At 39.3% G+C, this 63,279-nt stretch overlaps 1 long non-coding RNA gene across 1 annotated transcript; it reads left to right on the top strand.

Annotated features, from left to right (window-relative positions):
- Positions 1 to 2,793: 2,793 nt before the first annotated feature.
- On the top strand, positions 2,794 to 43,831 carry LOC141102577 (uncharacterized). The gene is made up of 3 exons (XR_012235161.1): positions 2,794 to 3,002; positions 5,605 to 5,819; positions 42,854 to 43,831. It is a non-coding gene; the product is annotated as an uncharacterized lncRNA (long non-coding RNA).
- The last annotated feature ends 19,448 nt before the right edge of the window (positions 43,832 to 63,279 follow it).

The following is a 63,279-nucleotide window of genomic DNA, read 5'->3' as shown; positions in this document are numbered from 1 at the left end:
TCTCCCTCTCTTTCTCCCTCTCTCTCTCTATCTTTCTTTCTTATTCTCTGCCTTATTTTTTCCTTTCCCCTCTTTCTCTTCTATCTTACCCTCTATATTACCATTCTCTGTCTTCCCCCTTTATTCTCTTGCCCTCTTTCTCCATTCCTCGCTGTGTTCTCACAGCATATAGCTTCAAACAACACTAATAAAACACATTTAATTCAGAATATTATGTTGGTAGTGAATATCAGCTTCTTTAGGGTTTTCAAGAACTATGATGCAGCATTTGAAACAATGGCAGTTATATTACATTTTTATTTTATTCAATTCATGCTGCGTGCTTCTGTATCTGTCTACTGAAATACCCCTTTACATCTGTATGTGTTATATATTGTTAACACATTATTTCCAATTTTAGTATTTTTCAAAATAATTTAAATAGCAATTATGCGCAGTAGCCACCAGGAGACGATCACAAGACAGCCATCATCCTTCTGACTATACTTTACTGCAGTATGAATTATCATCCTTGTAGGGAAAAAAAATAATGATGACTGCTCACTTAGAAAGTTGGATGTCCCCCTTTGCAAAGTGTATTCCCAATAAATAAGATAAAACTTTGTATGACTGACACGCAACACCCATCTAGTAGATGAGAGATGATGGGGGAAGATCCTTGCCAGAGGATATTCAAGATAGCCACCCCCCTTTTTTTATATCTTTCATTTCATCCTCTCTTTTTCACCCCCTCCCCCCCCATTTCTTTTCTCTCTCCCGCCACAACACCCCTCTTTTTTTTTTTGGTCGGGGACACAACCTTTGTCAGGAGGGTCTCATTGGTCATAGTTTCAAATCTTTTGCTTTCCACCTACTGTTAACCCAACAAACCTCCCTCCCTCAGACAGATGTGCCCCCCCCCCTTTTGTTTTTACTACTTTATTTTACTTCATTTTTCTTACTAGCAGATCCTTCAAATACCTTCCCTGTTGACATGTTGGGGCTTCTCCAGATGTCTATGGCTAGTAAGTAGCCGATCAATATTCACGGTTTTTATGTTCAACAATAATAATTCTCTACATTAGCGGTCCTTTGCTTTGCATTCTGTTGTACATTCAATGTTTCTCATGCTCATCCTTGTATAATACCAATCTAAGATGTTTTTGCATTGTTTGTAAAACTATTTTTTTTTCTTAAAAAACTTTGTTTAAAAAAAAAAAAAAAAAAAAAAAAGATAAAGCTTTTGAATACCCAATCCATTCAGGTGCAAGGGAGACAAAGGCTCTATTCCTTTAGTAAATTGCCCCGTGTTATGCTGAAAGGTCCTCTTGAATGGGAACATAAAATATAGTGGATGAAACCAGGACAACATTAATAGTGCACATCAGGAAAAGCTGCTAACATTAACTCCATGCATCAGATAAATGGGAACTGTGCTGTAGGCGACAAGTATGGATAGCTGTATTTACTTCACTTTAATGATGAACTTAATTTAGTGTTTATGTCTTAATATTAATGTCTATATGACACAAAAATAGATACAAACTTTTATTGGAGTTGGAAAAGTGAGTGAATAAATTATATATGAGAAAAAAAAAAAAAAAAAAAAAAAATATATATATATATATATATATATATATATATATATATATATATATATATATATATATATATATATATATATATATGTGTAAATAAGTGATCATTTGGGTCAATTTAAAACTAGTAAACACATAAAGGTTCACATGGGCAAAGCACACTTTTCACCTGCTCACTATAAAAAAATATATTAAACTATTTCAACATTTCAGGTTTAATAAATAGGTTTTTGTTGCATACATTTTCAAAGGCATGTGATATCACACTGTGACTTCACCTTGTAAAGTGTGGTACAAGACTGTCTGAGTTCCCAATTATGAGACATATACAGCATTGCATAAATCGAGATCAGACTTACCTGCAGGTGCCCACCTTATCCTTAAAGGAACACACCAGAAAACCAACATCACTTAAGGCATCTAAAAACCCCCCAATGTTCACTTGCATCAAATCCAACAAGCAACAACATCAGCCACTCTGAACAATGTTTTGCTTATTTAATTGGTTATCATGGTTTGTTCAACTTTTTTATTGATTCACATAAACTTCCACATTTTCCTTTTGCATTCAACATGCTGTAATTGCCACTTAATATAATGATCGGTGATAAAGAATTTAGTTACTATTTCCCGCTATTATTTATCAACCAACAATTATAAACTTAAATTTGTTGACCTTTCACCTCCTGGCCTTATCATTCTCCAACTTTCCTAAGTGAGATATCTCCCACTAAAATGTAACTTGTATAATTAACCCACGGAGGAAAAAAAAAAAATAGTTTGAGTTCTATTGATTTGTCTATAAAACAACAAGCTAATGATCATGATAAATATAAACTAAACTCTCTTCATTATAACAGAATCTAGGTTTCCTCATTTCATGTTGATTACGCACTTTAAGAGGACCATTTTTCTAATCGAATGCGGAATTGGATATGTCTAATCTTAATTACTTTCTGATGTCAAAGAGCCATAACAATAACCTTGCTCTGTCTTACCAATGTGGCATGAAGAGGGCACTCTAGCTCTTCTTAGACGGCAGTTGAGCATATTATACTGTTCCCAGCAACTGTCTTTGTGTTTTTTTTTTTTCTTTCTCCCTCTTTCGGTTTCTCTCAACATCTCACTCTTGATCCCCCACCTCCCTGTATCTTTTGCTGCTGTGCCAGAAAAATTTTAATGTAGCCCTTCAAGTGGAGATAATCAATGCAAATCAGAGGTAGTGGATCCCAAAGCTTGATTCTCAAAGAGGAGTTAGCTTTAGGAGGTCAATTGTTGAAAGTCCCACCTCCTGCTACATTCTCTCTTATTGCAGTACTGCTGTATGTATGCAGTGACAAAAAGGATTCAATTCCTTGCAATCCTTGCCTGCTCTCACATAGAATTCTCTTCTAAGGGGACTTAAATTTCATCCAAATTGCAAAGGTAGGTTGTCAGGCGAGGCAAATTATATTAGTAATATGTGAACTGTGTCATTTTATGTTTAGGAAAAAAAATCAATATAAAACAGTGAATATATGTCATGTCTGACCTTTAATATTCAGTGATTTTTCTTATATATCTTTTTTTATTTCTATGGGTATGACATCAATACCAAAATGCAGGACAGGCAAATCAAAACCAAAAATAGGACATTGGTTAGGCAGACTATAACTTAGCAGCCCTTTAAAAAGTGATGGGATATATGCAAATGAATAATAATGATAATATACACATTAATTAAAACAATCTAGAATTACACAGATTAATAATGTAAAAAGTACAGTTTTTCACACTTTTGCACTGACATTTTGGGGCCAGGATGTTGACATATTTACTTCCTGCTGTGAAAAAAAATGCAAACCTACTTTGATTTTTTTTTTTTTTTTTTTACATTGTTAAAAAAGCAGAAAAGTGCTTCAATGTAAATGCAAGATATTGTAAGATATCCTGAAAGCTGCCTTGAAAAGATATGCAAGATATTGTCTATAAGCACATATAGGGTTTGATTTTGCAAATAACACACGCTATGAGAAACACAGTGAATACAAAATGATAAAGTACAAAAGAAACCATACAATAAAGATCTTCTGTTTTCAAAGAAGCTCTAGTGAATATAAGGATGAAGAAATACGTATAAAATAAAGATCTTGGAATCTAAGCTATGGCTCATTAGCAAAATTATAATGTAGGGCAATGAATGATAGTCTAATTAGACTGCACTTCCCTTAATAAAAGGGTTGGTAAGTGAAGGTATTAATCCTTACAGTATTAGAGAACTATAGACTGTAATATAGGTGTGAGTGTGTGTGTATGCGTATGTGTGTGTATATATATATATATATATATATATATATGAAGAAAAAATCTCTCTCTCTCCCCCACCTCCCTCTCTCTGTCTCTATTTATCTATATCTATTTCTCTCTCTCTCTCTCTCTCTCTCTCTCTCTCTCTCTCTCTCTCTCTCTCTCTCTCTCTCTCTCTCTCTCTCTCTCTCTCTCTCTCTCTCTCTCTCTCTCTCTCTCGGAAAAGAAAAAATATACATATATGTATATATATATATATATATATATAAAGAAAAATATCTCTCTCTCTCTCTTTCTCTCTCTCTCTCTCTCTCTCTCTCTCTCTCTCTCTCTATATATATATATTTTTTTTTTCTTTTTTGTAGGTTTGCCTTCCTTTTTGCTTGAGTTACAAATTCTTTTCATCAGTTTTTTTTTCTTTTTTTTTTTTTTTTTTCATTAGTATGTTAGCAATAAGCTTTATTGTATGCTATCATATTGCTCAAAGACTCCTTGATTGCCACTGAAATAGTTTAACGTTGTTTGACACCCAGAAAGCCAACGACCTTGGACTGGTCTCCGGAGCTGAACCTGACCTGTCTACATCAGACAGCAATCCCTCTGTTAAACTCGATCTCATCCGTTGTATTTCAAAAGTCAACCATCGATGTGATGTGTAATAAATTGTCTCGCTGTTAAAGGACACGTGTTATTCATTATTCTCACCCTATCTGACCGGCTTCAGCATCAGTGTATGGAAAATATTTAGGCTAACTAAAGAATTTGTCCAGTGTGGTTCCAAGAAAATGTTATGGAAGTCTTTTTTTGTTTGTTTTTTTTAACGGCGATGCAAATTTTGCAACATTTTTAAAATTCTGTTTCAAGATATTAATTTAATTTGAAGCTATCAATGTCAGTTCTTGCGATCTATCAATATTACGCCAATCTGTATAACATGATTTCTATACTGTCAGTCAAATGTTTTAGGAACACTTGCAATAATGACACACCTAACCTTCAACTGTTTTAAAATCTGTCTGCTGTTATAGATAGCAACCACACCCACCAATGTGACATATTTTCAAGGATTCTTAATATACACCTGTCAGATACCATTACATGTCTACAGAGGGTTGAAAAAAAAAAAAAGAGAGGGAAAAGAAAATAACATCAGTGTCTACTTTTTTTATACCCAGCCATAAAATGCATGGTAAAAATAGACAGAGATTCACAGCTGGAAACATTTTAAAGTCAGATAAAACCTGCCAAAATATATTTTGTCGCTTGTATTATGTTGTCATCATGAAACTTTAGTGATTCCAAAGCACAAAAATATCAAAAGCAATTTACTTATGGTCACAAAATGGTGAGTATTTTATTTTCAAAGCCAAGTTGTTACAGCTAAATGTGATATAAAAGGGAATGTAAAAAGTAAACATTATAGAGAATGGAAAAGAGTAATGTTGACAGAAGTCCCTATAATTTCGTATTTAACACCCAGTGGAACAACAGTACATGCTATTAAACTGGACCAATTAAAATATTATATTGATGATAGTGATCAATGTAAATATTAAAGTAGATGTAGACCCTAAAGGTAGGATATTTAGGTTGCTAAAACATGTATATCATAAACAGTTGGCTTTTTTATATTTTCTTTTCTTTAGAGTACTGTTTTCACCTTTTTTCGTGCATATTGCTTGTCAATACTGTTTCTACTGTATACTGTATCTGATACTGTATCTCCTCCTGCCCCTTTCAGGTATTATTTCCTGTCTTTATGCATTCACTCCAGCATCAGATGCACCTCTTTGGTTTCCTGATAGTGATAACAATGGAACATGTCTGCCCAATGTGTGTCGGCACAATCTTTTATAGTTATCACCACCAGCACCAGGATGGTACTACAGGAGCACCATGGGAAGATAGCTGTCACCCTATAACAAGAAGTGCCTGCATCCATGGCAGGATCACCAGGTATTATTTTAAAAAAATGTGCAGAAAAAAAAAAAAAATATATATATCTATAATAAATATTATAGATATATATATTTTATATATATATCTATCTATATATATATATATATATATATATATCTATATATATATATATATATATATATATATATATATATAGATATATATATATATATATATATATAGATATATATAATATATATTTTATATATATATAATATATATTATATATATCTATATATATATATATAGATATATATATATATATCTATATATATATATATATAGATATATATATATATAGATATCTATATATATATATCTATATATATATATATCTATATATATATAGAGGGTAAAATAAGTATTGAACACGTCACCATTTTTCTAGGTAAAAATATTTCTAAAGATGCTATTGACCTAAAATTTTCACCAAATGTCGGTAACAACCCATGCAACCAACACATACAAAGAAACAAAAAAAAAATAAGTTCAGAAATGAAGATATGTATAATAAAATGGAATGACAAAGGGAAAAAGTATTAAACATGCCAACTGAAATGTATTAAATAATTCGTACAAAATCCTTCATTGGTAATGACAGCTTCAAGACGCCTCCTATATGGAGAAACTAGTCGTATGCATTGCTCAGCTGTGATTTTGGCCCATTCTTCTACACAAACAGTCTTCAAATCTTGAGGATTCAGTGGGCCTCTTCTATGAATTCTGATCTTTCGTTCTTTCCATAGATGTTCTATTGGATTCAAGTCAGGTGATTGGCTGGGCCATTCTAGCTTTATTTTCTTTCTTTGAAACTAATTGAGAGTTTCCTTGGCTTTGGGATCATTGACTTGCTGAAATGTCCACCCTCGTTTCATCTTCATCATCCTGGTAGATGGCAGCAGATTTTTATCAAGAATGTCTTGGTACATTTCTCCATTCCTTCCTTCAAAGATATGAAGTTTGCCAGTACCGTATGCTGAAAAACAGCCCCACACCATGATGTTCCCACCTCCAAACTTCAATGTTGGTATGGGGGTGTTTTTGGGGGGTGATGTGCAGTGCCATTTGACCTCCAAACATGGTGTGTATTATGGCATCCAAAGAGTTAATTTTTGGTCTCATCTGACCAGACTATATTCTCCCAGCATTTTACAGGCTTGTCTAGATGTTGTGCAGCAAACTTTAAATGAGCTTCAAAACCTTGGTAGTGAGACACCTTTTTTTAGGCCATCAGTTGAGACCAGCTGATATTATTTGCACTGACATGGGGCAAGTTTGCTTTCTAACTGCTGATAGATTTCAGCTGGTGTCCATGCCCTTTTGCACCCCCCTTTCTTCATGTGTTAAATACTTTTTTCCCCTGCATCATTCCATTTTATTACATATAGCATAATTTCTGAAATTATTTGTTTTGGTTTCTTTGTATGTATGTATTGGTTTCCAGGAAGGTTGTTACCTTCCTGGAAATATCATGTCAATAGCACCTTTAGAAATATATTAACCTAGAAAAATAGTGACGTGTTACTTATTTTACCCGCTGTATATACTGTACATATTTGTATTAAAGTTTATAGGAGATTTATTGATTGGGTTAATATATACCTTTCAGGCTATGATTTTGGTGGGGGTTAGACTGTTTGTCTGAAATGATTATACCATCTATCAAGGGGATGTTGGTACTAGGCCTATCCCTGCATGGCCTTGAGCATTGACAAGATCCTCGCCATCCCTGCCCCATTTACAGAATAAAGCTGCATTTTTCCATATTATTTTTCTTTGTCTTGGTACCTGCTGTTTATACCTTTATTAGGTTTATGAGAACTATTAAGACCAAAATTAGAAAATGTAAATTAATATTTTAAGGTAGCACTCCCAAAATTATTTAGGACAGTTAACACTTTTGTATAAGATATGGGTGGTTGAGGGCTTAATTTAAATGTGTTTATTTATTACAGGAACTTATATAGTGCCATCAATTTATACAGCACTTTACATATACATATATATATTTTATACATTCACATCAGGAAATTAAGTCTACGGTAGCATCAGTAGACTCTGGACAATAGTCAGACCGTTGCATACAATGTAGATAAATCCAACAATAAATTGATCTCCAGCAACATTTTTAGACTTGCTCTAATTTGTAGTGGGGGTGATATGTAAGTCATACCTTTCAGGGGTATTGCTGTAGCTCCTAATCAAAAAATTTTAAAGCTAATATGAGATTTTAGTGATTGGGTTCACATATATTTTACTGTCTGTGATTTTGCAGAGATGCAGACATAGTTTAGGCTGTTTGTTTGAAATGATCATGGCAGCCATCAAGAGGATGTTAATACTAGGCTGGGACATAAACATTGACAACACATTTACCATCCCTGCCCCATTTACAGAATGAAGCAAAATTTTCATGTTATTTTTTTTTTTGTCTTGATATCTAGTGTTTACGCCTTTATTGGGCTTATATGGTTTATTAGGATTGCAATATGGAATTTAGCTGTTTTTAAATTAGCACCTACAGATCTAGACCAGTTAAAGCTTTTGGAATAACATATTATGGTGAGAACTTAGTTTACATTTTGCACCAAGGGCTCTGGAGGCACCAGTAATAATATTCCAGTACGTTTGGGCCAGTGATAGGAAATTAGGTCTCTGGCAGCCTCTGGCCGACAGTCAGACCATTGCATCCAATGTAGATAAATTCATTAATAAACCAATCTCCATCAACATTTTTACACTTAGGGGTCTATTTACTTAAGCTGGGGAGTTCAAAATCGGATGCAGCTGTGCATGATAGCCAATCAGCTTCTAACTTCAGCTTGTTCAATTAAACTTTGACAAAAAAAAAAAAAAAAACCTGGAAGCTGATTGGTTTCTATGCACCACTTCGCCAGATTTTAGTAAGTCAACCCCTTAATCACAACAAGACTGGGCAGATGTATAAACCATACCCATTAGGGGTGCACATCTTCACTGGCCTTACGATTCAACTTGATTACGTTTATCCTGTCCACGATTCGATTCCGCGATGCATCACGATTATTGCGCACGGTTTTCATCTAAAAAATTCAAGCAGTCAGAAGAACTCCATTTTTTTATTTTATCTGTTCTTAAAAAAAAAAAGACAACACTCACTGCATGTAGCAAAGTGTAAACACAGCAGAGAACCTAAAGAGGAGCTCCAGACTGCCCCCAAAATACTACAAGAGAGGGTCAGAGACTGCAGACATGATACAAGAGATGGTCAGAGACTGCAGACCTACTACAGTAGATGATCAGACACTGCAGACATACTACAGGAGATGGTTAGAGACTGCAGACATACTATAGGAGATTGTTAAAGACTGAAGACATACTACAGGAGAGGGTCAGAGACTGCAGACATACTACAGGAGAGGCTCAGAGACTGCAGACATGATACAGAAGATAGTCAGAGACTGCAGACATGATACAGGTGATGGTCAGAGACTGCAGACCTACTACAGCAGATGATCAGAGACTGCAAACATACTACAGGAGATGATCAGAGACTGCAGACATACTACAGGAGATTGTTAAAGACTGAAGACATACTACAGGAGAGGGTCAGAGACTGCAGACCTGATACAGGAGAGGGTCAGAGACTGCAGACACGATACAAGAGATGATCAGAGACTGCAGACACGATACAAGAGATGGTCAGAGACTGCAGATATGGTACAGGAGATGATCAGAGACTGCAGACCTACTACAGGAGATGATCAGACACTGCAGACATACTACAGGAGATTGTTAGAGACTGCAGACATACTACAGGAGAGGCTCAGAGACTGCAGACATGATACAGAAGATGGTCAGAGACTGCAGACATGATACAGGTGATGGTCAGAGACTGCAGACCTACTACCTACAGGAGATTAGAGACTACGGACCTACTACAGGAGATGATCAGAGACTGCAGACCTGATACAGAAGATGGTCAGAGACTTCAGACCCGATACAGGAGATAGTTAGAGACTGCAGGCATACTATAGGAAAGGGTCAGAAACTGCGGACTTGATACAGAAGATGGTCAGAGACTGCAGACCTGATACAGGAGATTGTTGGAGACTGCAGACATAGTACAGGAGAGGGTCATAGACTGCAGACATGATACAAGAGAGAGTCAGAGACTGCAGACAAACTACAGGAGAGGGACCGAGACTGCAGACATGATACAGAAGATGATCAGAGACTGCAGACATACTACAGGAGATTGTTAGAGACTGCAGACATACTGCAGGAGAGGGTCAGAGACTGCAGACCTGATATAGGAGATTGTTAGAGACTGCAGGCATACTACAGTAGAGGGTCAGAGACTGCAGACCTGATACAGGAGAGGGTCAGAGACTGCAGACCCGATACAGGAGATTGTTAGAGACTGCAGGCATACTACAGGAGAGGGTCAGAGACTGCAGACCTGATACAGGAGATTGTTAGAGACTGCAGACATGATACAAGAGATGATCAGAGACTACAGAAATACTGCAGGTGAGGGTCATAGACTGCAGACATGATACAAGAGAGAGTCAGGGACTGCAGAAATACTACAGGAGAGGGACAGAGACTGCAGATATGATACAAGAGAGAGTCAGAGACTGCAGACATACTACTGGAGAGGGTCAGAGACCGCAGACATGATACAGAAGATGGTCAGAGACTGCAGACATGATACAGGTAATGGTCAGAGACTGCAGATCTACTACGGGAGATTACAGACTGCAGACATACTACATGAGACGGTCAGAGACTGCAGACATGATACAAGATAGGGTCAGCAGGTATGATATCATTTTTATTTTAAAGAAAAATAATAATACCCTCTAGTATCACAAATCGCACTATAATAATATTATAATATATTCTCCTGGAAGTACAGTATATACACTAGGTGCTAACATTTTTATTTGATCCCTTAAATATACCTTCATTAATACCCTTTTCTATGATTTTTTTTAATGGTTTTGCTCATCGCTGCCCCACATTTATTATTACATTACATCAGATACTCTCTGTCAGTGTCTGTGTTTAAACATTTACATCTTACTTACTAGTAACTAGTTAGTACCTAGTATAGTACCGTATTAGTAGTAACTATAACTTATATAAGTACCTGATGATTGATGACACTGACTGCAGTCTGTAAGGAGAGTGGAGGACTGAGAACATGATGCCATCCATCATTCTAGGAATCAGGGACGAAGAAGGGGATACTACTTGAGTAGCCAGAAATCTGACTTTTTAGGCATGGAAACAATGGAGAGGTGAAAAAAAAAATATATATAATTTATTAGAAAAAATACATTGTACAAACACAGTGTTCAAAAAAAGATAAAAAACATGAAAACTGATACAGTCAGTACAGTGAGCCCTTGTGTGTCTACGCGTTTCGCCGAGAGGCTTCTTCAGGACACGATCAAGGTTTAAAGGCGTAACAAAAGAGAAACAGAGAGCAAGTCTCACTGTCTTAGATTTGGTAGGTCTCATATACAAAATCCCCGTAGCAGAAAATATAAGGTATTTATTGTGAATATTTTACATCTTCCAAAATATATCTAAAGCAGGGGCCCGTGTGTATCTTGTATTAAAGAAGGAGAGACCGTCCAGCTATTGAAACTGAAGTATACAGCGTCATAGAAGAGCAGTAAGCCTTAACGTAGAGGGTTCTTTACTCTAAGAGCAGCAAGGATGTGGAATTCCCTTCCACAGGCGGTGGTCTCAGCGGGGAGCATCGATAGTTTCAAAAACTATTAGTTAAGCACCTGAATGACCGCAACATACAGGGATATACAATGTAATACTGACATATAATCACACACATAAGTTGGACTTGATGGACTTGTGTCTTTTTTCGACCTCACCTACTATGTAGCTATATTTGTTAAAAAAAAATTTGATATGTTTAAAGCTGAACTACATGAAAGGCAAATATTGTCTAATTATAAGAGTCATGTGTATATTCTTCCTAGAATCTTGTTGTGCTTTGTGTATTTCTTCCACATCTGTGGAGTAATCCAAAGTGAGACTTTCCCTCTGTGCAGTGACCTGTAATAAAGACCAGTCATTGCTGCTCTCTCTCTTTGTTGAGGGATACTGGTCTTGTCTCCGCCTCTTCCTGTAGTTTTCTGCAGGCAGCTTGTAGTGGGTGGGGCCTGCTAGGTTCCTCCCACAGCTCTGCTGTCTGCACATGTTATGTACAGCATAGTGATGATGCCACTGATAATATATGAGTTTGAAAGGGCATTTGGTGTATCCAAAGTGAATTATTTATATCCTTTGTGGCTATTGAGGAATTTATTCGAATGAAAGCTTTTGTGCCCAAGTTCGGCTTTAATCGTAGCTGCTCCAGCTGCCTAACCACTTGCGGACCACCCACCGTAAATTTACCATGGCAGGGCAGCCGCTCTATGCCAGATATGATTCTACACAGCGGGAGCACAGCAGCGGGTACCACAGACTCAATGTCTACCGCACCCGCCTATTACACAGGGCACAGGAAGAACAACAATCTGCCTATGTAAACAAGGGCAAATTATCATTCTGCCAGAAGGGAAGGTATTGATCCTATGTTTCTGCTAAGCAGGAACACAAATCTTTGCTTCCCCTAGTCAAAGCACCTCCCCCACAGTGAGTAAGCACCACCTAAGCACACAGTTAGCCCTTTCATCACCCCTGATGTTAACTCTTCCCTGCCAGTGTCATTAGTACAGTGACAGTGCATATTTTTTTTAGCACTGATCACTGTATTAGTGTCACTGGTCCCCAAAAAGTGTCAAAAGTGTCAGTGTACGATTTATTTGCCGCAATATCGCAGTCCTGCTATAAGTTGCTGATCGCCACCATTACTAGTAAAAAAAAAATAACTAAAAGAAAAATAAATAAAAATATCCCATAGTTTTTGTAGGCGTTAAAACGTTTGCGCAAACCGATCAATATATACGCTTATTGGGATTTTTTTTACCAAAAATATGTAGCAGAATACATATTGGTCTAAGTTGATGAAGAAATTCGAAGTTTTATATTTTTAATGGATATATATTATAGCAGAAAGTAAAAAAAAAAATTATATTTTTTTTTCAAAATTATCAGTCTTTTTTTGTTTATAGCGCGAAAAAGAAAAACCGCAGAGGTAATCAAATACCACCAAAAGAAAGCTCTATTTTGTGGGGGAGAAAAAAGGACAAAAATGTTATTTGGGTACAGCATCGCACGACCGCACAACTGTCAGTTAAAGTAATGCAGTGCCGTATCGCAAAAAATGGCCTGGTCTGGAAGGGGGTAAAAGCTGGCGGAGATGCCAGCTAAGTGGATGCATGCCTAAAATTGGACTTTTCTTTTATGTTTTGAGACTAGTTGTACTCTGATATCACCAAATGTGATTGTAAAGAGCTTTATGGTGACAATGCTGTAAGCTTTATGTGAATGTATCCACATTGTGGTCACTCTTTGCACTTATTGGTTGCCGCAGAACCACATTGCTAGGTGGGGAAACAGGCTACACACTCCCAAAGTGGCAGCTTCACAGCCCACCTACCCCCAACTTTCAGTGACTGTAGTGCTCATTTCCAGTTTTATTAGGAAAACCATCAGCAGCTAGCAAAAGGAAGTGACCAGTCATGTTAAACTTCCCCCATCCATGTCTTTATGCTTAATTTCATTAACAGATCAATTTGAAACCCCCCCCCCCAAGCATTTCCAGCCGCGGACATCTTGAGTAAGGGTAGAGTAGATGACCCATGTAGCATTCACTTCCTTCCATTTACTTCCTTCATTCGCCCCTTAGCTCAGACATGCAGGCAGGAGGGTGTGCTTAGCTGAGAAAGCCCCTCCTCCAAAAGAAATTAAAAAAATGCCATGAAGACTCCTGGGACATATTACAGCAGCTGGAAAAAGGCAGTGGCAAGTCATGTTCAAATATATAAGTGGTCCATACAGTGAACTTGGTGTTGAGTTATTCTCTTTACGGTCAGCCCAGAAGACACGGGGGCACTCTTTACGTCTAAAGGAAAAGAGATTTCATCTCCAAATACGGAAAGGTTTCTTCACAGTAAGAGCTGTGAAAATGTGGAATAGAATCCCTCCAGAGGTGGTTCTGGCCAACTCAGTAGATTGCTTTAAGAAAGGCCTGGATTATTTCCTAAATGTACATAATATTACTGGGTACTGACATTTATAGGTACAGTTGATCCAGGGAAAATCTGATTGCCTCTCGGGGGATCAGGAAGGAATTTTTTCCCCTGCTGTAGCAAATTGGATCATGCTCTGCTGGGGTTTTTTGCTTTCCTCTGGATCAACTGTGGGTATAAAATTGGGTATATTGGATTGTACGATATTTTTTATTTTATTTATTTATTCTTTTTAAGGTTGAACTGGATGGACTTGTGTCTTTTTTCAACCTGACTAACTATGTAACTATGTTAAAGTGCAACTAAACTGTATCTGACCACTACAAACTCAATACGCTATTAAATTAATTTTTAATATTTAAAGAAAATTCCCCCATCCATCCATTTAAAAAACACCCCCCCCCCCCTCCCAAAGCGTTTCTAGCTGCGGACATCTTGAGTATAAGGGTACAGTAGATGATCCATGTAGCATTTACTTCCAGGAGGGTGTGCTTAGCTGAGAAAGCCCCTCCTCCAGAAGAAATAAACAAAATGCCATGAAGACTCCTGGGACATATTACATCATTTTGGCCTAGGCCAGCAACCAGGAAGCAACTTAAGAAATAAAAATAATAATTAAAAAAAAAGTTTAAAACAAGTAAATATAATATACATTTCTATCTATTATAGAAGCTAGCAGCATAAGGAATGAAAGGAGGTAATATTGTTTGAAGATTTTAGTTTAGCTTAATTTAGTTTTATTTGAAGTCAATGAGTGCCACTTTTCAATAATGATATCTGTCACAAAGGGGTTGATTTACTAGAGGCAAATACACTCTGCACTTTGCAAAGTGCAGTCACACTTTGTAAGTGCAATTGCTCCAGAGCTTAGTAAATGACCATAAGCTCTACTGACGTCCATCATCCAATCATGTGCAAGCAAAAATTTTTTTTTTTTTTTGCTTGCATGTGATTGAGTATTTTTTGCAAAGTGAAGCTTTACCTCATTTATTAAGCTTTGCTGCAACTGCACTTTGCACAATGCACAGCCTATTTGCCTTTAGTAAATCAACCCCAAAATGTACTGGGATTTATAGCCTGGCACATGAGAACCACATCACAGAAATTGACCCTCTGAGACCTCTGTAGCCTGTCCACAGTCCCTACTACAGAGAAAGAGAAAAGAATATCAGGCAGTCACATGAGCACCTTCTGAAAATTTCCAAAAAGGCATTTAGGGGCTAAAATTCTGCAAATCAAAAGCCGCGTGAGATACCGTTTTGCTTGCACTGCACAATCCTATAATATTTAGTCAGGCTTGCCATCTGCTTAAAGGCTAAAGAATACCAGTCTTTAAGAGTGCCTCAATTATGTCCTTGGTTCCAAATGAATGAATATTCTTTATAATAATAAAGACTTTCCTTGAGCGACTGTTGAAAAAGGCTTCACTTTTAAGTGCAGGAATGGCTAGACCAAATCTAACCTAGACTTCTCTTTCATATTTTAAATTTGTTGAATTAGTAAATGTATGCACTTTAAATGAAAGATCTATGGTGCTTTCAAATATTTAATTACAGTAAAACCTTGGATTGCGAGCATAATTCTCCCCGGAAACATGCTTGTTATCCAAAGCACTTGTACAATATATCAAAGCAAATTTCCCCATAAGAAATAATGGAAACTCCAATGATTCATTCCACAACCATTTATTCATAAGTCCTTCCGTTTATAATCCACATAAAAAGATTATATTAATGTGATAGCATAGCAATGTCTGGGTTAACTCATCATTAAGTCTAGGGGAAAGGAGAAGCACTTTTATCTATCCAATCCTCCACTTCCCCAGCAGGTGGCGCTCCTCTGTGCTCTGGTGATGAACTGCCCCTTGGTGTCATCACATGCAATGCAGGACCTTCGACTCCCAGAGCATGGGGAAGAAGATGCTGCAGGGACTGGTCAGAAGAGCTGAGGATAAAGTAAGTAAATCTTCTCTATGTCCCCTAGACCTAAAAAAGAAATACATTTTTGCAATGCAAGATAATTTTCAAAGGATAATTTTTAAGTTTCTCAGAGTTAGACTTTAAGTACAACTATCAACATTAATTCATTTAAAAAAATGTTTCTACTAAGGGTATTTACACAGTATTCACATGGGGGCAACCATGTTTGTTCATAAAATATGCAAACTTTGACTCTAGTGGAATAGTACAGTGACTACCCATTACTAATCCCTTTATATCAGTATATATTAGAGCTGCACAATTAATCATTAAAAAATCGTGATCTCGATTCACCCTCCCTGACGATCTCTATTACAGAGTTTGCTGATTCTTTCATATAACAAGTGGAGAGACTTATCTGCTCACTCAGCTGTCAAAAGAAAACATCCAGGCAGTCTGCCAAGTTTTTCACATGAAACATTGTAACGAACTCTTCCTACTTAGATCAAAGGGATAAACTTCTGTGTGAAAAAAAAAATCCAGGCAGTCTGCCAAGTTTTTAAACAACTGTAAATGCAGGAAGTTTAACCACTTAAAGTCTAAATCTTTTTCTGACACTTGTTTCTTAAGTTAAAATCAATATTTTTTGCTAGAAAATTACTTGGAACCCCCAAACATTATATATATTTTAGCAGAGACCCTAGGGCAGTAGTTCTCAACTCCTGTCCTCGGGACCCACCAACAGGCCAGGTTTGCAAGATAACTGAAATACATCACAGGTGATATAATTTGCTGCTCAGTGATTGCAGTATTCTAGTCTGAATCTCCCCAAGGTAATACTTAAATTCTGGCCTGTTAGTGGGTCCTGAGGACAGGAGTTGAGAACCACTGCCCTAGGGAATAAAATGTCAATTGCTGCAATATTTTATGTCACACTGTATTTGCCCAGCAATCTTTCAAATGCAATTTTTTGGAAAAAATACACTTCATTGAATAAAAAAAAAAACAAAACTGTAAAGTTAGCCCAATTTTTTTGTTTTAATGTGAAAGATGATGTTACGCCGCAAGAATCGCCGCGGACCCCTTACTACACCCAGTTATGTCTTGAATTTCAACGTAATTTTAGCTTAAAAAGTGAGCGTATAGAAATAAATGTAGTATTTTGACATCTGTGATGCTGTTTTGATGTTACATTTTTGAAAGAAGCTGGACGCCAGCAGTATGAAGGTGGCGGAGGCCATGTTGGTACACCCTGCACTGCTCAGCCCTAAACCTTTAGGCTTTGAAAATTAAACATCCAAACAGCATCACAGATGTCAATATAGTATATTTATTTATATACGCTCACTTTATTGCTAAAATTACTCTGAAATTCAAGATGTACCTGGGTGTACTAAGATGTCCGCTGCCTTCTTCTGACTGCTGGTGTCTTGTCAGATGAGCAAACCTGGTAACGGTAGAACGCATGCGCAGCTGACGGAACGTCACTTCCATTACCTAATCTGACAGGTCGCTGATTCTGACAGAACACAGGCATGAGGGTGTGCTTGGCTGAGAACCCCCCCCCACCCCCCAAATGAAAGAGAACAAAAATGCCCATGAAGACTCCTGGGATGTATGACATTATTTTGGCCTAGATCAGAAACCAGGAAGCAACTTAAGAATTGTAAAATAAAGAGTTTAAACTAGAACTGTAGGCAAAACATTTTTAAAAATTTTTGATAGAGAAAGAGAGGGTTACAACCCCTGGAAAAAGTGCTCTTGTGACAAAACCGGTCGGGTTAAGGCATCATTTCCTGTTATCATTTTTTGGTTTGAGCTAACAATCGTTTATGCTGAGGAAGATAAATTTGTTTTTAAATGCAATGGCGTGTTAAGTGCAATACTTGCAATAAAGCCCAACTTAAAAGGATTTTTCACTCTTTGGCGTCTTATCTCTTTGCTGACATATTCCATTGGGCAGTATGGTCGGAGGCAAGAGGAGTATGGTTGGAGGCAAGAGGAGTATCGTCTCCACCCGATGGATGGATGATCCCCTTGTCTACCAACACTGAGGAGTGACCATGGATAGAGCAGATGAGACATTTGAGCCCTTTTTGACCCCCCCCGTAATAGGTGGTCAATACTCTCTGGTAAGGGTACATCTTAACCTTTGGTGGTGGTTTATTCACAAGGTGGAGGAACCAAATTTGATGTTGATACACAAGAACTTTTGCGCATAAAAGATTGCTGTGAAGGCATCACACTGGTGCCATACTGAAGACGTACGGACTGATTTATTTAGCACAACAAAATTTTTTAATGTAAGATTTTTTTTTTTTGCCATGTGTCCCGTTGGAGATTTTTCTTCACTTCCTATCCCATAGCCAAACAGGAAGTGAGAGGAAATCTCTTGGGACCTGGGGGGGATCCATTGGGTCCTCCCAAGATCACCAGGACTAATGTCCCCATTGGAAGATTTTGCTTCTATTATTTCTCTGGGGACAACCCAAATTTTGGGATTTTCTTTTACTTTCAATTTTAATGATAATGGTAAACAGGACAAATAGAGAGGATGAATCTCATTCACAGGGGCACAGACAGCAATAAAAACCGACAAGCGTTCTAATCCCTCTCCACTCTATCCAAAACAAAAATAAAAAAAAGTTTTGCCGTCAGTTAAATGTTAAAACAAATAAATCTAGTATACCTTCCTATCTATTTAATAATGTTAGTAGCATAAGGATTAATAATAGTCAATATTGATTGAGAGAGTTAAGTTCAACTTTAAATGCATATTACACAAGCATGTCCTACCAATGTCACCACTAGGAAATGCTCCTTGAGAAATGACATGCAACTATCACTGGAATTTTACGTTGACCAGACATGGTTGCAGGAGATACAACAAAGGGTAAAAAGGCACAAACAATTATTAAAAATAAATAAAAAAACAAGACAGCAGTGGGGTTGATTACTAAAACAATAGTGTAAAATAAGGTGCAATGTGAATTTTACCTTAATTTATTGAATGAGGTGAAGCCAAGTAAAAAATCACTGTGCAAAGAAAACCTCAAAAAACAAGATCAGATCAAAGTGAAAGTGATTAGCTTGGTGAATGAAGTAAATATATTGTGGGTGGGAAGGGGAGAAGTGAATGGCACCATCATCCCTTTAATAGTGAAGAGAGTCAACATAAGTTTTTGGAATGAGATTTTCTAGGTGCATCAACAACCATGCCACTGTTAAAATGACAAAAAAAATTTATTTTCAATTTACTTTAAAACCAATAATTAGTATTGTAAAAATTTCAACAATATACTATATACATAATAATGATGCTGTAAAATAGCCCTTTACACATAGTCTACTACATGTTTCGCCATCCTGGCTTCATCAGCAATAATGTGCGAGGATAGGATCAAACCTTATTTTTTGTAAATTTTATTAGTATCCCTCGCACATAATTCCTGATGAAGCCAGGATGGCGAAACATGTAGAAGACTATGTGTAAAGGGCTATTCTACAACATTGTCATTAAGTATATAGGGGCCAAGATACATCCCTGGGAATTACAGACCAGTTAGCCTAACATTAATTAAATGCAAGCTCATGGAGGGGATGGATGATAAGGGACTATATACAAGATTTTAGTAATGAGAACGGTATCATTAGCAGTAATCAGCATGGATTCATGAAGAATCGTTCTTGCCAAACCAATCTATTAACCTTCTATGAGGAGGTGAGCTGCCATCTAGATAAAGGAAGGCCTGTAGATGTGGTGTATTTGGATTTTGCAAAAGCATTTGATACAGTTAAATGAATGAATGAATGACTTGTATAGCGCTACCTATGCGTACTGAATTGCCTCAGGGCGCTTTTGCCGCTGGTGTCCATCTGCGGTATAGCGCGATCCTTTGCCTCATGGGGTCCCGACACGCTCACAAACACATACACATACACACATACACATATTTGGCCAATTTTTTCGACAGGATCTAATTAACCTACCAGCATGTCTTTGGAGTGTGGGAGGAAACCGGAGTACCCGGAGTACAGAAACCGGTGTACCCGGAGGCCCAGGGAGAACATGCAAACTCCAGGCAGATGGTGTCATAGTCGGGATTGAACCAGCGACCCTATTGCTGCTAAGTGAAAGTGCTAACCACTACACCACTGTGCACGTTTATTGTACAAAGTAAGGTCCGTTGGCATGGACCATAGGGTGACTACTTGGATTGAAAACTGGCTACAGCGGCGAGTTCAGAGGGTGGTGATAAATGGGGAGTACTCAGAATAGTCCAGGGTGGAAAGTGGGGTCCCCCCAGGGTTCTATCCTGGGACCAATCCTATTTAATTTATTCATAAATGACCTGGAGGATAGGATAAAAAGCTCAATCTCTGTATTTGTGGATGACACTAAGCTAAACACGGCAATAACTTCTCCGCAGGATGTGGAGACGTTGCAAGAAGATCTGAACAAAGGGTGGGCAACTACATGGCAAATAAGGTTTAATGTAGAAAAATTTAAAATAATGCATTTGGGTGGCAAAAATATGAATGCAATCTATACACTGGGGGGAGAACCACTGGGCGAATCTAGAATGCAAAAGGACTTGGGGGTCCTAGTAGATTATCTCCAACATGGCTGGTTGACGAACGGCAGTCCGTAAACGAACTGAAAAGCGCGAAATGAAAAGTGCGAAATGAAAAGTGCGAAATTAAAAGTGAGAAACGAAAAGCACAAATCAACACTCACCAAACTTCTACTAACACGAAATTAGCAGAAGGAGCCCAAAGGGTGGTGCTAAAGAGCTGAAAAAACAACGTAGTACGTCACTATGTTCGTATTTGTTGGCCGACAATTCCTTGCCGTTTGTATGCAAGACAAGTTTGGGCCAACACCCTTCGGACAAAAGTCCACAGTTTTGTTGGCCAACAATCTGATCGTGTGTACGAGGCTTTAGGGTTGATCTATTCACATGTCCTGATATACAAATGACCACTAGAGGGCTCCTTCATTTGGCATTAGATCAAATGCAATAATTAAAATATGACACAGCAAGTAAAAAAAAAAAAAGTAGACAAATAAAAAAAAGAAGTTGTACATATTATAGTTTACTTTTTATAATCAATATGCCCTGATTTTACCCTATAGAAGAATCCTCAACTGATTTTCTCATCTTACAAATTACTTAGCAAAATCTCCCTACACGATACCATGTTTGAAATATTTGAGGCTTTCATCCAATTAATGATGAAAATGATTGTTAGAGCAGAAAGAAAGCTTACTTACACCTCAAGGGGTTAAGAGCTAAATCTCTATATAACTGACTGATTCAACTTGTGATAGACTTTGATGTTCTCATTTTTTTTTTTCCCCCCTCAAAGAACTTGATTGACATTCCTTATGTGTTCCGAATTCCTCGGCAGTGGTTGGTAATGACGAAAATTAACCCGAAGCTTTATCTTTCCACCCCACCTTAAAACTTCATTGACGTGTTCCAGCTATTTACTTTTTTCGCATGCAAACAAGTATCGGCAAGTAAATTAAAAAAAGAAAAAAAAAGTATACAAAGACTTCAAAACCATTAGTTATAGTCTACAGGGATGTTTGAAGAGACAGATTCAAATTATTTTAAGGCTTTTACATGCTGCTGTTGTGAGTACTTTAAATGAAAATGTCGCCTTCAAGATTGCAATTGAAATGCACCAGAGCATCAAAGAGACAGATAGAAAAATGGACTAAGCACCTATAATGGCCATTCTGTTCAATGTTGAGCGTTTGTTATCTGGCCATTGTGTCAGAGTGCGTTATCTGCTTTGGCAGGGATGAAAAAAAACAGGTTCCCCCCCCCCCCCGACCATAACCGCCACATCTTCAGCCATTTATTTGTCGCCGTTGTTTACTCGCCGCTAACGGCGCATAAAGCAATCACCGCTGCCTTGTATTCTCAGCAGGTGGCTAACAATTACATTCGGTAACAGGTTCTGCCGAAGGAAACAGATTTAAAATCAATGTTCATTTGCCATTTATATACAAATTGTCTAATGTAATCAAAATGGTGATCACTATTCACACATGCGTTAATAGTCTCGTATCACACTGCGGTTAACACTGATGTGTAAGAAGAATGGCGTACACTGAAAATGAGGTCAGAGTTTCTTGTCTCTAGTTCCAGTGGAATTTGGATTTGTTTTTCTGATTTTCAAAGCGTATTTCCAATTTTGCAGCCAAACTGAGAGAATGCCTGCTTTATATTTGTTACATTCATATAGCATAACTCAAAAAATAATTAAAAATTGCAGCGTAATGAGCCCACTCCCATACACCCATGTCATTCTTTAGCTCAGGTTTTGTTCAGTTAAAGTGTTACTAAACCCACAACAGTAAAATCAATCTGTATATGTAATAAAGCATGCTTGTTATACTCACTGTGGAACCTAAGGGGTTAATGATCTGCATTGTGTATAAGGGCTGTTTGATCCTGTCTTCTCTGATCCTTCCCTTCTTCCACTGTCCCCAATCCATTTCCTGATAGAACAGAGCATTAGGAGTCAGGCTGCACACGCTCAGTTTGGTATGCAATGCTAGAGAGTTTATATTTATTTTTTTCTCTGAAGTGCATGTGATCAGCAGAAGGCCATTCAGCACTGTCCAGACAGAGGGTCAGGGGAAAATGAAAACTCCTCCTACAAGCTTTAACCAGACACTGATAGAAGTCACAAGAATGCTATATACTGCTGATGAGAACATGTATTTAGTAGTTTATATTTTCTAAAATAATTGCATTTCCATGTTCTGTGTACTGTGGGAGATCATATATAGTGAATGCAGGGTCCTGGGTTTAGTGACACTTTAAAGCGGAGTTCCACCCAAAAGTTGTCAATAAATGATATATTGCTCACACATGCCATGGGCATATGTGAAATTACACCCCAAAATACATTCTGCTGCTTCTCCTGAGTACAGGGATACCACATGTGTGGGACTTTTTGGGAGCCTAGCCGCGTACGGGGCCCCGAAATCCAATCACCGCCTTCCGGATTTCTAAGAGCGTAAATTTTTTATTTCACTCCTCACTGCCTATCACAGTTTCGAGGCCATAAAATGCCAAGATGGCACAAAATCCCCCCAAATGACCCAATTTTGGAAAGTAGACACCCCAAGCTATTTGCTGAGAGGCATGGTGAGTATTTTGCAGCTCTCATTTGTTTTTAAAATGAAGAAAGAAAAGAAAAAAGTGTTTTTTTTTTCTTTTTTCAATTTTCAAAACTTTGTGACAAAAAGCAAGATCTGCAAAATACTCACTATACCTCTCAGCAAATAGCTTGGAGTGTCTACTTTCCAAAATGGGGTCATTTGGGGGGATTTTGTGCCATCTGGGCATTCCATGGCCTCTGAAACTGTCATAGCTTGGTTTTCGGGGTCCCGTACGCGGCTAGGCTCCCAAAAAGTCCCACACATGTGGTATCCCCGTACTCAGGAGAAGCAGCAGAATGTATTTTGGGGTGTAATTTCACATATTCCCATGGCATGTTTGAGCAATATATCATTTAGTGACAACTTTGTGCAAAAAAAAATAGTTTTTTTCCCACAGCTTATGTCAAAATATAAAATATTCCATGGACTCAACATGCCTCTCAGCAAATAGCTTGGGGTGTCTACTTTCCAAAATGGGGTAATTTGGTGGGGGGGGGGGGTTGAACTGTCCTGGCATTTTATGCACAACATTTGGAAGCTTATGTCACACATCACCCACTCTTCTAACCACTTGAAGACAAAGCCCTTTCTGAAACTTTTTGTTTACATGAAAAAATATTTTTTTTTACAAGAAAATTACTTTGAACCCCCAAACATTATATAATTTTTTAAAGAAAAGGCCCTACAGATTAAAATGGTGGGTGTTTCATTTTTTCTTTTCACACAGTATTTGCGCAGCAATTTTTCAAACGCATTTGTTTTGGAATAAACACACTTTTTAAAAAAATTTTAATGCACTAAAACACACTATATTGCCCAAATGTTTGATGAAATAAAAATAAGATCTTAGGTCGAGTACGTGGATTCCAAACACGACATGCTTTAAAATTGCACACAAACGTGCAGCGGTGACAACTACATACATTTTTAAAAGCCTTTAAACGCCTTTACAGGTTACCACTTTAGATTTACAGATGAGGTCTACTGCTAAAATTACTGCCCTCGATCTGACCTTCGCGGTGATACCTCAACATGCATGGTGCAATTGCTGTTTACATTTGACACCAGACTGATGCTTGCGTTTGCCTTTGCGTGAGAGCAGGGCGGGACAGGGGTGCTTTTTTTTTTTTTCGAATTATTTATTTTGCTTTTTTTATTTTATTTTTAAACTGTTCCTTTCATTTATATATTTTTTTATAATTTTTATTGTTATCTCAGGGAATGTAAATATCCCCTATGATAGCAATAGGTAGTGACAGGTACTCTTTTTTGAAAAAATTGGGGTCTATTAGACCCCAGATCTCTCCTCTGCCCTCAATGCATCTGACCACACCAAGATCGGTGTGATAAAATGCTTTCCCAATTTCCCAATGGTGCTGTTTATATCCGACGAAAGTCATGAAATGCTCGTAGCTTCCGGTTTTTTAGGCCATAGAGATGATTGAAGCCATTCTGGTCTCTGATCAGCTCTATGGTCCCTGTTGGGACAGGAGAGCCAGAGAAAACCATGGAAGACGGTGGGGGGGGGACATTCCCTCCCACTGCTTGTAAAAGCAGTCTAGAGGCTAATTAGCTGCTAGGATTGCATTTACTTGAAAGCTGACCGCTGGCTGAAAAGAATGATACCAAGATGATACCTAAACCTGCAGGCATCATTCTGGTATAACCACTCAAAGTCCCAGCAACATACCAGTATGTTGCTGGTCCTTGTTGGGCATATATTGTAATCATAAAACACAGTAAACAATAAAGTATAAAAAAAGACATACCTGAAAAGCAAATATGATAAAACATAACAATAAAACATTGCAGAATAGAATACAGTAAAAAAGAGCAGAACAATAGAGAGAGACTAGAGAGAGAGAGAACAATAAAACGACAAATATTTTAGTTTTTTTTATTTCATATTTTTTTGTGTTTTTTTATTTTTTTCTACTGTTTTTTTTTTTTACTTTTTTTTGTAACTTTAACTGTTGTAACTGTAACCCGTTCCAGGTTCGGGTCTCTCAAAATGCGGTGGCATCTTGGGAGACCCTGTGAAAGTGTGCCTAGTCTTTGCAGTGCTGTACCCTAAACTAATACTCAACTAGTGTATGGTAGCGCTCAAAACATTCACCAATGCAAAGACCAGGATTGTCAGGACAGGAGGGACAATAATAGCTGGTGTCACGCCTATATTCGCGCTTTCTACAGACACAACATTTTCTTTGGGGGGCTCGTTGTGTAGGGGAACTCGGGAGAACATACAGAAAATGCCTCTCATGCAGCCGGCTTACTGCATTTGGATTGGGAAGGTGAGGTGGAGCACCGTCCGGAAACAGAAGGGCTCTGCCGATCTCTTCCTGGAATTTAAGGAAGGATCCAGTCCATCCTGAAGCTCTGTATATCACATGAGCGTTCAGCAAAGCCAATTGAAATAAGTATACAGACACTTTTTAATACCAGCGCCTGGCCTTACGGGCAACTAGGTACAGCGCCAACAACTGGTCGTTGAGGTCCACCCCTCCCATATTTTGGATTATATTCGTGGACACAGAAGGGTTTCTCCACAACACCAGTCACCGTAGTAATTTGGACCGTCGTGTCTGCATGAAGGGAGGTAAGAACGAAAACATTCTTATTATCCCTCCACTTCATAGCTAGCAAGTTATTACACTTCAAGCAGGCTCTCTCCCCCAGCCTAAGACAGGAATCTACAAGCCGCTGGGGAAAGCCCCGGCGATTAGATTGCACGGTGCCACATGCTCCAATCTGATGATCAAACAAGTGACTAAAAAGTGGCACGCTTGTGTAATAATTGTCCACGTACAAGTAGTACCCCTTTCCGAATAAGGGTGACACCAAGTCCCACACAATCTTTCCAGCGCTTCCTATGTAGTCAGGGCAGTTTGTCGGCTCTACATAAAACTACATGTATAGCCTGTGGCCCTGTCACAAAGCTTATACATCTTGACCCCGTATCTGGCTAGCTTGATGGGAAGGTACTGTTTGAATGACAAGCAGCCAGAAAACTTAATCAGGGACTCATCAACGCAGACAACCTGATGGGGAGAAAACAAGTCTGCAAAATGTTAGTTGAAGTGGTTTACGAGGGGCCGAATTTTGTAGAGCCGATCGTATCCAGGGTTTCCACGAGGACAACAGAGTTCATTGTTGTTGAAGTGCATGAACCGCAAGATCTGCTCGTATCGTGCCCTGGCCATGGAAGCAGAGAACACGGGCATATGGTGAATTGGGTCAGTGGACCAATATGACCGCAACTCACTCTTTTTGGTTATGCCCATGAGGAGGGATAGGCCCAGAAAGATCTTAAATTCGGAAACCGTAATTGTTTTTCAATCTCTGGCAAGGGAGGACTGGGGATTAGTGGCGATGTATTGACCAGCATACAAATTGCTTTGGTCCACAATAGATCTATAGAGATCTTCGGTGAAAAACAGCGAATAAAAATCAAGTGACGGAAAATCAACTGTTTCCATCTGAATGCCAGGTTGGCCAGTGAATGGGGGAAGTACAGGTGCTGCAGAAGTGGTGGGTTCCCAATTCGGATTGGCGAATGCAGCAGGAAGGGCACTATGGGCACGACGAACCTGTCTTTGTCTTCTTGGTGGCAGCGGGACACTACAAGTGCTTGCCACCTTGCCAGCTTGAACTGCACTTATGGGACTCGCCGCATCATCAAGTGTTACTGCAGTGCTGGATGTACGACCAGGGTGTACTAGGCCGCTGGTGCTTGCCAGTTTACCAGAAGGAATAGCGGCGCTAATACTTCTCTGCTCCATATGAGAGCCTTGCGGTTCTTGCACCTCAACAGCAGAAGAAGATTGGGGTCTGGTACGCCTGACCTTGGCAGGGGCCACAACTCCGTCGTCAGAGCTATCTGTCATGGAGCCACTGCTGTCTACAGGTTCGTATTCTGAGCCTGAATCTGACAGATGAGTGACTTCCTCTTCACTATCTGTCATGCTCAGAAACATGTAGGTCTCTTCACTACTGTACCTTTGATTTGCCATTTTGTGCTCTAAATTTAGTGGTACAGTAGTGAGACTCACAGGTAAAAAGGCTCCTGACTGTCAGCGACTGTATCAAAACGCTACCAAAAAAACTGTTAGCGATTGCAGGGATCAAGCCTGACTCTGCGAATGCTGCAGTTATGTGTGTTGTGTTTTGTAAGTGACAGTGATCGATTGATACTGCACTTGGGCGGGCTGGGCTGGGCTGGGCTGGGCGGAGGGGCAAAATGCAGGTGCTAGTAGGTATCTGGGCTGATCCCGCTAACACTGCGTTTTTGGGAACCCTAAACTGCTGGGGACACTAGTATAGATCTGATCAGATCAGATATCGATCCGTTCACATACTATACCACTAAGGGAGGTGTACGCTGCGTGCGAGGGTGTTAGCGGTACTGGCGCTAACCTGACGCTGCCTGGGGCGATGCAGACCCTAACTGACCCTAAAACCTAACTTATATCACCCGCCGGGCGATCAGTGGGTTAAACCTTTATTCGGTAATAAACGGCGGGTGCCCTGACACTATAAAAAATAAACTAACTAACCAGCGTCACCCGTAACAGTTATACGGTGATCACTGGTGAAAGGGTTAACTAGGGGGCAATCAGGGGGTTAAAACCTTTATTAGGTAGTATATGGGGGTACCTGACGCTATAAAAACCTGACGCTGAACCTAAATACTTACCTGGCTAACTAGCGTCACCTGTGACACTAATACAGCGATCAGAAAAAAGATCGCTTAGTGACACTGGCGACAGGAGTTAACTGGGGGTTGATCAAGGGGTTAAACCTTTATTAGGCGGGGTTAGGGGGGTACCCTAGACCTAAAGGGGCCTAACACTAATGCCCTGTACACACGGTCGGACATTGATCGGACATTCCGACAACAAAATCCATGGATTTTTTCTGACGGATGTTGGCTAAAACTTGTCTTGCATACACATTGTCACACAAAGTTGTCGGAAAATCCCATAGTTCTGAACGCGGTGAGGTAAAACACGTACGTCGGGACTATAAACGGGGCAGTAGCCAATAGCTTTCATCTCTTTATTTATTCTGAGCATGCGTGGCACTTTGTGCGTCAGATTTGTGTACACACGATCGGAATTTCCGACAACAGATTTTGTTGTTGGAAAATTTTATAGCAAGCTCTCAAACTTTGTGTGTCGGAAATTCCGATGGAAAATGTGTGATGGATGCCACGCTTGGTCGGAATTTCCGACAACAAGGTCCTATCACACATTTTTCATTGGAAAATCCTATCGTGTATACAAGGCATACCTGCCCTACCACTTATAACAGTCACAAATGATACCAATGCAGTAATCAGTAAAAAAAAAACAAAAAAAACGCTATTGGTGTCACAGTGACAGGGGGGCAGGGGGGGGTGATCGGGGGGTGATTAGTGTGCCTGAATGTTCTACTGTAAGTGTAGTGTTGGTGCAAACTTACTTGATGTCTTCTCTCCTCGGAAGCCGGAATGAAAAGGCTTCACAAGGAGAGATGACATCACTTCCTCCGCTTCTGTTTACAGTTCAGAAGCAGAGGAAGCATTCTATTCACCAGGAGCGATCGCGAGGGGATGGACATGGATCAGTGACTCCCCCTCAGCACGGATCGCTCCTGGAGCTAATCCGACCGCTGCACGCACCGGGGGGGTCCGAACCCCCGCCCGCGGGCAGGCAGGGACGTACAAGTAGGCCCTTATGCCTGCCCGTGCCATTGTGCCGACGTACATAGGCATGCGGCGGTCTGCAACTGGTTAACTATTACTAACTATTAAATTATAGGTATTGGAATTTCCTTTCAAATTTGGCTGTTAGTGAATGTAACAAATATTAATTTATCTGAAGTTACGAATTATCCAAAATAACAAATGCTGTAACTAAACAAATGGAATGTAACAAAGTAATAATGATAAATAAATATAATAATAATAAAAACATTTTTTATTAGTAATATTTATCATTGTTTTATTTTCCGTTCCATTTGTTTAGATGTGGCATTCGTAATTTTGGATAATTCGTAACTTCAGATTAATTCGTATTTGTTACGTTCACTAACAGCCAAATTTGAAAGGAAATTCCAATACCTATAATTTAATTGTTAATTATTATTAGTTTCTAATTTTCAAATTTTATTTCTTATTTTCAGATTTTTTCATTTTTAAATTTACGAATTTTCCAATTTATGAGTTGTCGAATTTTCAAATTAATGGATGTTCGAATTAACAAATTTTTGAATTAATGAATTTATGAATTGTGATCATAATGAATGTATTTTTCGTCAGTGCACATGTCTATTTGCCATAATTACATAGAAACATAGAAATATGATGGCAGAAGAAGACCAAGTAGTCCATTAAGTCTGCCCATTTTTATGTTTTTTTTAATTTTTTTTGTTTTTTTTGTTTTATTTTTTCATTAACTTTCTGTCTGAGTATAGATCTATGTTTGCCCCAAGCATGTTTGAAGCAATTTACTGTTGACTGTCTCACTACCTCTGCTGGAAGTTTATTCCATTTCAGTAAAATAATACTTTCTAAAATTAGTTTGGAACTTTCCTCTAATTAGTTTGAGGTCATGTCTCCATGTTCCTGATTGTGGTTTCATACTGAAAAAACTGCCCTCCTGAACTTTATTCACCCCTTGATGTATTTAACCACTTAATTTGGACCATTTGGCTGGCAAAAGACCAGAGCGTCTTTTGTGATTCAGCATTGTGTCGCTTTAACTGAGAATTGCGCGGTTGTGCGATGTGGCTCCCAAACAAAATTGACGTCCTTTTTTCCCCACAAATAGAGATTTCTTTTGGTGATATTTGATCACCTCATACATTTTTTTTCCTCAGTTTAGGCCGATACGTATTCTTCCACATATTTTTGGTTAACAAAATCGCAATAAGCGTTTATTGATTGGTTTGCGCAAAAGTTATAGCGTCTACAAAATAGGGGATAATTTTATGGCATTTTTATTAATAATTTTTTTTTTACCAGTAATGGCGGCCATCAGCGATTTTGGCTCTATTTTGGGACCATTCACATTTATACGGCGATCAGTGCGATTAAAAATGCATTGATTACTGTGTAAATGTGACTGGCAGTGAAGGGGTTAACCACTAGGGGCAATGAAGAGGTTAAGTGTGTCCTAGGGAGTGATTCTAACTGTGGGGGGGCTGGGCTATGTTTGACATGACACTGATCACTGGTCCCGATTACAGGGAGCTGTGATCAGTGTCCTGTCACTAGGCAGAACGGGGAATTGTTTGTTTACATCAGCATTTCCTCGTTCTTCCTCTCCGTGAGTTGATCATGGGTATCCCCGCGGACACCGAGTCCGCGGGACCCGCGATCACACTCACGGAGGATGCGGCGGGCACGTGCGCCCGCAAGCCGCTTCTTAAAGGGATAACGTACAGGTACGTTAATCTGCTGTACATGCTCTTCTGCCGACGTATATCGGCGTGAGCCGGTTGGCAGGCAGTTAAAGATTTTAATCAGGTCTCCCCTTTCCCTTGTTTCCTCCAGACTAACCCTGAAGTAACCCTGTCTGTACTGTGAAGGCAGATTTTCATCATCAATTCTAACTAGATCTGTCCCAGCAAAGGACTACTTGGATCATGTTCCTGCTTACTACCAGGACCAATATTTTGGCACTGCTGGCAATGTCTCTACTTGCACTGACCCTGGACTGTATATGGACAGTATCCCTGCCTGTACTGACTATGGACAATATTCCTGCCTGCTGCCTGGACAATTCCATTCACTGTCGCTGACCACGTCCCTGCCTGCTGCCTGGATCAGGGCTCTCCTCCTGTGGACAACTGTACTACTAAAACCACAGGTAATCTTTTGTTTACCCTTTGCTCAGCAGAATGTATTTTAGGGTGTAATTCTTGGTTCATGCTATGTGTTAGAAATATGAAGGGCCTTCAAAAATGTGATAGATTGTAAGGAAATTAGATGTGTAATTTATGCTCCTAGAACGCCTGAATGTGCTACTTCAATGTTGGGCCTCTGTAATTGGCCAGGCTGTGTAAAAGTCTCACACATGTGGTATCACCATACTCAGGAGGAGTAGCAGAAGATATTTCGGGCTGTCATTTTTGCAATGTACATGCTATGTCTAACATGCTAATCGACAACTTTGTGTAAAAAAAATGCGTTTTCATTTTTTTTCCACGTTTTCCAAAAACTTTTTCCAAAAACTTCTGGAAAAAAATGAACTGTTTATAAGACTCATTATGCCTCATAGATTATACGTTGGGGTGTTTTCTTTTTCAAAATGGGGTCAGGCTGTGTAAAAGCCTCACACATGTGTTATCGCCATACTCAGGAGGAGTAGCAGAATATATTTTGGGGTGTCATTTGTGGAATGTACATGCCATGTGAGAGAAATAACCTTGTTATAATGACAATTTGGTGTGAAAAAAAATAAAAATAAAAAAAATCTTAATTTTGACAAGAATTGTGGGAAAAAATGACAACTTCAAAAAGCTAACCATGCCTCTTACTAAATACCTTGGAATGTCTACTTTCCAAAAAGGGGTCATTTTGTGGGTATTTGTACTTTCCTGGCTTGTTAGGGTCTCAAGAAATGAGATAGGTCTCAGTACATCAGGTGTGATCAGATGTGATCAATTTTCAGTGATTGGCACCACAGCTTGTAGACTCTATAACTTTTTACACAGACTAAATAATATCCACTAATTTGGGTTATTTTTACCAAAGATATGTAGCAGTATAAATTTTGGCCCAAATTTATGAAGAAAAATTACTTATTTGCAAAATTTTATAATAGAAATGAAGAAAAATTAATTTTTTTACAACATTTTCAGACTTTTTTATTTATAGCACAGAAAATAAAAAACCCAGAGGTGATCAAATACCACCAAAAGAAAGCTCTATTTGTGTGAAAAAAAGGACGAAAATTTCATATGGGTACAGTGTTGCATGACTTAGTAATTGTCATTCAAAATGTGAGAGCACTGAAAGCTGAAAATTGGTCTGGTTAGGAAGGGGGTTTAAGTGCCCAGTGGGTAAGTGGTTAAATATTTCTTTGCATAATAGCACGCAACTATCCTACTTTCAATTTGCTTGTTCAATTATCATTTCTAGTGCCCCGTTTTGCCATTCAATAAATTCCAAAACAAAATGAAAGAAATGAAGCCCATAGACCTACTATATTGAAAACTTCTATAAAAAAAATTAAACAACATATACAGTATGTAATGCACTCACATTCGGCCAGGCATGGTAGCACTCATAAGCCCCGTACACACGATCGGACTTTCCGACAACAAAACCGTGGAATTTTGTTAGAAGGGTGTTGGCTCAAACTTGTCTTGCATACACACGGTCACACAAATGTTGGCCAACAATTACGAACTTAGTGACGTACTAGACATACTACGTGGTTTTTCAGCACTTTAGCGCCACCCTTTGGGCTCCTTCTGCTAATTTCGTGTTAGTAGAAGTTTGGTGAGTGTTGATTCGCGCTTTTCTTTTTGCGTTTTTCATTTCGTGCTTTTCAGTTAGTTTCTGAACGGCTGTTCGTCACCCAGACATGTTGCGGAATCGGAGGAGATAACGTGTTATTTATTATTGGCCTTGGAGTTATTGCTATGACATTTTTTGGTTGAATAATGATTTGATTTGGTATATTTTCTAGATTTTTGGACTTTTTGGTTAAGTTTTATTGGCAGATAGCATGTCTATTTTTTTTTTTTTTTAATGCACAATAAAAAAATTGTGGAGAATAATACTTGGCTATGTGTTTTACTTCAAATGACAGTTTGGGAGTAGGCAGTTACATTTAAAAAAATACAATGTAAAAATTGACAAGGGGCACCAACATAGTTGTATCTTTGATCTTAAAAACTACAAGATAATGATGTTGTGGTAACTTGCACAAATAAAAACAAAAAACAAAAAACACAATAATATTATTCTTGATATCACTAGAAAAAAAAGCCTTTGAAAATTCATTTGCAATAACTCCATCAGTATCACCAGCAAAGCAGCTTCATTATTATCCCATTAAAGAAGAAGAGAATTGTGCGCTGCATTTGGAGATTTCATAATTTGTCGCGTCACGAATGTTAATTCTCCATTACGAACGCTAGTTTACAAGACCGACCGCTTCTGCTTCCGAACATGCGTGTTTGTACTTTGGACTTTTGTCCGACGGACTTGTGTACCCACGATCGGAAAGTCCGACAACACATATTTGTTGGCGGAAAATTTGAGCACACGCTAGCCAACATTTTTTGGCGGAAAGTCTGACAACAATTGTCCGATGGAGCATACACACGGTCAGACTTTCCGCCAACAAGCTCACATCCAACATTTCCTGTCGGAAAATCCGATCGTGTGTACGCGGCAATACTCTTCCAGCCATATAACACCATAGACATTTTGGCGGTATTCCATCCATAAAACCACTGCCTTTGAGGTTCATTCAGGCTGAATACTGACTTATAAGTGATCACATCATTTTACAAATGTTAGATCATTACATATATGTTGTTTGATTGTTTTTAATCAAAGCTTTCACTATGCTAGGTATATGCACTTCCTTTCTCCTTTTGTTTTGTCAGCTTTATTACAACTCAGCGGTGACATGGAAACAGCAAAACTGTTCGGCAAGTTGAGGTTTATACTAGTGACTGCCATTCTGTTCTGTTTCTTCATGCAGACTTTATGGCTCTTTTAAATTCTTTGGATTCTATTGACTTGCATTAGCGCAGACTTATATATGCTTTTTTGTTGAATAAAATTACAAATTGTTGTGACAGCCTTGTTCCAGGAGAGATCCTGGTCTGCTGGTGATAGGATATCAGCGCAATCAGCCATGTAGAGGCATACCTATTGTATGGGAACATGAAATATTGTTAATACTATTTTTTTTAAATATTATAAAATGTTATATGTTATATATATTTTTTCTTTTGGTAAGTGGTCCTAATGCAGTCTTATTGCCCGGGATATTTATTATTGGTGGTCAGCAGGGAAAAATCTCTTTTTATCCATCAATTCAGTGGCAGAATAGAATATAGGTCACTCATTCCACAAGAACGTTCCTAATCTGAAGCTCATTATTCTTACACAGTCAGATCCTGCACATATCTATAGCTAAAGCTTGTAAGCACTGACCTTAGTGCATAGAAGATTGCTCCCATACAGTATAAATGCAGGAACATGATATTTATTTAGCTGCTTTCCTGTGCACTTCAATAACAGCAGTACAATCTAAACAGATGTGTGATCATTAAAATAATGTGCCCATGTTTCACTGATCCTGTAATCTTACACGGACAGAGCTTGTTAGAGGTTTCTGTGTTAATATTTTCATGATCGGGAGCTGTGACTCTTAATACATGGCTAAGAACCGCTTGCACCAGCCTGAAAGCAACACTGGGCATATCATAGCCCATGAAAACATTGCGGGTTGAACAGTTAGTGGTTTGTAATACAACATATATTATATTTTAATGTTGCATAATGACTCCTCGTATTAAAGTGATATTATACCTGCAGTATTTTTAAGCACTTTCAGCAGCTGATTTAAAGAGGAACTGCAGTCTGCTCAAATAATTTGTAATAAAAAAACATCTTTGTCATTCTGAAGCTTCCCTCCAACCACTTTGCATATTATTTTATATATACTGTGATTCTGTATTTGCCAAATAGGCTGCAGAGACCTCCATCCACTGAGTCTAGCTGCATCCATTTTAACTGTGGGCAGCTGAATCCACTTCCTGGATTTATACGGACACACAGAGGCATGCCTCCAGCTCTGCAGTTAAAACAACAAGGGCAGAAGATTTAATAGATGGAAAGTTGAAAAAATGACTGAAGTTCCACTTTAACCACTTGCCGACCAGGCGCCGTCGTTATACGTTCCCCCAAATTGCCGTCCGGCGGGTGCGATGTCCGCCGGCCGCCAGCAATCACGGGAACGAGAGCCAGAATGGGGATTTGTCAATGTTAACAGACAGATCCCCATTCTGACAGGGGAGTTAGAGAGAGATCTGCTGTTCCTAGTGATCAGGATCAGCGATCTGTCTCCTCCTCCGGTCAGCCCAGCCCCCATACAGTTGGAAACACCTCCCCAGGGAACACACTTAACCCCTTGATCGCCCCCTAGTGTTAACCCCTTCCCTGCCAGTGACATTTATACAGTAATCAGTATCTATTTTTAGCTCTGATCGCCGTATGAATGTCAATGGTCTCAAAAAAGTGTCCTATCTGTCTACCGCAATGTCGCAGTCCCGCTGAAAATCACAGATCACCACCATTACTAGTAAAAAAAAAAAAATAATAAAAATGCCATAAATATATCTCCTATTTTGTAGATGCTATAACTTTTGCGCAAACCAATCAATATACGCGTGCTTTTGAAAAGATCATAGCCTGTGGATGTATTATAAGAACAATGGAAATTAGCTTTTAACACAATTTTATTTTTTACCAAAAATATGTAGAAAACTATATTGGCCTAAACTGATGAAGAATATATATATTTTTTTTTTTTTTTTGGGAGGGGGATATTTATTATAGCAAAAAGTAAAAAATATAGTTTTTTTTTTCATAATTGACAACCTTTTTTGTTTATAATGCTACAAATAAAAACCGCAGAGATGATCACCAAAAGAAAGCTTTATTTGTGGGCGGGGGGGAGAAGTACGCCAATCTTGTTTAGGTACAGCATCGCATGACTGCGCAATTGTCAGTTAAAGCAACGCAGTGCCATATTGCAGAAAATGGCCTGGTCATTAAGGGGTCAAATCTTTTCAGTCTGTAAGTGGTTAATCATCTCCTGAGTATGCAGCTTCTGTGTCTTTAATCCTTGCCTATTTTTCAGTTTAAGTTGATGCCATGACGGCTGGCCCATATTTCTTGTTTCAGCATCCTATGGAAACCACCATCCATGCAGGGACTAGGGTTTTGTCTCCCTACACTGTGTGCATCAATAGAAACACAGATACCCATAGTCTAGGATGGCAAGGCGCTCCCTGCTCCTCCCTCCTTTTAAACAAAATACCCGCTTAGATTTGTACTGCCCACTCAGAGACTGAGAAAGCAGAAGCCAGCAAGACTGAAAGCTGTAAACCCCTTAAGGGCTGATTGACACTTATGCAGGTTGCAGTTTGCATATTCCAGGTGCATTTAGCGTTTTTCAATACATGCTTTTCATCCATTGAAATCTATGGAACTAAAAACCAGAAAAAAGTCCCTGGCCCTTTCCATAAAATGCACAGATGTGAACTACATCCTACATCCATAGGAAACCATGTTAAATGACTGTAGTGTGCTTCTGCAAAACTGAAAACGTGCTAAAAAATGCATAGGTGTGAACCAGGCCTTAGTGTTGAGGTAAGACTTTTAACAAATAGTTTTACTATACATACATCATAGGAGTGTGCAGTCTATTACATTAGGGTGTGCACCCCAAAGCTTAAGCATGCACCAAAGCTAATTTCCTTTGTTCTTATAATACATCCACAGGCTATGATATTTTCTTAAGCATGTGTGTGTATTGCACATAGATATGGCAGATCATTTCAGGGTTGAAATAATTTAGGATATGCACCTTTCACCAAATGTCATGGAACCCCCCCCCCCCCGCCGTTTTTTAAAAATTACTTTTATCTATATTGCTGGGATCCGACAATTCATTACAGCTGCGAGCAGTTTTAAATGAGATTTTTTTCCTTTAGAAATGTAATTTTGCTGTGGTATTGTTATAAACATGGCAAAGATGCGCTACTTTACAGGCATACTATAGACACCCCCAGGCACGATATTTAAAGGAATATTTAATTTTTATTGTTTCACTTTAAGCATTATTAACCGCTTAACAACCCGCCCATAGCCAAATGACGGCTACAGGGCGGTTGTTTAACTCTGGGAGGACGTCCAGGGACGTCCTCCCAGAATTCTGCTCTCGCGCGCCCCCTAGGGCGCGCACTCGAGAGCATCCGTGACCGCCGGGTCCAGAGGACCCGGCGCATCACAGATCCCGGTAAATGGCCGCTGATCGCGGCCGTTTACCATGTGACCGCTCCGTCAAATGACGGAGCGATCACATGTAAACAAACTGGCGTCATCTAATGACGCCGGTTCCTCTCCTCCCCTCTGTGTACCGATCGGTACGCTGTGAGCGGAGAGGGGGATGGATGGATGGCTGCAGCGTTGTGGGCTGTATGTGTAGTGCCCACAGCGCTGCACAGAGACATCCAGCCATCCATCCATCCATGCTCAGCCATCCCCACTACTATGCATGCCCTGCAATGCCCTCTGCAATGCCCCACAGTACTCTGGTATGCCCCACAATACCCCTGCAATACTCTGCCATACCCTGCAATACCCCTGCAATACTCTGCCATACCCTGCAATACCCCGCAATACTCTGCCATACCCTGCAATACCCCACAATACTCTGCCATACCCTGCAATACCCCGCCATACTCCGCCATACTCCGCAATACCCCGCCATACTCCGCAATACTCTGCCATACCCTGCAATACCCCGCCATACTCCGCAATACTCTGCCATACCCTGCAATACCCCGCCATACTCCGCAATACCCCACCATACTCCGCAATACTCTGCCATACCCTGGAATACCCCGCAATACTCTGCCATACCCTGGAATACCCCGCAATACTCTGCCATACCCTGGAATACCCCAAAATACTCTGCCATACCCCGCAATACCCCGCAATACTCTGCCATACCCTGGAATACCCCGCAATACTCTGCCATACCCTGGAATACCCCAAAATACTCTGCCATACCCTGGAATACCCCAAAATACTCTGCCATACCCTGGAATACCCCAAAATACTCTGCAATACCCCGCAATACCCCGCAATACTCTGCCATACCCTGGAATACCCCAAAATACTCTGCCATACCCCGCAATACCCCGCAATACTCTGCCATACCCTGCAATACCCTGAAATACCCCGCAATACACTGCCATACCCTGCAATACCCCGCAATATCCCGCAATACTCTGCCATACCCCGCGATACCCAGCCATACTCAGTGATACCCAGCCATACTCTGCAATACTCAGTGATACCCAGCCATACTCTGCCATACCCAGCCATGCTCTGCAATACCCTGCAAAAATCTGCAATACTCTGCCATAACCTGCAATACTCTGCAATACCCCGCAATACCCAGCCATACTCTGCAATACTCGGCGATACCCAGTCATACTCGGCGATACACTGCAATACCCAGCCATGCTCAGCCATACTCGGCCATGCTCAGCCATACCCGGCCATGCTCAGCCATGCTCAGCCATACTCTGCCATACCCAGTCATACTCGGCGATACTCTGCAATACCCAGCCATGCTCAGCCATACTCGGCCATACCCAGCCATGCTCAGCCATACCCAGCCATGCTCAGCCATACTCTGCCTCTGTATGTGGCCAGGCTGTGGAAGTCTCACACATGTGGTATCGCCGTACTCAGGAGGAGTAGGAGAATCTATTTTGGGGTGTCATTTTTGATATGTACATGTTATGTGTTAGAAATATTGTATAAATCGACAACTTTGTGTTAAAAAAAAAAAAGCGTTTTAACCACTTCCGGCCTTCCGTCATACGACATCCTTGACTTTGTGCGGGGATATCTGAATGATGGGTGCAGCTACAGGCATCATTCAGATATCATCTTTTTCAGCCGGCGATTCCCTACACCATAAGAATGATCATAGCGGCTGTTACACTGCTTGATCGTTCTTACGGGAGGCGAGAGGGGACGTCCCCCCCTCCCGCCGCCCTCCGGTGCTTCTACCGACTCACCGCTACGATCGATGCCAGGATCTTTTTTTTTTTTTTTTTTTTATTTCAGGCACAGCCTAGAGGTGAGATTTGGGGTCTTATTGACCCCATATCTCACTGTAAAGAGGACCTGTCATGCCATATTCCTATTACAAGGGATGTTTACATTCCTTGTAATAGGAATAAAAGTGATCAAAAAATTTTTTTTTGGGAAAAAAGTGTCAAACTAAAATAAATAAAGTAAAATGAACAATAAAAAAAAAAAAAAAATTTTTTAAAGCGCCCCTGTCCGTGTGCTCGCATGCAGAAGCAAACGCATACGTAAGTCCCGCCCACATATGAAAACGGTGTTCAAACCACACATGTGAGGTATCGCTGCGATCAGTAGAGCGAGAGCAATAATTTTGGCCCTAGACCTCCTCTGTAACTCAAAATTTGTAACCAGTAAAAAATTTTAAAGCGTCGCCTATGGGGATTTTTAAGTGGCGAAGTTTGGCGTCATTCCACAAGCGTGTGCAATTTTGAAAGGTGACATGTTAGGTATCTATTTACTCGGCGTAACTTCATCTTTCATATTATGCAAAAACATTGGGCTAACCTTACTGTTTTGTTTTTTTTTAAAGCAAAAAACATTTTTTTTTCCAAAAAAAACGAGTTCGAAAAATTGCTGCGCAAATATCGTGCGAGATAAAAAGTTGCAATGACCGCTATTGTATTCTCTAGGGTCTTTGCTAAAAAAACATATATAATGTTTTGGGGTTCTATGTAATTTTCTAGCAAATAAATGATGATTTTTACATGTAGGAGAGAAATGTCAGAATTGGCATGGGTGCTCCAGAATGCCTGAAGGTGCTCCCCTGCATGTTGGACCTCTGTATGTGGCCACGCTGTGTAAAAGTCTCACACATGTGGTATCGCTGTACTCGGGAGTAATAGCAGAATGTGTTTTGGGGTGTAATTTGTGGTATGCATATGCTGTGTGTGAGAAATAACCTGCTAATATGACAATTTTGTGAAAAAAAAAAAAAAGAAAAAAAAAAACTTGATTTTGCAAAGAATTGTGGGAAAAAATGACAACTTCAAAAAACTCACCATGCATCTTTCTAAATACCTTGGAATGTCTTCTTTCCAAAAAGGGGTCATTTGGGGGGTATTTGTACTTTTCTGGCATGTTAGGGTCTCAAGAAATGAGATAGGCCGTCAGTACTTCAGGTGTGATCAATTTTCAGATATTTGCACCATAGCTTGTGGACGCTATAACTTTCACAAAGACCAAATAATATACACTAATTTGGGTTATTTTTACCAAAGATATGTATCGGTATAAATTTTGGCCAAAATATATGAAGAAAAATTACTAATTTTCAAAATTTTATAACAGAAACGAAGAAAAATTAATTTTTTTACAGATTTTTCGGTCTTTTTTCTTTTATAGCGCAAAAAATAAAGAACCCAGCGGTGATTAAATACCACCAAAAGAAAGCTCTATTTGTGTGAAAAAAAGGACAAAAAATTCATATAGATACAGTGTTGCATGACTGAGTAATTGTCATTCAAAATGTGAGAGCACCAAAAGCTGAAAATTGGTCTGGTTATTAAGGGGGTTTAAGTGCCCGGTGGTCAAGTGGTTAAAATCACTGTTCCCAAAAAAAGTCAATTTTTAAAACTTTTATTTTGCATTGATACATGTCCCCTGGGGCAGGACCCGAGTCCCCAAACACTTTTTATGACAATAACTTGCATATAAGCCTTTAAAATTAGCAGTTTTGGACTTTACTGGTGTTCTGCGGCTTTTGAATTTGCCACGAACACATTCGGCGAACAGGAGAACACCCGATGTTCGAATCAAACTTATGTTTGACTCGAACATTGGGCTCATCCCTAGTAGAAAGTAAGAACATGGAAGGAAGAACCAGGAGCTTCTGGCATAAGACTAGATTGTGAAGGAATCATTCCTCTAAAGCAGTTAAAAGCATTGTCATTAGTAAATTGGTTAAAAAAAAAAATACCTGTGAGTGGTTTGCTTGCTCCCACCATATAGGGGACATTCTGCTTTATACCCTCCTATCCTCCTCCTCTTCAAATTTTGGCACTTTTTTCTGGGGGGGGGAGTGAGTACCTGATTTTGATATGCACCCACTCCCATTTCTATTCGGATCCCCACGATGATCCACCAAAAGTTCTCGCCTGCCCGAAACCTTCTGGGACATGTCATAGGTTCCTGAAGGCTGTGGGACCATTTACAAAGCTAACGCATTTGCAGTGGCCATCTTCCATTACAAAGTATATAAATATACCTTCCACGCCCCCAAAGTTATGTTGGCCACAGTGAATTAATAACAATAACAAAAAAAATTTAATTGGCTAAACCTACAAGTGCTTCTTCTCATAAACTACTTTTTCCTAATTCTGTGATTCTAAAATAACACATTTAGGGGGTCATTTACTACAGCGCCAATCCCCACGATGATCCACCGGAAGTTCTCGCCTGCCTGCAACCTTCTGGGACATGTCACAGGTTCCTGAAGGCTGTGGGACCATTTACAAAGCTAACAGATTTGCAGTGGGCAGCTGTCTGTGAAACCGCAGGGAGTCACAGCCGGTTGCCTATAGTAAACATGCCGGTGCCAGGGAACCGAAGACCAGAAAAGAAGTGGTTTGGATGAGCACAGTGCTGGAGCCCTGGACAGGTAAGTGCCCTTTTATTAAAGTCATTAGCTACAGTATTTGTATCTGCTGACTTTTATTTTTGTTTGTACAAAGGCTAAAGAACCACTTTAAGTTGCACACATGCATTTACCAGAAGATATTTCTGATATTAGGTTCAGTTTAAATGAATGTATTAGAAAGCATTTACGATGGTTACTTTCCTTTCCTGGACTAAGGGTTGAAAAAATAGATTTGACTTTAAAAATACGTCTATTTCCTGGTTTTGCTACAATATAAGAAAAAACAAACATAGGAAGGGTAATATTCTGTCCTGGAGCAAGCCCAATGAGCAGACCACTAAGTGGTCAGCCCTTGCTGATATCAGTCTTGACCTTAATGGCCTTTTACTGCTTGAGTGACTTAGACCCAGGGGGTATTTGCTCCCTGTCCTTTGGGTCGGGCCTTTTTTAGAACAAACAACAGTCACAAAACTACTTTAAGTTCAACACACACAATTTTTTTTTCTAGCATATAAGCTTTAAAATAACATTCAAACAGACAGAATAGAGACCTGTAGATGTGATACAAGATTCTCCCTGGAAACTATATCAGATGTTTTCTGAGAATCCTGTAGGTTTTTCCTTCCACCATGCTGAGATGTTATAGAAAACAGAAGCTCGGTTACAATTTATTTTTTCCTTTCCATACACATTAAAGACTTACTGTATAATGTTTAATACATGGAAAGCAAATCTAATTTGAGTATAATAATCTGTGTGTTTTTCTGCTCTCATGCCAAAACCCTTGTCAAAAAAAAATTCACAAGGGTCCAGGTATTAAATATTGACGTGTAACATTTCTTAAACGGATTAAAGAAAATATGATTTTGCCAGCATTAATCTATTGCTGTAAAATGAAAACAAAAAAAAAATCCACTTCACAGATTATTATACCATGAGGCAAAGCAAAGGTACAGTATATATTTTTTTTTAGAGAATTTCACCAAGGTAAAAAATCAAGACAAATTTTGTCATTTAAGATGAGAGAAAATCTTTAATGCCGTTCTACTTCCAGTTTATTAACATGCTAATCAGGATGTCCAGAACAAAATTACGATCCTGGTGTAGTCAATTTTCTAAAATCTAATTGGGAATGGAAGTACATTTTAAAAGTCAGTCTACCCTTTTTTTAAATCTCCAACTTTCTGAGATGGAATACCTTCTATTAAAAAGTATATGAGCAAATGATACATACCTTCCACACCCCCAAAAGTTATGTTGGCCACAATGAATTAATAAGCTTTCCATGTGATGTCAACAGATGGTCACGCCCCATGGCTGTGTAAGAGACGACAGACAGCGGGTGACAACACAATGGAGGAAGACGGCGTAGAGGAAGAACACGGCGGCGAGGAAGAACACAGCAGTGGGAGAAGTAGGCGGTGGCGGGAGAGACGGCAACAGAAGATGGCGGCAAGAGAGACAGCACCAGGAGAAGATGGTAGTGGGAGACATGGCTCGGGGGAGAAGACTACTCAGAGCTATTTTACATCAAAGAAATTGTCAAAAACTGGCTATTGTTTTTTGTCACATTTCACTGCTTTTATTTGGTAAATGGGTAGGGGTACAATGTACATAGGTGGGGGGCAGGATCTGGGTGCCCCCTTGTTAAAAGGGGCTTCCAGATTCCGATAAGCCCCCTGCCCACAGACCCCCACAACCACCGGGCAAGGGTTGTGGGAATGAGGCCCTTGTCCCCATCAACATGGGGACAAGGTGTTTTGGGGGGACCCCAAAGCACCCTCCCCATGTTGAGGGCATGTGGCCTGGTATGGTTCAGGAGGGGGGGCACTCTCTCGCTCCCCCTCTTTTCCTGTGACCTGCCAGGTTGTGTGCTCGGATAAGGGTCTGGTATGGATTTTGGGGGGAACCCCATGCCATTTTTTTATTTTGGCATGGGGGGGTCTCCTCTGAATCCATACTAGACCCTAAGGGCCTGGTATAAACTTGGAGGGGAGCCCCACACCCTTTTTTTTAATTTTGGCGTGGGGGCCCCCTCTGAATTCATACTAGACCCGAAGGGCTTGGCATAGACTTGGGGGGAACCCCACGCCATTTTTTTTGGACTTCTACAGGGGCATCAAATTGTTCTAACAATTTGATGCCCCTGTAGAAGTCCAAATTGGACGAAACGCATCGGAAAAGGCTCTCTGTTCCCTACATTGTTTTTATAAACATTTTATGTGATCACTTTTTATATATTTATATATTGGTTGGTTCCAATAAATATTTTTTGACCTGCACCAGTGGAGCACTTTTATGCTTTTTTCCCCTTACACCTTTTGGTCCATGAGAAACCGGGACTCTTCCATCTAAAGGGCCGCTTCCCTCAACTTGGAGGACATCATTACAGCGATTCCAGCCCAGAGGGGATATCTTCAAAGATTCTGGATCTCTATCGCCATCTGGGAGAACCCTCCACCTGGTTCCTTAAGCTTATTTGATTCGGTGTCACTGGCATCCGAATCCATCCCTTCTGGTAAGAGTATTTTCACCTTCTTTACCACAAGAGTTAACCGTAGATGAATCGTATTTCTCCGGTCTTGTTTGATTCGCCATCCATTTCACTGTTTGGATTTCATCACTTTCTTTATACACACAATGAACTTGATTTTATCACTGTACTTTATTGTTTTTTTCACATGTTTTTCATGTTAGCACTGTACTTTTTTACAGTACAGATATGAATGGTTATCATTGAGAATCATGTGGTACAACTTATCATACAACTAGGAGGTCCACATTTGTGGGAAAAGTCACCCAAATGGGAATCAAGTCATATATATTTTAATAGAAAGGAACTCTCATTTATGTTTGCATAGTCCTTACTGATTTACATCAGCAGAACAAACGCAGGAAGTGATGTGTGCCCATGGGCCAGATGCAAATACGTGGTGATGCCAAACAAATCAATGAACCCCGCCCACAGCAAAGCTGAATTAATTACCTGCAATTCTCCACAGCTGTTATATATAAAGATTCCACCTTTATCATTTCCTTGCAGGTGTACTGACTGCTGAAGAGATTCGTTTATTTGGGTGTGCAAATATATATAGACATTATAAGATATAAAAGAAAGATATTGCATTTCCCCAAAACCACCACCCCCAAAACTAATTAAAAAGAACAAAGAAAATAGAGAAAAAAAAAACACAACAAACAAGCTCAATAATGTACTTTTATTTTGCCAGCAGAAACAAAATTATGTACATTCATTTACTAGCTTCAAAAAAAATTCTACAGGATATATGGTGCTACATTTAGCAAAACGGTTAGCAATTGGATTTTAAGGGCCCTGCTCATAGGAGCTTACAATCTAAATTTTGTCTAAACCTTAGAGTGGACACAGCTTTACTTTCAGTGTATAACGGGTAACATTTCATAGTACAACTCACCCACCAGCCCACATCCTTTTTATGTGCACAATTATAGAAACATATTTAACAGTCATTATTCTTACAAAGCATTCCAACAAAATATTAAAAAAGGCACATATTCAAAATAGAACACCCACCACCAGCCCACATTCCACACACATACATACATTGGTGACCATTTTCTGCTGGAAGCTGCATTTCTGTGTACATGATTAAGCAATGAGATCGAAGAGTAGAAGGTCAGCACATGCTCCCAAACCATGAGGCAATTTCAACAGGAGACAAATAAACTACCAGCATGTCTATGGATTGTGGTGAGAAACCCACACAGGGAGAACATATAAACTTCAACACAAGCATTAGCATGTTGGAGAATTGAACCAGCAACCCCAGTGCTGCTAGACAGAATTGCTACCCATTTAACCAGCGGGCAGCCTTACACATGTCTGCATCTCTGTGGTGTGAACCAGCCTTAAGTCCATAGCCATGCTCAGTGTCACAAGCAATATACAATATATTGTCTGAAGTATTGGGACGCCTGCCTTTATACGCACATGAACTGTATGGCATCCCAGTCTTAGTCCGTAGGGTTCAAAATTAATTTGGCCCACCCTTTGCAGCTATAACAGCTTCAACTCTTCTGGAAAGGCTGTCCACAAAGTTTAGGAGTGTGTCTATGGGAATATTTGATCATTCTTCCATAAGTGCATTTATGAGGTCAGGCTCTGATGTTGGACGAGAAGGCCTGGCTTGCATTCTCTGCTCTAATTCATCCCCAAGGTGTTCTGTTGTGCTGAGGTCAGGACTCTGTGCAGGCCAGTCAAGTTCCTCCACCCCAAACTCACTCATCCATGTCTTTATGGACCTTGCTTTGTGCATTGGTGCAAATCATTTGGTGGAGGGGGGATTATGATGTGGGGTTGTTTTTCAGGGGTTGGGCTTTTAAGCCACAGAGCTGCCACACGTGAGAACCACCTACACATAGATACAAATAAATACTGCATTTCTTTGGACATACAGGTGATGGAATTACATTTACTCAAGAGTTATTCTTCTTGATTTATTCTGTGATATTTGGTGGTTCTTTGTGGGTGAGTGTAGCATAGTGATATTACCCTCAAATTTTTGGGAATTACATTTTGACTTCTGATGTTGGTACACATATCAAATTTTTTGGGCTCAAATTATGATTATTTGGAAATAATAAAAAGCACAAAAAATTGTGACTCATTTTAAATTTGCATCAGCAATGGTATTGTTTGCGGTTTGTAAAGACACCTGTGTGAGTTTGGGTAAAGATTGTTGTGAGATGGAGAGTAACAATTGAAAGTGACAGAGAAAAATATATTTTATTAAAACATCAAAACATTCCAGATTCCAGCATTCTTAAAAACAAAATAGTTGAAGTAGAAGCAACAATGTTGCAAAGGAAGATTTATTTCAGAGAAAGATACATTTCATCTCAACATTAAAAGGATTTATTTTGGGAAGTTACAATTGTACCATTAGAATCAATGGCTAAAAATTGGACTATAATAGCGCCGATTTTCACTCCCAAAAAATGCTCTTTAACATAGCGCTCATTTTGACATTTACTATAGCGCCCTGTAAAAAAAACATTGGGGCTAAAATGAGAGGATGCTCAGTTGTGTTAGCACCTAGTTGTACAGACGGGGAATTTATCTCTTCTCAAACTTTTAAAGATATTTCAGTGTAGAAATCACTTTTTCACACAGTTTAAAAGCAGATTATCTTTAAACAACATACCGCATATTTCAGTACCATTTAGGCAATTATATCATGCTCTAAACATTATTTCCATGTACCCTACTCCAGGTTTTAGCAGAGTCATACACACGACCAGACTTTTCGGCATCAAAGGTCCGACGATACGAATCCGTCGGACATTCCGATCAGGCTTCATCGGATCTTTTCTGTCGAAAAATCTGACGGACTTTAGAAATAGAACATGTTTCAAATCTTTCCAACGGACTTGAGTCCTATCAAAAAATCTGATTGTCTGTATCCAAGTCCGACAGACCAAAAACGACGCAAGGGCAGCTATTGGCTACTGGCTATGAACTTCCTTATTCTAGTCTGGTCATACGTCATCACATTCGAAACAATCGGACTTTGGTGGGATCGTGTGTAGGCAAGTCCGTTTTGTCGGATCTCCGTCAGAACTCCCTTGAAAAGTCCTTCAGAGTTCAGTCCGATGAGAAGTCCGCTCGTGTGTACATGGTATAAGGGTTTGGGCGCTATTTGTATTCAGGGAACTATAGTAAATTAGATTTTGGGAGTATTTTTTTTACCAGCGCTATAGTGAGTACCTTTTAGCACTAATTATTGGGATTATGGCTAATTAGCGCTAATTAGCACTGCGGCGCTATGGTAATTGACCCCCTTAGTGTAGTATAATAGTTTTGGTATTTAAATAATACATATTTTGCAAAGAGGTCTATACATCAGACCACAAATGAGGACAACTAGGGAGGAAAGAGAGATTTGGTTTCAAATGGACAATCCCTCCAAATGGGGGACAGTTATGTTTTTAGCTATGATGTTACCTGGTTGGCGTGTGTGAAGCCTCAACACATTTTAACCAGTATGCACATATGTAAAGGCTATACCTTTGTAAATCTGACCACCCTTAATAGAAAAAGCCATACACATATCTGTCTCAAAAAAGAAGTGATTATACAATGAGATTATATGTGGCATTAATATAAAAAGTAAACTGTTCTAAAAGCTATAAACTTGCCTGTGTAAAACAGTATCGATGATGTTTGATGTTTGAATAATATCTGTTTGACACTACATACAATGCTTAGTCATAGACTTTATGATTATAGGCTGTATGTAGCGTGAAAAGCTAAAAATATTCCTGTTTTTTTTTTTTGTTTTTTTTTGCTAGACTTAAAGCATTTTAATGGCAGTAATATCTATTTATGTCATTATTTACTTTTTTGCACTAGTGTACTGTAACTAAACTAAGGCTGCTGCAAACTAAGGACCTGGAGAGGTTATGTATTTTTTAAAGGAATGATGCTTACTTGTGGTTGACCTGGAACCTCTGACTATTTAGGTGAAGATAACTGGCATCACTAGCGGTTGGGGGCTCTTGCTATTGCATGGGGAGATTTTCCAACCTAATAAACCATCTATCTAAGAATAGACCAAATATTTTTCTCTGTTATGGAACAAAGGAAAATATAATGGTACCTTGTGTATGCTTTAATTCTAAACCACAACCAAAAAATGTATTAGGAAAATATTGTACTTTTGGGGTACTGAAGAGCTCAAGAAATGTGTATGGTTTCAAGACATGTGAAGCCCATTGTGTGTTCCGAATAAATAGCTGTGTGTTTTACCATGTTCTTTCTCAGAGTGATTCCTGTATGGGAGGGTCTGACTTAATTATATCCACCTGAGCAAATCTCAGTGATCTAATAAGGGAGCTGCAATCATTCATCCCTTTAGAAGGAGGCAAGCCTTAGTGAGTATCTCATAAAAACTTAAGCTCATTTTGTAGGGAATGCCTAAAATTTGACCTGTATCTCTGTGCAGACTTCTGGTAAAATCGCTGAACCAACCCAACAAGCAGAAAATGACATTTCTAGGGGCTATCCATACACCAACAGTGTAAAGAATTTCTCCAGGTTGCCATATTACATTAAACTTTTAAAAGTTATACAAAAACTACAGTGGCTGACGATTTAAATGGTTAAGTATAACTTAGGGCACAACCCTTTTTTATTAAGCTTTGGATAGCGTGGAGAGGGATTCGTACACTGTTTACTGTTATCATGGAAAGTGAAAGTAAAACAAAGTCCCAAATTTTGGGTTGACATCAGAACAGTAATAGAGGGGAAATCTAATAGGTATACCAGTTCAAATGACCCTGGTGTCCTGCAAGGATTCCCTCACTTTGGAGGGATTTCCTCTCACTTCCTATGTTGGCTTTGGGACATGAAGTGAAGTGAAATTTCCTCTATGGGACACAGTTTTAACCCTCCCAAAATAAAAAAAGTTACACTTTAAACTTAGTAGCTTGTATAACAATTCTATATTTAATACTATTTTTTTAAACAAATGTGGAGTTTTTAACCCTCTATTTTATGAAGGGTGGTGACGAGTCAATCCATTGGATTTGCCAATCTATCCAATTCAAACATACAAATTGTTTACCAAGTTGTGGAATAGTCAGGGTGATTTAAGCGAAATAAATTTTACTGCAAATTTACTGATTTGTAAGCTCTAAATTTCACTGATTAAGCTACTTAGGCAACATTTTTTTATTATTTAGAGGTGTTTTTTTTAGGGGTATCATAAATGTATTTAGGGAAATTTTTATGTTTTTGGTTGTCAATTGTGTACTGTCACTTAAAGAGTTTTATTGTACCTTTTTCACTGTCCGTTTTCTTCCTTTGGAGAAAAAAAATCAAATAATAAGGTCATTTTGGCACAGGAATATGTCCAGGAAAGTTGAAAGGTCCATCCCTAGTCCTCATGAACTATGTATACCATTGCAACCTAAAAAATAAATAAAAAACATCTTAGTTTTTCCTTCCCTATGGACACCAATGCACTCATCTGCAATAGTAATCTTCTGACTTTCACCAAAATGTTTGAAAATTAAACTCAGATATGCTTATTACTTCTCAGTAAATGCATATTCTTTACTAATTCACTTCTATGGTTCTCCCCACCTGTGCGCCATATGAACACAGATGCCTCACCTATCCTCACTAATCTGAGGTTAGATATGGTATGACATATGGTTTTATTGATGAGCTGTGTCATCATATAACTCCTATCTTGGGGTCTTGGGGTGTCCACTTGACTTTGAAGAAGTGAACTGCCAAGGAATCGAGGACCTTTTATGAGTTCACAGAGCAGATGAGTTCACCTGGCAAAGTAACGTGTTATCTTGATGAATATCATCCATTTTGTTTCAAAATATGAAAAATGTATATGAATATAGGAAAGAATTAATGGGTAAATAAATCCGTGAACCAAAGATAAGAAACACCAGATTAGAACATACCACATAATGAAAACGCAAAGGTCTATATTGAATGACAGGAGAAGGAAATGTAACAAATGCAAGGGTCTTCAAATCTGTTCTGGTTTATTGTAAACCTGCAAAAATTAAGATAAAGAATTGCGTGGCGTTCTTCTCAGATATTTCACATGCCAGACCGTTTATTATCCATTTTGGACTATTGTGGGAATTGGATGGATCCCTACTGAGACTTTTCTACAGACTCACCAGGATCAACTCTGGCACGTACAATAAACAGACCTCCTACTTACTTTGGTTAAAAAAGTGACTATTTTGGTAACCAATTACAAAAAGAGCACTGTACACTTAGACATATGATACTCTTTAGACATCATTTCAGAAAATAAAAACCTTTTTATAAACTCAGTATTATATCTATCTCCTTTTGTTATTTGTATGGTTATAGGTTATTGGGAAAAAAACATTAAAGTGAAAATAACATTAACATCATTGTGCTAATAATATGAACAGCAGTGTCCTATACCCATGGGGGAGGAGAAGAAAAAAGGTTGCACATTTGGGACAAATTTTACTGTTTTACACAACAAATTTTAATTTCTTTTGAGATTATGTAAATCAATTCTGTTAAACTCAAAGCACCATCTCTTTCTCACACTCACGTACAAATGTATATTATAATATGTTTTCAATGCCTTCTTTGTTTACAAAGTGAACATCGTTTTTTTTCCCCTTAAAATCCAAAGAATTATAAATATACCAGAAACCCTTTTTATTTTAAGCTGAAAGATTACTATAAGTGAGCTTTCAACATAATGATTTCAGGAAAGGGAGCTCTCCAATTGCTAAGCAGTATAAAATACAGTACTGTCCGTCTGTTGCATTAAAACAGGATTTTATTCCATCTATGAACTTGAGCATCTCAAATAAATAAAAGAAAATCGTGAAAGTAGACCTTTGTATATTCTATGAGATTTAATTTTTTACTTTTGTTTTATTTTTTTGGATCTCTACTAAAAAGCAAAGATTTAGGACAACAGCTGATACATGCCACCGAGACAGCACTGTACGCATTCAATAAAGGTCTTGTGAAAAGAAAGAAAAAAAAAAAAGATTGTGGATTATGAGATTATAATATGACTCTGTTTCTACAAAATCAAACTAGTCTGGTGTCTCCTTCAACACATTCCAATATATTTTCACAATTTTTCAGGTGGTCCAAATACATTTTCATGACATTCAAAATACAAGTTGAATAAAAAATAATTAATTATTAAAAAAAATGAAAATAATAGAAAATTTGTATTAGACTTTTTGATTTTTTTTTTCCATAAGCTTTGCTCAGGGATAGGCATTTATAAATATATCATGGTTAAACTGAATGTAGCCTAATAGGGTTCATGACATTTTCAGATATGGTTAATAACACAAACCTAATTTACTGTTATTTTTTTTTTTTCATTTTAATTTGAGTCAGCTTTCGTGCACTAAACACTAAATTTCCACTCTTTGTTAGCAAACCAAGCCGCTGGTTTTTAGCTTTATATTAGCTTGCAAATTATTTTATTGCTTATGTGGTTGATTTGATTTTTTTCCGAACAACTGGTAATAATTATATGGATTTAAAGATGTTATTTCCTTCCTTGCAATGGCTGTCTGTTCTGAAATTAGTACATTTGAATACAATGCTATTTTTTTTTTCATATGACTAATACCATATGGAGCACTTATTGTATGTTTTCTTATGTCTATTTTAAAAATTGAAAAAATAATACTGTGACTGGCTAAAATTTTGTGGAGCACCCATGTGGGTATTAACACAGTTTATGGTAATCTGCCATAACAAGGACCAGTTTTTTCCTGCATGATATTGTTGTGTGAAGTGTGTGAAGTATTAATTTATATATCGAACATTTGAGGTAAGTTCATATTTTATTACTACAATATATGCTCTGCACCTTAAAAACAACATAGGCTCAAAATGTATAGGGAATATTCCATATTTGCTAAAGAAAATGTAAAGCTTGTATTGCATAATTGCTACACAAGCTAAAAAAAATAAAAAGTATACTTTTAATTAAACATTCTAATTGTATTCCATACACTGCTTTTGTACAACACTCCCGGACCTTTGCACAGAGCCTACATTTAGAGTTCAGTGGACCAAAGGGATCCTGGGGCATATTCCCTCTATATCACAATATTGGTAATGTTACTAGTTATACTAGTGTTTAATTATCCAATTAGTTGGAGAAATAGCATGACAAAACCTACATTAATTTGTATGTTAACCTTTACAATTTTCAATAGAATGGGCTCATAAATATATATTTTTACTGTCACATTAGGCACCCATGCTGAACAGCTATGTTTGTTACAATATGTGCTTATTTCTCATCTACATGTACTGTGGATACATAAACTGGGTAATCCTCAGATTGAATAAAAGATGTCAGCTGGCAAAATCAACCTGTGAAAGGGAGGAATAAGGGGTAGATTAAAGCTTTATTTGACATGAACACAGTTTTTGGTTCACTTTCTAGTATGTTCAATGTTTTTACTTCAGTTGCAATATTACAATGTCCAAAAAATGGCAGAGAATATGCCCTGTACATACGGTCGGAATTTCCGACGGAATATGTGTGATCGGAGCTTGTTGTTGGAAATTCCGACTGTGTGTGGGCTCCATCGGACTTTTTCCATCGGAATTTCCGACACACAAAGTTTGAGAGCATGCTATAAAATTTTCCGACAACAAAATCCGATCCTTTAAATTCCGATCGTGTGTAGACAAATCCGACGGACAAAGTGCCACGCATGCTCAGAATAAATTAAGAGACGAAAGCTATTGGCTATTGCCCCATTTATAGTCCTGACGTACGTGTTTTACGTCACCGCGTACGGAACGATCGGATTTTCCGACAACTTTGTGCGACCGTGTGTATGCAAGACAAGTTTGAGCCAACATCCGTCGGAAAAAAACAACGGATTTTGTTGTCGGAATGTCCGATCAATGTCCGACCATGTGTACAGGGCAATATAGTTGGAACAATCTATGTGGTCAATGAGATGTTGCAAAGGCTCACATAGAAAGCACTTTATATAATTTGGAACACTGTCATGCCTTCGTAATCCAATTTATTTGTAATATTATTGTCCTGTTCCCAGCATCCAGGTTTTGCTTGAGTTGCACTCTCTCTGTCCTCCTGTAGGGTGAGAACAGAAGATCCCAGGAGCCGCACATCAGAACAAGATCTGCTGTATGTAGAAAAGTGGCAGTCTCCGCCTGGACTCCTGACAGAGCATGTTTCCAACACATTTCACTCCTCCCACTGGAGCTTACTCATGGAGATGGAGTCTCTGGTTGGAGGGGGCAGTTTATATGCATCATCAGCCACCACTATGTGGGTAATGAGGTATCAGGTGTCTGAGATAGCATACCAGGCTGGTCATGGATATTATCATTAGGAAGGTCTATGGACAAAGCAACTCTACAGAGAATCTATTTGCTTGACTGGCCAGCTTCCAGTTTAGTCTGTGTGTAGATAAAGTAAAGTGCAAAGATACATGGTGGTGTAGTTAAGATATAAAATATAAAATACTACCCCCCCCCCTTCTTCCCCCATTAAAGACCCAAAAGCTTTACTAGTATGGTCCCTAAAAACAAAAAAAAATAGAAAATTTAAAAAGGGAGAAATATCCTGCAGGGTGACTTAGGTACTTATGTAGACACAGCCTCTGGGTGGAGACCAAACCTGTTTTAAGCCTGCCAAGTCCTTAGTGTTTGCGATAGTGTTTGTGACACATGCTTCAAGCTCCCTGTTTGCCTGCCTTATTTCCATACCTTGACTTTTGCATTCCCCTGATGCCAGCCTTGCCAGCTAGTTTTGATTTCCTTCTTATCGATCTCGGATTGGACTTTGGACTACTCTCTGAACTTTGCATGCCTCTTGACCACAGATTTGATCCTGACTACTCTGTCCTGAACCCAGGCTGCCATTGGACCACTCTGCCTGTCTGCCAATAAAAAGTAGCTGTTTGCTGTGTTTAGCTTGTGCCTGCCTCGGCGTGGTAGCCAGGCACTATAGCATTGCGTATAAGACCTGGGGCAACCAAGTACTGGTAGACCTACTTGCCTTATGGGAAAGGGGGCTGCTTTAGGTGAAGAACACAGAGCCAACTATAGTGCCTGACCAACAATGCTAGGGGTAGGTGTGATACAAGCCCTACAGAAGGGCACTTGTAGTTATGAAAGTAGACAGATAGTCTAAGTTACCAGATCTAGCAGGTGCAGAGGCCAGGAGAGGACTGGACTAGGATGCGGGGGGCCATTTATCCTCTTCTCTTATACTAATAAGATGTGTTCAGCTGGTGGCCCTGAGCACAGAGGCTTCAATAGACATCAAAGTGGGATGTGCAGCCAGTGACATAGCCTGGGTGTTGTAAAGCTACCTGCTACCTGTTCAAACATGTGAATACATAGTCTGAAATAAAAAAGTGGGTCTGAAATTTCATGTGACCAAAAGCCAATGGCTACAAAGGAAGCTGATACTGGAAGAAGATGTAAAAATGCATGTCACAATAGGGGCAACAGGGAATTCTTTCCCTACCATGAAAGGGCCACTTGGTTGTATTTGGCTCCCAAGCCAAAAGTTTCTAGGCTTTCCCTGCCAAGGACACCATAAAGAGATACAGGAAGAACCAATCAGGTAAGTGCTTCCAAGGCCAGCTTATACCCACCAATTTTTGCTGGCAGAGACCATTCTAACCATGTTGGCATTTTTGACAATGGAATATTTAACCAGCAGGTACTTTATATAAAACTAGCTATATACATACTAAATTGGACTTAAGTGCATCTGTGCCCAGACTATGGACATTAAAGTATTTACTTATTCTTAACAAATAGTAAAAGAGCTTTAAATGCTGACCTCTGTAGATGCGGTAACTCATACACAAAGTTCACAACAGAAACTCTGAAGTCAGGTTTTATTAATTTTCTCAAAACTTAGGCTACTTTCACACTGTGGCGGGGGGCATTAGCAGTAAAGCTACGCTAGTTTTACCGGTGCTTTACGGCCGCTAGCGGGGCGCTATTAACCCCTGCTGGCGGCCGAATAAAGGGTAAAACTTTGCAGTCGCTTCGGCAGGGCTGCTAATTGATTTCGATGGCAGGGGCGGTTTAGGAGAGGTGTATACAGCACTCCCGCACGGCCCCAAAGATGCTGCTTGCAGGACTTTTTTTTCCCGTCCTGCAAGCGCACCGCCCCAGTGTGAGAGCACTTGTATTTTGACACTGGGTAGGCTTGAGAGGCGCTTTTCAGGCGCTATTTTTAGCGCTAAAACACCTGAAAAGCGCCCCAGTGTGAAAGGGGTCTTACAGCATTAAGTTCTTTACATTTGAAAGGTTGGCAAGATGCCAAGTCCCTGCTTCCAGGAAAAGTAAGGGGAGAGGAGCTGTGATTTTAGTGCTTCTATTGTGAATTTTAATGTTGAAATAATCCACAGCAGGGATGAACCAGGGGTGCCTGGGCTTGGTTTGATAAACAACATACCAGAACACCAACATCCAAATATTGTATTCAAGATGCTCACAGCCGAAGAATGCAATGTTTCAGGGCCATGCAGGTCAGACATGTCAGGGTTGGTTTAAAGTGGGTTCGGTGAATATTACTGAAGATTGGTTGCCAAATCTGAACTCCATTGAAGTCAATGGGAGGTCATTTTTTTTTTTTTTTGCTAATAGGCAAGGAATTGTAAAACAAAGGGCATGGAGAATTAGGCATGTCCCTGGGGAACATATGCTAAAGAAAAAAAAATGTTTTAATTTTTTTTTTTGGCAGGGAGCAGCAATTTTATGACAGAACATTAAAACAGAGCAACATTAAAAATGTAAACTTCCTTTAAATAACATGCATGGGGATGTCCTTGATGCCCTTGACCTTGCCTTAAGTAGGATGTATACAACCTACTACAGCAAAACTGACATTTACAAAGTAAAAAATGCTGTCTAAATTGCTGGTAAATGACAGTTCTGGACTGCTTACTTCTGTTTATAAATATAAAAAACTGTGAATTTCCTTCATCTATACCAGACCCTTCTCCTAGGTGCTGATATAGGTATTAAAAATGATCCCATAAAAAAACAACACAGGGTTCTCCCTATAAATACCTGTCAAGGGGGACACTACACAAAAAAAAAATGTCATGGGGTCCCCCTAAACTCCATACCAGACCTTTGGGGTCTGGTATCAATTTTAATGGGAAACCCATGCAAAAAACTAGAAAGGAAAAGCATGATGTCATCTCCCTAAATCAATACTAGACCCTTATCCAACCATGCATCCTGAAAGGCCAGGAAAGGGGGGATAGGTGTGAGCCCCCCTTAACCATACCAGGCCACAACACATCCTTGGAAAAACACCCTGTCCCCATGTTAAAGAGGACAAGGGGCCTCTTCCCTACAACCCTGGCCTGGTGGTTTTTGGGGGTCTGTGGATGGAGGACATATAAGAATCTAGAAGCCCTCTTTAAAAATAAAGGCACCCCCAGGTACTGGTGCCCACTTACAGGCTTAAGGGTACACAGTAGACATGTGCATTCGTTTTCTCCCGAATGCATTTTCGTCCAAATTTCAGGTATTTTTGTTATCATTTTAATAAACGATAACGAAAGTGCAGAATCCGAAAAACGAAAGATCCGACATAAACAAATGCTTTATTTTCGTTGCTACAACAGTTCGATATAGATAGGAGATTCGACATGATGATGACAATAACAATCTGTGTCCATCAAACCTGTGGTCGAATGTGCCTAACCTTAACTCTATTAGTCCAAGATTATTCTACATAGAGAGAAAAGATTTGACGTAGAGAGAAAAGATTCGACGTAGGGGAGAAAAGGTAAATAAAAATAATGATGATGATGAATGTTATTGGCTGATTGTAGCCAAAGAGGAGGAGCAGTAAAATAGCTAGAACTAAGTACACACGTACTTTGGCTTATGGTGTCTGTTGAAAGTTCTAAGAAGATTCGACGGAGCACGTAAACTATATGGAGTCGTACAGTTTAGCTGCTCCGTCGAATCTTCTTTGAACATTCGACAGACACCATAAGCCTTTAATGACAGATTCGACCCTAATTTGGATTTTTGGACGAATGCAATTTTTAACGAAAAACGAAATGAATAAAAACGAATTTCGGGAGTAACTAAATAAATGTATTTTTCAGACGAAAACGAAATTCCGAAACGAAATATTTCAGTGTGCACATGTCTAGTACATAGTACTTCTACCCATTCACAAAAAGAGTGTAAAATGTAAATAAAGACTTTAATTAAAAAATAAACCCCAACAAATGTCCCACAATGTAAATCTATCATCAATGACGCTGTCCAGCAATGCAGATGCACATCAATCATGGTACGGCTGATGACGTAATTTATGACAAAACGATCGCTGGGACTGATACGCACACACACTACTATGCATGCGCGATCGCTATCTGGCAATTTACAAGCGATTTGTTTGGATTTATGTATCTATCTGCCTGCATTCTACTAATCTGATGTAAGTGCATTACTTTTTATTAAATTCAAAGCTGATACACTATCACACTATGTGGAGTCTTTTGTTTCATATATACTTCAGCTAGCTGGTCTACTGATGGTTTTTGCCACTACTTCCTGGTCTGTTGAGAGCCTTTTGGTTTACCAATTAAGGACACCTGAGAGAGTACCTAGGCTTTTCTTCAGTGGATCAGAGATCCAGTCAAGCGTTGTATGACCTCCCTGAGTAAAGCCTCGTACACAGGATCCGACTGTTGGCCAACAGAGCGTCAAACTTTTGTCCGAAGGGTGTGTGCCAGGAACTTTGTCTTGCATACTAACGGCATACAATTGTCAGCCAACAAACATGAACGTAGTGACGTACTACGTGGAATTTCAGTTCCTGAGTACCACCCTTTGGGCACCTTCTGCTAATGTCGTATTTGGTGAGCATGGATTCCGAGCATGCGTGTTTGTACTTTGGACTTTTGTGTGACGAACTTGAGTACAGACGCTATGAAAATCTGACAGCAGACCGTTGTCCGCCAAAAACTTACTAGCCTGCCAGCCAACATTTGTTGGCAGAAAGTTAGACAACAATTTTCTGAAAGAGCGTACTAACGGTCGGATTTTAGGCAAACAATCTGTCATCACACAATTCCCTGCCGAAAATCCGATCATGTGTGCGAGGCTTAAAGTGGTTGTAAAACCTTTACAACCACTTTATACTACAGGCAAGCCTATAATTAGGCTTATTTGTAGCTACCCTGGATATCTCCTAAACCTGCGCGGTTTAGGAGATATCCCTGTATTTGCATGTGCCGACGTCATCGACACATGCGCATCTAAGCAAACTGAAGCAACGGCACGTAAGTGTCGTTGCTTCAGTTGCATTTTGCCATTACCGGCGGCTCCCGCGTGCATGCGTGGGAGTGGCGTCATCGTGGCTCCGGCCAATCACAGTTCCGGAGCCACAATACCCACAAGTAACCCTCCGGGGAGATGTATTATATGCATTGTGTAATATATTGCAAGTATTTTTAGCGCTGCACATCTTATTTACATATTGTTTGTGTCTGGTACCTGGGTTATAGTGCACAGCTGCTGTTTTGTTTTAGTTTCTAAGCGCGGATACAATTTTTACACATAATCATGATGAACGATTCCATTTGACCACCACTGACCAACAGACACATCCCATCGCTACACTCACTGCAAATGACAGCTCCGGTCCCTGGCGGTAAATGTAAACAAAGGGGGTGGATTATACCCAGTGATGTCATTTGTTTAATTATGGTCATTTTATTAGGGGTGTCAGCACTATCCCTCCTGAAAATGAATGGGGCTGGGTGATGCCACTGGCTGCTAAGGACATGATGGGTGGCAGCACTCACTCCTTCCTTAGTTACCATAACCAGAGGAAGCTATCATATATAGTAGTGGTAAAAAATGAGCTAAAATTTAGTTCTTCTAATGAGCACCCAAACAAGCAAACTGAACCAGTGATCATTTCAACTCAGCCGTATTTACAGCTATAGAGGTCAATGAACACTTGTTTTAAAGCGGAGTTCCAACGACATAATAATAATTGTAATTTTTTTTTTGTTTTACATTTCCTAAGGTCAGAACATTGACATATAACATTCATGTGTTTTTAAAAATTCGTCTCCCGATGTCCGCTTTAATATAAAAAATAAGCTTATATTATGGTGTCCTGGCCATTCCCATATTGCTTGTGGACATGTGAAGCCCACAAGCATACTATTCCTGGATACGGTGCAGCTGAGTGACCAGCATACACCGCCCGTTCTCGTGGACGCGCAGTATGACAGGCTCGCAGTGCCGTAAACTTCTCACGTTGCCATCACAACAGGTGGCGTCTTCAGAAGTTCCCGCCCTGTTGTGATGGCAATGAAGCCCTTGGCGCTGCCCACTGACTCCTGGGAAATGATGACACACATCTCCCAGGAGCAGTAGCATGCTCGATCACTCAAATTCGAAGGCCGCACAAAAATTCTTAGTTAAGATTTTCGAAAGAAAATTCTTTCCAAATTTGACTTATGTATGGCCGGCTTAAAGGCTAAGTTTTCTTTCACCTGTGTTTGGTGGAGGTTTCCATTCACTTTTATTTACGATTTTACAATAATAATAATAAGTACAATCACTTACTCAATTACACAAAAAAAGGAAATTATAGTATTAGAGCCAATATCCACATCACCTCTGGACATTTATTTCTTGTGGAGGTTCCTTTCATGCTCCTGCTCCACACCTTGAGTCTCAGTACCTCAGCTCCGACAGACGCCTTGAGCAGCACTTTTGTTGCAATCTCACCACTTCATATTTAGCTCATATATAAGTACCCTAGGGAAGAAGCATTCTCCTCCCTTTGGCTAGTATTCATTCTTGTCAGGCACCATGGCTAGATTGCATTATAAAATATTATTTTCTACTTTATATATTTGTGGTTTTTCCACAGATATTTAATGCATTTGCCCCTGAAGAGTTGAATAAATCCACGAAACGCGTAGGGGTTATTGGATGCATCTCATCTTCATTGGAAGGTTGAGATCAGTTTTATATATACAGATTTTATCTTTGCACTGTTTCTGAGGTGGTCCGTGCCAGCTAGGATGGCTGTTATATATTTACCCTACAATGTATTATCTTGATGCAGCGGTCATATGTTTATTATACAATGTATCATTTATTTTTGTTGCCAGTTTTCTACATACTATGTTTGTTACATGTTGTCATTATGAACACAAACCTATGAATGAATTTTCTTACATGTTATGCAATTGTTATTCAGCAATAAACATCATGTTTTTTATATTGACTGCGTTTATGTTGCCGCACATACCTCATATAAAGTCCCACCTTAGTTCTCTTCTGTTTCTAAAGGCTAAGTTCACCTTTGTTCACCCTTTTTTTTTTTCTAAATTCCAGCTCTAGCGAATATAGCATTAACTTCCTGGACAGACTTTAGGTCATGACACAGGAAGGAGTTGACCAGCTGGTCTCATTATCACACACCCTGCATCATCTACCCTCAGCTGGGAAACTCCTTCCTGTGTCATGACCTAAAGTCTGTCCAGGAAGTAAGGCAGAAGTAATGGAGCAGGGTTTTTCAACATCCATGAAGAGAGTGAGGTAAGAGTGAATAGAATACATGGAAAGCTGTTTTATTTTTGTAAAAGAAGTACATTAATGCCATATTGGTACATAGGGGAGCCGGGGTTTAGAAAAAAAAGGTGAACAAAGGTGAACCTAGCCTTTAGGAGTCTGAGATTATTGGCGATTTATTGACAGGTGCATTTGACCTGCAGTTGACCTCCTTCTGACCTACATTTGACTTATTTCTAAGCTACATCAATCAATTCAGGCTACTTTTGTATTCCCATATTCCATTGACTTGTATGAGATGGGAAACAGTTCTGTGAACAAAAGACTGTTAGCACAGGCCTTTACTGTGAAAGTCTTCTTTTTCTTTCTTATCTCTCACCATTATCTGCATATACACCCCAGGATGTCCCTAGGTGGGAAGACACCTTATGCAATCCAGCTTTTCAAGTACAGAAATGGGCTGCTTCTATTCTGTTTGATAATTTGAAATAAGTCAGCTTCACATGCACAAAGATTAGTTCAGCAACTTGGAAACCTGCCCTTTAGTGGCTTCTCCAAGAACAGTCATTTTCCAGCCTCCCAGAACATCTTCTAAGCCAAAGCTCCAGATTTTAATCATTCATATTTTTGTAAGCATTTCTCAAATTATAATGACATTGGCTAAAAAATGGACTCATCTATCGCCATCAAAACATCTTGGGCACATCTGTGAAGTAATTATATTCACACTCGTGGAAATGGGCATTCTTGAAGTCACAGATGACCACATTTTTGTTAATAAATAAACCTAATACTAACTACCGTGCCACTAATGTTTCAGTACAACCTTCAAAAAGCCTCGTGAATATTCTTCGGACTAATTCTTTGTTAGCATACTGCTCACATATTTGTGCACTACTGATATAACATTGTACGATGGAAAGGTCACTGTCATTTATAATAAAAACAAGGGAGATTAAAGGTCAGACTTCAGTAAAATGATATCATGTTGCAGTCTCTACCAAAAGTCAAAGTATCATTTAATATACATGAATCATGAGTCAACAAATTAACCTCAGTAACAAAGGTTGTAACATGTTTTTAATGGAGGAGAAAAAAAATTGCTCTCACATTCGTTTTTAGACATAGGCAGCAGTAATGTATCAAGAAATTAATTTGTAGTGATCATAATTACAGTAAAGAAGTGATGCAAATAGATTTTAGGCTATAATATTTTAAAGAGTGGTTTGATTGGTTGCATTTGTGTCAAAGAAGGTGAAACGAAGATGGGGGGGGGGAGTGCCACTGTCTAGGAGTAGTATTAGTGAGAGGGCCAGTAACAATATTGGAAAGGTAAGTACTGCACTCACATATAAATGTACAGACATGGCGTATCAATAGGTATTTTATTATGGCATCTACGAATGACGGTTTCCTGCATTTTCAATTAATATAAAATGAGAAGGAAAAGGAGGAGAGAGCACCAATATCTAAGTGTAGTATGTAGCAGTGGCGGCTGGAAGGCATGAGGAGGAAGATGACATGGAGGATGATGACACGGAGGACTGCCGCTCCCCGCTCCAGGTGGATTCAGTAAGAGCCAAAGCTTTTCCTCCCAGCCGAACTGGAAGTGGGTCCTGGCCAATCTGGTCTCAAGACCCGCTACCTGAATGGGCGGGAGGAGAATCAGGAAGACACTAGAGAATATTAATTTGCTAATGTCACACAACTGGGTGGACTCAGGGCACAGTGCTCTGCGCCCTGAGCCCACCCTTTTTGAAGCCAATTAGAGCCTCAGGCTCTAATCACGTGCTTCAAAAAAAAATGAAAACCCCATTGAAATCAATGCGTCCGGCACCCTGCAAGTAGATTAGGAGCCAGGCGCATGAATTAGGGGAGGTCGGCACCCCTGCGCCCCTTATGGACGGGCCGCCACTGGTATGTAGGCAGCTAGAGTTTATGCTACCCCAGCCGGGAGGGCTAGTGTTAGTTATGCTTCCTGTTCTTTCTTGGTGGGCTTTCCTGGGTCCAACCCAATGGTCCTGTGCTGTGTAAAAATGGGACGGGGTCAGAGAGGTTACTGAAAGTCTGTGGTTGCTGCTGTTGCCAGTCTCCGTCCTGTCGGCCTGCTGAATATGCCGAGTCTGGAGAGACAGATAAAGTAATATTAAAGGTTTTTTGCTTTTTTTTTGCGTTTTTTAAATTTAATAACCTGTTATACCTACCTGCTTTGTATAATGGTTTTGCACAGAGCAGCCCCGATGATCTTCTTCTTTGGTCTCCTGCATGTGCTCCTGGCTCCCCCCTTTGACCAGTGCCCCCATAGCAAGCCACTTGCTATGGGGGCACAGGTGCATGCTCACTCCTGAACCCTGCTCAATGTGCCCATAAGACACAGTTCTGCAGCTCGGCCTCGCCCCTACTCCTCATTGGCTCACTGGCTGTGATTGACAGCAGTGGGAACCAATGGCTCCCGCTGCTGTGTCTCACCCAATGAGAAGACTGTCAAGGCTCCCTTGCACATTGCTGGATTGAAAGGGTGCTCAGATGAGTATTGGTAGGGCTGTGGGGGGAGCAGCACATAGAAGTTTTTTTACCATCTTGCATAGAATAAAAAACCTTCTGCCCTTACAACT

This window comes from Aquarana catesbeiana, linkage group LG07 (genome assembly GCF_042186555.1).
Source record: "Aquarana catesbeiana isolate 2022-GZ linkage group LG07, ASM4218655v1, whole genome shotgun sequence".
In the NCBI taxonomy this organism is placed as follows: Eukaryota; Metazoa; Chordata; class Amphibia; order Anura; family Ranidae; genus Aquarana; species Aquarana catesbeiana.
This window is presented reverse-complemented; position numbering and strand designations above follow the sequence as displayed.